The sequence below is a fragment of the Diceros bicornis genome, assembly GCF_020826845.1.
Source record: "Diceros bicornis minor isolate mBicDic1 chromosome 22 unlocalized genomic scaffold, mDicBic1.mat.cur SUPER_22_unloc_1, whole genome shotgun sequence".
NCBI lineage: Eukaryota > Metazoa > Chordata > Mammalia > Perissodactyla > Rhinocerotidae > Diceros > Diceros bicornis.
Window position 1 is genome coordinate 150621 of NW_026690886.1, and position 72089 is coordinate 222709.

Consider the following 72089-nt stretch of genomic DNA (forward strand, 5'->3'; position numbering starts at 1 on the left):
TTTTTCTCCCTAAAGCCCCAGTACATAAGTGTATATCACAGTTGCACATCCATCTAGTTGTCGTATGTGGGACGCCGCCTCATCATGGCTGGACGAACGGTGCGTCAGTGCGCACCCGGGATCCGAACCCGGGCCACCAGTAGCGCAGCGGGTGCACTTAACCACTAAGCCATGTAGCCGGCCCCTAAGTAAGACTTTGCAAGATCAGCTTGGTAAACCTTTCTGGCTGTAGTCTTTCTCTCTCTCTCTCTCTCTCTCACTCCCTCACTCACTCACTCTCACTCTCTCTCTCTCTCTCTCTCACACACAAACACACACACACACACACACGCACACCCTGCAGAGCAGAGGGCACTTGTATGTTCTGGAGGGGCTCCAGGAAGTTGAAACAGAGCCCATTTCCCAAGAAGTAGGCCATCAGGTAGGCAGGAGGTGCTGAGGAGCCAAGTAAGTGATGAGTGATGCCCGTGACAAAGACAGAGGGTCATAGAATGTCAGAGCTGGGAGGGATCTGAGAACTGAGAGGTCCACAGAAGAGGAAAGGACTTATCCAAGGTCACTCCAAGGTCACTTCCAGCGCTGGAATCCAGGCTTAACTTTGGGTCTCCTGGCTGTAGATCCTTGACCTGTGCCTGCCACACAGGTTATTCCTTCCTTGCTGGGGAGACGGGCCATATAAAATGTGCATATTCAGGAAACACTGTGTCACCTGATAGCCAGAAAACTTCCTCAAGCCCCATCCCACGTATTCCTGAGGATTTTCAGGGTCTTCCATTTTCCTGGCCACATCTGGCTTCCAATTCTGCTCTCCTGGCTTCTTGTATCACTTCTCACAGTGCCAGTCTCCACTCAGTCTTGACTGCTCCTTGCCCCCTTGTGGTCGCTCCATGTGTCCGTCAGGTGGAACTAGATTCTGCTGCAATTACAAACAGCCCCCAAGTCTCAGAGGCTTAAAACAACAAAGAATGCTTTCTCTCTCACACTGTGTGTCCATTGTGTGTTCTGCTCCACAAAATTCTCACTCAGAGTCAGGGACACAGGCTGACGGGGCTCCCACCATCAGGAAATTCACCAGTCCCAGGGCAGGGGAAGGAATGTGGCAAATGATGCCTGACAACTCTGCTCAAGTTTTATTGGACACAGCGAGTCACATGACCGCACCCGACTTCAGGGCCCTGGGCAGTACAGTCCTGCCCTGACCCAGGAGGAGAACCAGAGTATCCAGGAAAGCCCTAATGACACCCAGCTGGCTCCTCCTTCACTCCCCAAGCCCTCAACATGGGCCAAGTATGGACCAGACTTTCTGAAAGGCTTAGATGCACTCGAGGGGGTTTCCAGTACTGAAACAGAAAACAGCTGAAAGCTGAATAGAAGACATCCTTGCCCTCCTGTCGCTCAGCCTTTCCTGCTACAGGGATTTCTTGCTGACCTCCTCTCCTCACGCTGGCCTCTCTCCACACTCTCCCAACTGTCATTTTGGTGGTGGTGGGGGTGTTCATAATCCCTTTATCTGCCAAGACCCTCGCCTTACATCCAGTGATGTGCTGGAGCTGGCTCACACCAACTTGCAAGTCGGTTGTGAAATTTTCAAGAATCTTGCAAGCTTGTTATTCACTCTTTGGTAGCTTAAAATGGGCCAAGGTAGGAATGTTTACAGCATGGAAATTGGCCAGTGCTACCAGTCAGAGTTTTTCTTTCAGAGAGCTGGTCATTAATCCTTTACCAATATACCCTTGTCTACACCTTTTTTCAGGATCAGCTAAATACTTTGCTGGGCCCAGTGCAAATTGAAAATGCAGGGCTCTTAAGAATTTCAAGGCAACAACAGCAGAGCCTTAAACCAGGCATTAGACCCTTCTTAGCAGGCTGTGCACAGGTCAGACATCGAGGACACTGGCCCTGTCTCTACTCCCTCTATACCCTCTACACTCAGAGCCCCCACCAGCAGCCAACTCTCCCTAGAGGTAACGGGAGATCACACCCAAACAAAAGCAAAGTTATTAAGCAAAACTGTCCAGCTCTGCTCAGTCTCTTCTCTCCCATCTAAAGAGTCCTCTTGGGCTTCATCTTTTGTAACCAAAAAGCTACAAGGACCATCTAAAACAAAGGGAACATCCTCTTCTGAGAAGAATCCTTCCCTCCTCTAGAATCCTCAGTTTGGCACCATTTCATTGTTTTAATAGTTATTTTTCTCCCATTTATGATTGGAAGTAAGTTGGGACGGCTCAGGCAGCCCAAAGGGAAGGGTAGGAATTTAGAGGTGGTCATGGTATTTTCCTGGCTTGGGAGCACTCAGAATCCTGGAAGGCTGACTCTGCAAGAAACTGCACAGATCTTCAGTTCAGGGTTTGTGGTAAAACTGTAGCCTTGGGATCATGTTTACAAACCAACTTTGACATGGAGAGGGCCACCTTGACCCTCCCCAGGCAGCCTCTCTGCAGGGCCCACTCCATGCCTTGAGTCCTGTTTCCCATGTTCCTCCTGCCATCCCCACCCCTGCTGCCCTGAACTCAACACCCTGTTGTACTCTGCATCTTTGTTCACATCATCCCTTCTGCTCCAATTCCTTCTATACTCTAGCACACATGTTGAGTTTCTTTTTTTTTTTTTTGTGAGGAAGGTCAGCCCTGAGCTAACATCCATGCCAATCTTCCACTTTTTGCTGAGAAAGACTGGCCATGGGATAATATCTGTGCCCATTTTCCTCCACTTTTATATGGGACACAACCACAGCATGGCATGACAAGCGGTGCATCAGTTTGGATCCCGGGCCACCAGCAGCGGAGCTCATGCACTTAACTACCACAGCACGGGGCCAGCCCAATTGGGCTCCTGTTTTGTCCTTCAAAACCTCTGAGTAGCACTTGTGGATTCCATGGTGAGACCCTCCCACTGCATTAGGGGCCCACCTCTGTTCTGGCCTCACCTTGTTGGAGTATAAGTTACCTCTGTGGGTTTCTGACCCTTTTCTTAGGCTGGAAACTCCTCCAGTGAAGGGATCTGACTTATCCCCCTCTGGCTGTCTCACCCATGCCCAGCATGGTGCCACCACACGAACTCCATCAGGACATGCTGACAGGATTGGCACAAAGGGAGACAGAGATGGGCATCTCTTAGGCTTGGAAGAGGCCAGAGGGAATGGAGAAGGAAGGAGAGAGAACTGAGTTGTGTGGCAGCTGTTTGAAAAACAGGAAGTACAGAGATCTTTAGCAAAACCTTGACTGCTAACAAAAGAGAGAAAACCATGGACTAATTCCTCCATCAATGACTGCACCGACTAAATGCATTCTGGATTAAAGACACTGTCTCCAGAGAGGGGACTGTGGTGGGGCAGGAGCGAACGAGCAGTGCCGCCGAGGGATGCGGCAAATGAGGGTTTGCCTCTGATGGGCCAAGAAGGCCAGACTGTGGGATGGCAAGTGGGCAGGGCTCAGCTGAGACGCCCGACATTGAGCCAGGTTGGGTAGCCAGAGCTGGACTCTAGCCAGCGAGTTGGGATAATAAGCCGAATTCCCAACTCTCCGTGGTCATCATTGACAAAGGTCAACTGAGCAGGCCTTGGACGTCAGCCAAGCCAACCTGGATCCAAAGCAAATGCATCCTCAGAAGGAACCTTCAGGATAAGAGAAAGGCTGTCTCTGTGATCTCAGAGGGGCTGGGGTTCCTGCGGCCATCCTGACATTGGCTCCTAGCAGGGGTGGGCCGTGGCCCAAGGCTTCTGCAAGGTCTCCAAGCTCACAGCTCTCCAGAGCATTGCCCACCCAGCACAATCCTTAAATCAGACTCCCAGACTGCCAGTGTTGCCTGTGCAGGCAGCAGAGCATCTGACCTGACTGCATCTGGTTTTTGCTCTGGTCCCAGGGGAGTAGATGTCCTGTAGATGCCTCTGAGAAGAGCGCCATCAGTTTTACGTACAGACTACATTTACCCACACACCCACACCCACACGCATACCCCACAATCCTAAAGAGAAAAGGCTACCACGTGCAAATCCCAGAACTGGCAAAGAGAGCAGACTGGCATGGGGGTGATGAAATCAGGGCAGTGAGGGTGCTGGTTGGGCATCCACGTGTCTCTGAGCTCTCCATGAGCCTGTGTGTGAGTCCCTTAGTTCTTTAGAGTTCAGGTCCAAGAACAGCCATTATTTCATGTGCCTAGGTTCTCAGAGAATGGAAAAAATAGAAAAGCTTGCATTGACACTGAATATTTCTCCATTAGATATTTTCAGCCGCTCTTCAAGCACAGGCTGGTGTAGTTTTAGCAACCCGGAAGTGGAGAGTGGCTAACTGTCCCATTTTGCTTTCAAAGTGCTCCATTCCGTCAATTGTCAGAGCCCATTCATCCTGTGCTTCAGCAAGTGGCCTTGAGGGGACAAAGCCACATGCCCTGGAAAGGGAGGGGAGCTGGCTCTGTGGCATGTTTGTGATTTCCTGAGCTACTATCTTTGGACGTGTGCCACACAGCTCAAGTGTGTCTCTGTGCCCACTAAGCACGTTCCACCCCTGCTCTTGTTGTACTGAGAGAGTGAGACCCCAAGGTGGGGGTTTGCCCTCAGGGCACAAACTGCTGGGAGAGGAGACAGCCCCGTGGCAGCTCACAGAAGAGGAAAGCACCAGGGGACTCCAACACCCAAAGTGCTGGGTCATCATAGAGGGAGGGAGCAGAGAGCACACGTGGAGAATGGGACTAGGGAGGGGCATCTGATGTGGCAGAGAAAGACAGAGACCACTGCAGGGATATGAGGACAGGCTCCTACGCTGGGGCTGCCCTGACTCCCGGGGGCTTCACGCTTTCTCTCTGGGTCTGTTTTCCTGTCTACAAATGGGGTGCACGACAGAGTCCCTTTGGCTTCCCCTCTGTCGTTCAGCTCAAACACCAGACACATTGGGGTGGTTCCCAGGTCTCCAGGGTGGTAGGAGCTGAGGGTGATGAACAAGAACAGAGGAGGAACAGTTGGGAGGGGAGGGGGCTGCAGGAAGTCTCTCTGGTATCCTTACAGCTCATCCTGAGGGAGGAGACTCGGGCTGTGTTCTGGAGCTGGCTGGCTGGGGAGCATGGGCGGGGAAGAGGGTGCTGGGAGGGGAGCCACGGCAAATGTGGCTGCCAGGGGTGCTCAGAGGCCCATTACCCAACCTGGTGCTAAGCTGCCAGTGAGAAGGCATGATACCCAGGGATCTTTAGGTGGTGACAGGGCATGTGCTTGGGAGAATCTGGGTGTTTTTGCTTTTCTAAGTTGTCCCCACAAAAGGGGGTGGTCGAGAGGTAGTCTTTACTGAGCAACTTCTCTGTACCAGGCCCTCAAATTGTCCCATTACTTACAGGAGTGACATCATTTCACCTTCATATTTTACAGGAAAGACCTGAGGTTCAGAGATATTAGGCATCTTGCTGGAGGTCACACAGCTGAGAAGCAGGATAAGGTGGATTTGAGCCTGATCTGTGTGGGTCTCAAGCCCTAGCTCTTTTCACATCATCAGTGGCATTTCCTCTGAATTCTCCAGAGCCCTGAGTTCCTCTAAGATCCCTTGGGGTCACCGCAGCAGGTGGACACTGAGGGTGCCAGGAAGGCTGGCAGCGAGAGCAGCTCCCGTCCTCTGCCAGCTTCTGGGGCGTGTGATCCATGTTTAGAAAAGTCTATGTTTGGTTTAGTGCTCTGCTGTCACCATCTTGAAATTTTGTCATTTTTTAAGAAGGGGTCCTGCATATTTTCTCTGCAGTGGGCCACAAGTTACATAGTCCATCCTGCTGATGGTGTTTTCACATAAGGTGTCACTTGAGAAAGGCTGCTCGAGTCCCACCGGTGGTGGCAGCCCCTGCCCTCTCCCTAGTCCCCTCAGCTCTGCTGGACTTGTGGGCGAGGTCTTGGAGGGGCAGGAACTCCGTGGCCGGAGCTTACCCTGTGGTTCCTCTGTCAGTGAGGCCATCGTGTGTTTGCACCAGATCTTGACCAAGGCCTGAAGACCTGCATCTCCAGCTGGCCCTCTGGGATCTGGGTGAGGAGGCAGCCCTGGTAGAGGTCCCCAGCCCCACCTGCACCAAAATCCACCTGAGAAGTCCCTCTCCAGGGCCCACTCCTCCAGGCTGGCAGCTCTTCCATCCTCCCGGGGTGTAAAACACACCTTAAAACACACAGAATCCCTCAGAGGGAGCAGAAGAGGAAAGACAAGTTGGCAAAAGCTGTTTTTCTAGGAGGAAGTGATATATTTTTAGTTCCTTATCTACTTTTCCCTTTTAAAAATTATGTATATGAACCCATTTGAGAAAATTTGACAATCTAGAGAATCAGAAAATGTTCAAAGCTATACCAACCATAGTTCTCCTTCCCAAAGATAACCACTGTAAACACTTTGTTGTGTTTTCTTCAAATTTTTTTCTATGCACAGACCTTGGGATGTTCCCCCCGCTTTATTTACATAATATCACATATATGAATGTTGAATTTGAATCTTGATGTGTTTGTTTTTTTACTTAACATTATAGCACAAGTGTTTTCTCATGCTGAAAGTATGCTTTTTGATGGCTGTATGATCCTCCAGTACCTGTGAGCATGCCATCATCCATGCAGCCATCTCCCATCATTGGTTCTTAAAGTTGTTGCAAATTTTTGTTACTAGAAACACTCATCTCTGCAACTGAAATGTTCCTATGAGAGAGCGTCTCCTTGGGACAGGTTTCCAAAAGTAGAATGACTGAAACAAAAGGTAGAAGCACGGTCAAGGCTCCCACTCCTTCCACCCTGCGTCACTGCTCTCTGAGCTGACTGCAACGCCCTGACGGCCCCGAGGGCTGCACAGTAGGACCACCTGCATCGCGCCTCTCCCACACTGAGTGTGACATTTTCTTGTTCACTTCCCTAAGTCAGAGAGCCCCGCTTTTCCCCCAAGGTCACAATGGGAAGAGGCCCTAGAAAGACGAGGTCTGCACTTCCTGTAGTTGTGTGGGTGATGGTGCCGTCCCATGGGTAGTGGAATGCCCTGTGTAAGCTCCCACTTAGAGTTTATTGCAAAGGAGGCATGTTTTTCTTTAATGGAGTTTATAAGCAGAGGTTTCAGTGGACCCATCCCTGCCAATCAAGTACTGAAGGGCAGGTTTGGGGAGATTGGCTGGGCTTTCGGGAGCTGGAAGGCAGGGTATTGTGTTTCCAAGAGGTTGGGACAGAGCAGGCCAGCAGCAGACCCAAGTTGCTGAGCCTGGGGAGGTGTGGAAGGACAGGGACAAATGGATAAAGGGACAGACAGCTGAAGGGACGTGACTCGGGAGGGCATGTCTTGTGGAGGGAAGCCCTGGAATGGAGGACTCAGGAGACCTGGTTCCAGGCCAGCTACTGACTCACCTTATGACCTCGGATGAGTCACTTCTGTCACTGGTGGGGCACACTGGGAGGGAGGCCTCTTGGGGGAGCCAGGGCTGAGGGGGATGTGGAGCTGCAATTCAGTGACCACGGAGGCCTCAGCTGAACCCCCAAAACTCCGGAGCTGGGTAGCCCTTCAGACCCTTCAGGCGGCGAGGCACACCACAGCACCCACAACAGCCCTCTCCGACCTTCCAATACACAGGTGTCAGACAAGATCGGGCCCCATCTCTATAAAGATCTGTGACTCTGATGGTGTCCTGATGCCTGGGGCCAACTATCTGGCCCTGGATAGGGCAGTGGTGCCAGAATCATCCTCAAAGTCAAGGGTGTCTCTGGGTGGGAGCTCTGAACTATGTCTCAACCTCTGTGGGTGGGGTTGGGTGACCAAGGGCTTGTGGAGCCACTCCTCGTGCAGACCCATTAGACATCCTGCTGCCCATGGTCAATTTCTATCAGGAGTTGGTCTCCAGCTACCAGTACAGCCTGCAGATCCTGGCCCACTGCAAGCAGAACAGTGACTTTGACAAGCTGCTGAAGCACTATGAGGCCAAACTGACTGCAAGGAGAGAGTTCTGGAGATCTTCCTCACTGACCCCATGTTCCAGCTGACACCTAGCCCTGTCCTTGAGGGCACATGCCTTGGGAGCCTTCTGGGGGTCCATGGCAGTGAGGGCCCCAGCTGGGAACAAGCCACAGCTGGGGGCACCATGGAGCCATGGCCGGGAGAGCCCAGACCCTAACAGGCCCCAGCTCTGAGCTGCCTGGAGAATGGGGTTAGGGCCAGCCCTTGACCCAGCAGACCGCAGGGTTGTCCAGCTCCGCAGAGCATGCAGTGTGGGAAGGTGAGCGGGAGCTCCTGGTACTGAGCCCACCTCCAGGCCCTTTCTCCTGCTGGCTTAGAGCATCAAGATCTGGGCTCTTGCCCCAAACAAGACCCTGGAAGATCCTCCACATTAGAGTTGAGATCAGAAGTGCTGTGGGTGTCCGTCCTCATCCCTGCTCATGAGAGTGCTGGTTGCTGAGAGAACCATTCTCCGTCCACTTGGTCACTCTCTCTCCCTCTCTACATTGCTGTTTTCTCTCTGACTTACTTCATCACTGTCTCTCTCCTTGCCTCTGTCCCTGTCCCCCTGCCTCTCCCTGCCGCAGATTCCCAGGCACATTCTGACACTGCATGAGCTCCTGGCCCACTTTTCACGAGCACATAGAGCCAACAGACTGGACGATGCCAGGGCTAAACTGGGGGAGCTCTCTGGGTGAGCCCGGCTCCGGGGTGCCCCCATCAGTGGAAAGGCCAGGGCTAAGGATGCTCCTCAGCAGGAGTTTCCTGAGCCCCAGATGCTAAAATATCATGTTCAGGTTAGGATCCCAAGCGGTGGTGGTTGGGGCACCCCCAGCTTGCCCCACCTGGAAGCAGGGTCTCCGGAGCAATCTGAGGAGTTCACAGCTCAAGCTCAGGGGGCAGTTGGTGGGATGGTGTGGGTGGTGTGCTGTCCCTGGCACAGATGGGGTTTGAGGAAGGGCCCTGGGCACTCACGTGGGCCCATCTGCCAGAACAGGGATCCGCCCAGGGACTCGCAGACACTCTGCCAACTTCCCCTGTTCTCCAGTGTCAGTGTCTCACAACCTGTGGTATAGGAGCCCCAGAGGGAGTCCTGGCTGATGGGCCTTCATGTGCCCAAGGGTGCAGTCACAGCAGGCAGTGTCATGGATGGACAAACGCCTGACTTTTCCAGTGTCAGAGGCCCCAGCCCTCTGGTCAAGGCCCCTCCGCTGCCCCTCATTCAGTCTCCAAAGCCCAGGGGGATCCTTCCTCTGCCGGGGCAGAAGCAGAGAGACCAGGGAGGAGGCGCCTACAACAGCCCAGGCAGCAGTTGACGGTGGCCTGCACCAGGTGGTGGCAGTGGAGGTGAGGAGGAGGTTCAGATTCGGGGTGTGTTTTGAAGATGGAACCAACAGGAGTTTCTGATGCATTAGATGTGGGGAGAGAGAAGATGGGAGGCAAGAGTGATTCGACAGTTTTTGGCTGAGCAAGCAGAAGGTTGGAGTTGCTGCTAACCAAGATGGAAAAACTGGCAGGATGGGCAGGTGTGGAGGGGAAATCTTTCTTGCTTCACTGGATCTTGACTGGGGGCATGTTGAGCTTGAGATGGACAACAGTGGTGGAGGGGACAAGATGGAGGAGGGCGTTTGAGTCTGAAGTGTAAGGGAGTGAGCCATTCAGGAGCCATCAGCTCGAGATGGTATTTAAAGTCACAAGACTGGTGAGATCACCAAGGGAGTAGGTTTAGGCAGGAACGAGGTGCGTACCAAGAGCTGAGCCCTGGGGTCTGCACCTTATGGAGGCTAAGAGATGATGAGCAGCCTTGTACTCAACGATGGGCTGCCAGAATCTGCAAAGGAGGGTCGGTCTGCAGCATGTAGGATCCAGTACCCAGCCCTGCCAACCACTCAGTGCCCTAAATGGCTTCCCGAGCCCAGCAAAAGGCAGCCAGTAGGGCCACGTCTCCCAGCTGGGCAGAGGGAGGACCAGGCTGGACTAGGGCAGGGCACAGGCTGCGGAGTGGGGGTTCATTCAGGGAGCAGATGTAATCAGAGTGTGTTTGTAGACTAACAAAAACCATTGTGGGGTGGAGACCCCAGTCCTCTCATGACCCAAGGAGCCAAATCCTGCACACTTCCCCAAGGAGAAGACTTGGGACTCCAACGAGGCTCCTCATCCCTGTGGCATGCCCTGTACCGGTGCGGGCCATAGCAAGGAAGGCACATGAGTGCCAAGGCATTTATCCTAAGATCCCGATCCCCTTTCCCGAAGCCTACTCATCTGATCACCTGATCCCCTGCATCTGGCCTGAACACACCCCTAGTGGCACAGAGGAGGGTTTTCCTATAGCCCTGACAGCAGCCCTTTCATCCTCCTCTCTCTCTCCCTTGGGGGACTGAGGAAAGCTCCCAGCCCTGCAGGAAGCCATCAGATAACAAACCCTCCCTGGCTGTGCTCAGAAACACTCCTGCCCTGGGGCTGACTCTCTCCTACCTCTGGCCTTTGTCCCGCTTTTTCTCCTGAACCTCATCTCTTGGGCTCACTGTAACCCAGGTTGTCAATTCCAGCTGCCCCGGTAGACTGCGGCCCTGGGAACTCCTCCCCAGCTGCGTGGACGGTGTGGCTTTCAGCACAAAACCCAGCCGGGGCTGGCAGGGGTCCTGAGCAGCTGCAGCTGGCACTTGTCTAACAGTGAAACTAGTGTTGCTACTGTGGGATCGCCCCCTTGTTTGTAGCAAATACAGCCCTCCTCAGCAAAATCTCCACCATCGTCAAAAGAAATGGTTCTGTTTACCTTTGCTAACTTCCAAAAATGAATCCCTATCCAGAGAACTAGCATATCCTTGAATGGTGCCTCCCTGTGCCCCGACCCTTCCAGAAGAGGGCTAGGGACTGGGCTGCTGAGAAGAGCATTGCTGGGAGGGAGGGACTGAGGATTCTAAGGAAGAGACTCCATCTCCATGCCACAGTCTGATAGCCAGAAAACAACGGGTAATAATAGTTGGATAATAACACCTTTGCAACCAGTGATACTAGCAACAGTGATCACGGCCCTTTACTCAAGCACCTGCCGTGTGTGCTGGGCCTGAGGTCAGCACGTGAAATGCATTCTTTTCCATCCTCACTCCGACATTCTACAGGTGAGCACACTGAGGGTCAGAGGGGCCCAGTAATTGGCTCATCGCTGAGTTCGTTAATCACCGATCCAGCTCGACCAGTGTCATCTCTCTTTGCTGGGAGGGTTAAATTGGACAGTGTCTACTAGAGAACTTTGGAAGCCATGCATATTAAGCAGCCCTCTTGGTGATCTGGTCGTGGTTGTAGAATTTGAGGCATCAGCAGACAAATAAGACATTTGTGCTTTTCTTGGAGTAAGTGGGGTACTTTCTCCAGATGCTCATCCCCACAAAATTACTATCTTCCTAAGACTCCTGAAAACCCACCAAGGCTCTTAACAAAGTTGGCAACTCACAGGCCTCTTTTCCAACGAATGCTATTTGTTTGTGTGTGAGGAAGATCAGCCCTGAGCTAACATCCACGCTAATCCTTTTGTTTTTTTTTTTTGGCTGAGGAAGACCGGCTCTGAGCTAACATCTATTGCCAATCCTCCTCCTTTTTTTCCCCAAAGCCCCAGTAGATAGTTGTGTGTCATAGTTGCACATCCTTCTAGTTGCTGTATGTGGGACGTGGCCTCAGCATGGCCGGAGAAGCAGCGTGTCGGTGCGCGCCCGGGATCCGAACCCGGGCTGCCAGTAACGGAGCGTGCACACTTAACCGCTAAGCCACGGGGCCGGCCCCACCACCAATGCTATTTTTAAAAAGCAGTTAAATGGCGCCACCTCCTGGAGGAGGGGTGTTGCGGCAGTCAGAACAGGACAAATAGGAGAGTTGTCCTTATTCTCACATTAAGGGACAAGGTGTGTCTTGCTCCCACCAAACATGCTGGAGCCTACGGGAGTCAGACTTTCATTGAGCCAGCTGGATTGCCAGGTGCTCCAAAACTAAGCCATTCCAGGACCTGAACATTAAGGAAGCAGCTATATAACATGCATTGAGGGAGGGGTGGAGACAGTAAATGCAAAGGCCCTGAGGAAGGATGGGTGGGTGGAGTTCTATGGATGGAGATAAGGCCAGTAGTGGTGTGGGGGGCAGAGTAATGAAGAAAGGTTGTTTCCTATACTCCTGTCCTCCCAGTTTTGCCGTCTCAGTTCCACGTGGTTCAAACTTTTAAATCAGACCTGCTTTCTAGCTGTTAATCTCCATTTCCATTTCCAACACCTGTCTCCTTGGGCTATGAGAAGGATGATGTGATACCATGCCCATAGAGTGCCCGGCAGAGCGGGCATTCAATATGCATGCTCTCTCCCCCTTTGTGACCACAGGCTCCACCTGAGAATCCTGGGTGCCGGGCCTTCTTCCTAGGTCTGGCCAGACGCCCGGCATTCCCTTCTCCCTGAGAGACGGGGGCAGCCTGTCTCTGACATTTTCTGTCCTGACAGGATAATGTACAATGAAGTAAACAAGACAAAGAGCATCCAGGAAAACATAGCCATGGAGGGCATGATTGTCGAAGGCTGTGAGACCCTCCTGGACACCAGCCAGACTTTTGTGAGATGGGGCATGGCACCCTGCCTCCCCCAAATCTCAAGGTAGACCCCAGCAGTGGTGGCACTTGGGGACACCACCAGTTCGTTTGGCTACTATGTGCCAAAACCTGCCAGCATGATTGTGGAGTATTCCAGGGCTGCTGGAAGAATGTGACAGCTGTATGTAGATGTCGGTATCTGCACACATGGATGCAGATATTACTGGTTTTCACAGTGCCCTTCTCTCCAGATGTACACATGATTCTTCCCAGATGCCCTTGATGTGTCTTTGGATGTCATAGTAAACACTGACATGTCCTTTTGGGGAGAGAGGAGTGGAGGAGAAGGACAGATACTGATTGGCCTGGTGAATCACAAGCATGTTCAGCATCCGAGGGGAAGTCATGTGGGTCAGTCCCTCTGTCCCTTGCTCATCATCCTTAGCCCCTTGTGGGAGGCCGTGATCACAGCGGTTCTCACGGGTAGGAGGTTGCCTTCACCCTCAGCCTCCACTCTCCTTGGGTGCGGTGTTTGTGAGGCACAACCCTGTGAGGGGGCAGCTAGAGGCTGTGACTGAGGGGACTGACTTCCAACTCAGAGACGTTAGTGCCGCAAGGAGTTTGAGGGTCACCTCTTCAGATTCCACTTGCTGTGGGACCCTCAGCTTCTGCTTGCATGCCCCCGAGGTGACCTGCACCTCAGATGGGCCTCCTGAGTTCCTTCTATCCAGCCCTGGGACTCTCGGAGCAGATGAAAAGCTCGCCAGCACTTCCTGTGGCCTGTGCAGCTGCCTTTGGCCCCTGCTGCCCTTAGCAAGGGTATCATCGACTTGGAGTTTTGTCCCGAGCCCCTCTGTGTGGCCCCCTGTAACTTTTCCCTAAGCCGACGCTGTGATCTGCTGGGCCCAGAGCCAGCCTCCCTGTGTCCTGGCTCCAGCTGAGCTGCAATGGGCCAAAGCTGGAAAAGGCCCAAAGAATGACCTCTCCTGGGGTGGGCAGTGTCACCACAGTCCAGGAATCTGCTCCATTGCCCTGAGCCTAAGAATTTCCTTCCCACCTGAGGGGCTGGGGTACACGTGAAGACCAGAGAATGGGGCCCAGCAAGGTTCCAGGCAGTGACAGATGTGGGCAGGAGGCAGAGTGGTGGCCCAGAGCAGGCCTAGGGAGATGGAGCGTCAGGGAGGGCTTCCTGAGGAGGCATCACTGGAGTCGAGTCTTGAAGGGTAAGTAGGCATGCACAGGGTGGATGACGTGAAGGAAGGCCCTTCCAGGCCAAGGAGCATCACTCAGGAGCCACAGGTAACTTGCCCTGGAACTAGAGTGGGAGCAGAGAGGGGAGGCGATGGTAAGGAAGGAGAAGTGCTGGAGCAGCCTGCTGGCGGGCCTTGAAGGCCTGAGTCCCGAGGACAGTGAGGAGCTGGCGGAGTAAGTGGGGAAAGGAGGCCTGGAGCACGTCTTAGGGGAGCTGGGATGGCAAATGGGTTCATCACTGCCCCCTGCTCTGCCCGGGAGTGGCTTCCGTGTGCAACTTGTTGAGGACTGGTGGGCTCTCTGGGCTCTGCAGCCCAGCATGTCGTGACTGATTGGTGATGTCTGCTGTGGCTGTGTGTGGCAGCAGGTGTCCTGTGTCTCTTGCTCATCCCTCTGGGCCAGAGCCAGCTCCACACTTGTCCAGCCTCCTGCCTTCCCCAGACTCAGCTCTAAAGAGGTACAGCCTTTTAGATACAGGATACAACCTTCCTTAGAGAGGGAGTACAAACAATACACTAGTTGGCCTAAATTCAGCCACCAATTAAGAAAGCCTTCAGGTGCAACAATATACTTATCTTAATTTCAATCTCAGAAACTAACTCCTAATCTAATACTGCATTAATCTATTAATTCATAGAAGTAGTACTGTTACTATGAGGAACAAGAATTATTTCTCCTTGCATAATCTTAGAACAGATAGATAATCACCGAAAGTTAACAATAAAATAAATTCAACCCAATAATTATTTATTACATTAACTGTTAACTCAACACAGGTAGGCATTCAAGCAAAGATTTAAAAAAGTAAAAGAAACTCGGCAAACACAACCCCCACCTGTTTACCAAAAGCATCTCCTCTGGCATTTCTGGTGTTACAGGCACTGCTTGCCCAGTGACACGGTGTAAAGGCCACAGTGACTGGACCCTGCAAAGGCAGCATCATCATTTGTTGTCTAAATGAGGACTTGTATGAACGGCCACTCAAGGGTTTTACTCTCTCTTACTTTTAATCAGTGAAATTGACCTTTCCCTGAAGAGGCGGGAATGACAAAGACGAGAAGACCCTATGGAGCTCCAATTAATTAAAAAAAATCAAAGGTAAGCCAAATCAAGGGCTAACAAAACTTAAAGGGACTAACAATTTTGGTTGGGGTGACCTCAGAGAATAAAATAACCTCTGAGTGATTAAAATCTAGACCAGCTAGTCAAAATATTTTATCACTTATTGATCCAAAATATTGATCAACAGAACAAGTTACCCTCGGGAAAACAGCACAGTCCTATTTTACTGTCCATATCCACTATAGGGTGTATGACCGCGATGTTGGATCAGGAGATCCCAGTGGTGTAGCCGCCATTAATCGCTCATTTGTTAAACGATTCAAGCCCTACATGATCTGAGTTCAGACCAGAGTAATCCAGTCAGTTTCTAGCTATTCCATATTTCTCCCAGTACGAAAGGGCAAGAGAAACAAGGCATACTTTACAAAAGCACATTCAAACTAATAGGTGACATAATCTTAATCTAATATATATATGTATATAGACCTGCCTATAAACAGGGTTTGTTAGGGCGGCTGATTAATTGCATAAAAAGTAAACCTTTATACCCAGAGGTTCAATTTTTCTCCCTAACAGCATGTTCATAATCAATCATCTTTTGTTAATTGTCACCAATCTACCTTCCATAGAATTCCTTACACTAATAGGATGAAAAGTATTAGGTTATATATGACTATGTAAAGGACCACACATCATTGGCCCCATGATCTGTGGAGACACCAGTATTTATATCAGTGTCACAAGGCGATCAGCTGGAGTTCACATTGGAAAACGTACCCGGGAAGACACCCTACGGAGGACCCATTAGCACACAACTGAACAAGTAATGTGGACTTTTGTCGATGATCATTTGAAAACGTAACTGGGAAGACACCCTACAAAGGATCCACTAGCACACAACTGAACAAGTCATGTGGACTTTTGTCAATTACCTAGTATTTAAAACGGGAGGATAGGGCTGGCCCCATGGCTGAGTGGTAAGTGCGAGAGCTACGCTGCTGGTGGCCCGGATTCGGATCCTAGGCGCACACCGACACACCGCTTCTCCGGCCATGCTGAGGCCAAGTCCCACATACAGCAACTAGAAGGATGTGCAGCTATGACACACAACTATCTACTGGGGCTTTGGGGGAAAAAATAAATAAAAATTATAACAAAAAAAATAAAATGGTAGGATAAAGATGCAGGATTCTAATGGGTTCATGGAAATGCTGAATGCACAATTCGGAAACAAGGAATAATCGACAAGGTAAACCAACTCCAATAGATTTATAATTGCTTACTTGTACACAGAGTTTTTGCTGAACAATTAAGTATTCATGTATTTGTCTTGATGAAAACATGAAACTTTATGTTGAATAAAAATGGACCATTTTCCTGTATTAGTACATTACTACTCATCATTTAGTCATTTCTATAGTTAATGGAGTTATAAACATAATTACAAATGCATGCTTCCATCAGAAAACAACTATGAGTGAATCTGGAAATTGTAGGGCCAAAAATAATGTTTTCAATATTATGTATTAGAACATGTATATACATAACAAGGATGAGAGAAAACTCTGATTAAAGGAGATTAAAATGTAATCTAATCTTAAAAGAATAAAAAGAGTGTCAGTCCTGGGAGACTGGGGATAGGCAGTAAAATTTCACAGAATTCTGAGACTGGAAATGGGCCATTCCCTACCTTCATTTTTTTATTGTCGTTGCCAAGGGAATTTTTCCACCAAGAACAGAGAGATGGAGGGGAAAGAGGACATGGAAGGATATGGCAGACATGGGAAGGGTTCCATTTTCAGGACACATTAGAGCAGTCAGGTGTCCATATTCTAGGTCATGTAACCACAAAGAATTTCCCCTGGGAGATGCCTTCTGTAGCTCTTCCCTCCAAATTTCCACTCATTCCTCCTGGTGAGATCATCCTAAATGAGAACAGGCTGGGAGAAACACAGAGCTGCCTGGAAAAAAGCCTATCTTGTAAATTGACCCTGCCCTGGAGCTGACTGGGCAGAGGGCAGGAGCTGCACGATGGATACCGACTCCTCTTCAGTCCAGGGACTTTCCTTTATTGCCCTTTGGGGAATACACTGACTGTAACACTGAGGTTCACTGAAGGCCAATAAGATCTAGTGTGAGACTAAGTTGTCAATAAAGCACTTGACGCAACATGTTTTCATGTGTATCAATATGTGCATAACTAGGGAGAAGGGTCTTAACATCTTTATGATCTTAAGGGAAATTTGACTCACATCAATTTAGGAATGATTGACAATAACGTGTCATGTAGAAGAAGGATCGTCAATCTAAATGAACTTATTCACACAGTCAGTGTCCTAGTCAGTATGGGATGCTGTAACAAAAATATCATAGACTGGGCACTTTATTTATTTATATTTTTCTGAGGAAGATTCACCATGAGCTAACATCCTTGCCAGTCTTCCTCTATTTTGTATATGGGTCATGCCCACAGCATGGCTGCTGGTGAGTGGTATAGGTCTGTGTCCAGGAACCGAACTCAGGCCACCGAAGAGGAGCTCATTGAACTTAAACATTAGGCCATGGGGCAGACCCCTAGACTGGGCATCTTTGGCTTTTGTGTGTGTGTGTGTGTGTGTGTGTGTGTGTGAGGAAGATCAGCCCTGAGCTAACATCTGATGCCAATCCTCCTCTTTTTTGCTGAGGAAGATTGGCCCTGAGCTAACGTATTTGCCCATCTTCCTCTACTTTTTATATGGGACGCTGCCACATCATGGTTTGAGAAGAAGTGCATCAGTGCATGCCCGGGATCTGAACCTATGAACCCTGGGGCCACGAAGCAGAGCACCCGCACTTAGCCACTGCACCACCGGGCCATCCCTAGACTGGGCACTCTTAACAAGAGAAGTGCATTCCTCACAGTTCTGAAGACTGGGATGTTCAAGATCTAGGTTCAAGCTGAGTGGCTTTTGGTGATAGCTCTCTTCCTGTTTTGCAGAAGGACAGCTTCTTGCTCTACCCTCATCTGGCAGAGAGAGCTCTGGCCCTCCATCTCCTTGTAAGGGCACTAATCTCATCATGGGGGCATCACACTCATGGCCTCATCTAAGCTAATTAACTCACAAAGGCCCCACTTCCAAATACCATCACGTCGGGGATTAGGATTTTAACTTATGAAATTGGATTACATAGACATTCAGTCCATAGCATTCATGAAACCAACAATTAACAAATATTTATAGAAGTCATACAGCCCAAACTGAAGAATGTTCTGGAGATCATGTGGCAAATGATACAATGTCTTTCCCTACATAGAGTCTCCTAGTGGAGGCAGTAAAAATTAACAGTCAAAGAAAACTTGTGCTATTTAAAAGCTAACATAGATCAATTCTGACAGACTGTACTTACAATTGTCTTTTGGTAAGACAGGTCTGATTATCAGAGTCCAGATTAAGCAAATTCCCCCGGGTGAGGGCATGTCTGGCAATCTCACCTAAAAAGGCTCTTTCCTTTTTGAAATTTTATTTCATCTAGTCCTGTTTGCTTCCACATCCCTTTGGTGTTTTCAAACATATAGTATTTATTAAATCAATGTTTAACTGTTGCTCTGCCTTTACCACATCTGACTGGAAGCAGAAGTTACTGGACTTGGCTGGAACCAAATTTCAGTTCATTTTTCCTCCTCTTTCTGCTCAGACTCTCTTCTCTCACCATTGAAATAGCAAATGCCTTAGGGGAGAAGCCGCATGGAGCTGGTGCTCACAATCTTGTGTTTCCTTTGTCTCAGAGATTGTAGACCCCCAAGTCCCGTTTGCACAGGATGTTCTACAACCCTCCAAACAGCTGTTGTGTGCTTTGTCCAGCTCTTATAGCTGCCCAAGAAAAGCTACTCAATAAAAGTGGAACCTGGGGCCGGCCCCGTGGCTTAGTAGTTAAGTGCATGTGCTCCGCTGCTGGCAGCCCGGGTTCGGATCCCGGGCGCGCATCACTTCTCCGGCTATGCTGGGGCCGCGTCCCACATACAGCAACTGGAAGGATGTGCAGCTATGACATACAACTATCTACTGGGGCTTTGGGGGGAAAAAATAAATAAATAAAATCTTTAAAAAAAAAAAGTGGAACCTGCAGTAATTTTATCCTGAAATGTTTTAAATATTTTAAACCAATGAATATTTGTCATTTTTCAAGGAATATTTCTATAATTTTATAAGAAACATTTAAATAGGAATTTTAACAGCAATAATGGCTGTTCTTTGGCCAGAATTCCATGTCATTAATTGTTTGGAATTATATCTAAGCTTTGATGCACTCTCTTCAGTGCCTTTTAAAATATCACTGTTCCTTACATTTAAATATCTTGTGATGGGTTTGTATCAGTCACCTTTTTTGTACCATTTCAGATCCTTTTGGGTCCTCATACCCTTGAGTCATATGTCATTTAGCAACCAGCTTTGTAGGTATCATATTTGCTTTATGCAAGTGCCTCCTGACAGCTCCCCACATTTTTTCCCTGTGCCCTCTGCCCCTCTCTCTCGCCCTGGGGTGTCCATGTTGATGCTGAGGTGTGAAAAACCTCTTGATCAAGCCCACTCGTGCACAACCACGTTCCTTGTTGTGTGGATGTGTGTGTGTTCAGCAATTCTGTATGGTCACAGGGTGCATGGCTATTATGGCATCTATGTGAAAGTGTGTTTTGTTGATGTGTGTGTGTTTAGAGAGTTCAAGTCACTGTGGTCTCTGAGACAGTGAGTGGTCTGTATGTGTCTGTGTGTGTCTTCTGAGTATCAGTGTTCATTATCGTGTAGTTTACAGTGTGAATGCTGCTGGTCATTTGCAAATAGTGTGTATGTGGGTGTGGGTGTGTGTTGTCAGCATTTCCACATGTTCAGAGGATGTCTGTCATTGTGGGAATGTGTGGAATAAGTAAGTTGTTAGAGATCAGTGTGGGCACCAACATTGTTTGCCTGTTACTAGTTCAACACTCAACACCCCTGAAGAAACATTGAGTCCAGACATTCACAGGCTCCATCAGGCCCACAGAGATCCTACTCAGCTGTTTTCTTCCCATCACAAACATATGAACAGGTAGCCAAGGACCACTTGATATTTGAGGAATTTCTCTAGCATGAAAGATGGAGCAAAAAACACATACACTGAAGTGAGGGACTAAAGGAGCAGCAAGGAAATCCAGAGATCATAGTGAAACTTCAACTGCATATCTAGTAACATCTTCAAAACAATTAGAGATGGGCCAGTTCCATGGCCTAGTGGTTAAGTTCAGAGAACTTCACTTCAGTGGTCCAGGTGCAGTTCCTGGGCGTGGACCTACACCACCCATCAGTGGCCAGGCTGTGGTGGCAACCCACATACAAAATAGAGGAAGGCTGGCACAGATGTGAGCTCAGGGTGAATCTTCCTCAGCAAAAAGAAGAAGATTGGCAACAGATGTTAGCTCAGGGTGAATCCTCCTCAGCAAAGAAAATAAAAAAGAGAAAACAACCAGTAAGTGTATATATATGTATTGATGTTACTGCACAATATTGGGGTTCTTTTGCCCAATGCACATTAAAAAAGCCAATTATTCTGGCATCAGCTTTTGGGAAATGAAGTGTAGCTTTATTTTGTGAGATTGATCTGCAAGGAGACAGAGGGCATGTGTCTGTCTCAGATCTCAAGCCCTGATCCAGGGCTTGGGGCACAATTTATGGGATGAAGGGCAGGGTGGTCTGACATGTGGAGGTACATGATTGGAAGTAAGGAGAAGTGAGGGAATTGATGATCTGCACAAGCAAAGTCAAGCTTCATGGCTCTTCATCGGATGTGTGTTCACAAATTGGCAGTGTTACCATGATCGGAGAATGGAGTTTTTAGCTCCTTGATGTCAAAAACGTCACATATAAGGCATTTGTGAACTCCCAGTTGATGAGTTGGTGGTCCCAACTGGTCTGAACTGGACGAGGGGTCTCAGTTCCTGAAAGAAAACTCTTAAATACTCTGTTGATAAGATGGGGTCAGTTTAACTGGTCCTGGAGGGCCCAAGGTTGTGTTTGTATATGCGTGTGTATGCATATGCATGGGATTATCTGTATGTGTGTTAAATGTACAGTATACACAAAGCCAGGCTCTAGTTAAAGTGGTCAGGACAGATTTTAATCAGGCATATACCACTGCAATAGGGAAGAAGGAACAGGATGAACTGAATTCAATTTGATTTGTACAGAGGTGACTGGGCATTTGAAAGGGAGAATGAGGAAGCAGGCAGAGGAGTGAGCAGGGGCTCAGTAGAGTCAGGGAGGGGAAAGTTACAGAGTGTTGGTCAGTGCAATGTGATCTGGCCAGTTGTGTCTGCTAGTTGGAAATGATCAAAGTTTCACTTCTCTGCTCTCACAGAGTCTGGGAGACAGACACCCTGTCCTCCAATGGCTCTCAGGACCTTGAGAAATGCACTCCTGAGTTATAGGAGACACACATACAACTCAAAAGGACAGAGGAAAGATTCACAGTTGTAAGCACTTTTGGGTAAATGCTCTAAGAAAGGAATGTCAGGGTCCAATGATCGAGTGTTGGCCAGAACAGTCAATCCTTATTGCTGCCTTGAGCTTTCTCAGGCAGGCACTTTAAGGGGGCAGTGGTCATCCTAAGGATGTGGATTTGAGCTGTTAGAAACTATGTCAGTTTTTAAGTCTTATAAATTGTGTGTGGGGAGGTGAAATCATTTGTGCTGAGAGGCTGTAGATATTATAGGCCAAGATCGAGGCCTAGACAAGAATAGGGCTCAAAGGAGCCTGGCTTGAGTTTGGTCAAGTACAGGAAACTACATATATAAATAATATATGTATATTTTTTGAATAATATAAATCAGTATATTGAATAATATAATATATTGAATTAAATATATATTTAATGATTATATAATGAATGTGTATGTTTATATATTTTTGAATTAAATAATATATATGATTTAAAGGAATATTGACACATAATAACAGCAATTTACAGAATTCCTAAAAGACTTCTACTCTAGGTTCAGGAAGCTGAATACATCTCAAGAACAATTAAAAAAAAAAAAAATCTAGAGCCAGATCCATCCAGGGAAAGCAAAGAACACTAAATAAAAAAGAAGATACTCAAAGCCCCACAGAGGAACAGAACACTTACGGAGACTTACATTTAGACATATGATACATTTCTTAACAGTGGAAGACAAGAGAGAGTTGGATTAAATATTCAAGGTACAGAGAGAAAATAACTTTCAGTGTATATCCAATCAAACCATATCTCAAGGACTAGGGTGACTTAAAGATATTTTTATGGGAACACTTACTAAGAGTATTACCACCAACAAATGCTCATTAAGGATCTTCTAAAGAATGTACTTTAAGGGGGTCAGCCACCTGGTGTAGTGGTTTAAGTTCAGCACACTCCGCTTCCAAGGTCTGAGTTTGGGGGTTTGGATCCCAGGTGTGGACCTACACCACTCATCAGCCATGCCACAGTGGCGACCCAGATACAAAATAAAGGAAGATTGGCAAAGATGTTAGCCCAGGGCTAATCTTCCTCAAGGAGAAAACTTAAAAATTATAAAAGAATGTACTTTAAGGAGAAAGAAATTGACAGAAGAAGAAATGCCAAGAGGTAAAAACGGATGGTGAGGATAAAAACGGTTACACATCTGAATAAATCATTGAAAGCATGACTTAATGAAACAATAATAATATTGACAATGTATAACTGATGGAGTTAAAAACTAATGACAAGAGAACTTCTGTTTTAGAGGAGACTAGGACAGGAAAGCATTCTTGCTGCAAAACTGGACAAAGCCAGATAAATCATAAATATATTTTCAGAGCATCAGAGAACTTCAGAATCAACCAACTAAAATTCCAAAAAGAAGAAAAAGTCTTTTATGTGGGCAAGGATTTTTATCTTTCTTTCCCCTGCAGGCGTTTTCTGATTCTGGGTGCCTGCTGAGGATCTGGTTTGCTCAGTCAGAGCCTCGGATAGGGAAAAGAGAAACTAGCCAAACTTGCAGTGATTCTGCAGGACTGGTGTGGCAGAGGAAACCCGAGGGCTTTCAGACACACAACTGCTCTTATCACAGCACATGTACTAAGTTTTGGTGCCACACAGGAATCTGGGGATCTAGGCCAAAAGCTTCCACAAAACAAAGTGAAACCTCCAGAAGTGGTGGAAGTGGCCTAAGTCAAACATACTGCTAGTCTGACCTTCAGGGAATTTGCCATATTGTGAAGCGATGTAAGGTAGGAGGCTGCAGAGCTGCGCTGAGATGTCTGAAGGATGTAGCTGAATTTTCTGTGGGCTCCCAAACCTGAAGAGAGAGAGATCTACCAGACTTAGAACCAGACCCCTGTGCGGGGGAGGGGAGCAGAGCAAACAGGAACAGGGGAAAGCGGAAGGGCTGGGTTTACTAAAAGTGAGACCCAGCCCCAACTCTGATCAACGTCTGATTGGACTCAGGTGATCCAACCTCACTCTGTTTCTCAACGAAGGACAATAAGGTCATGTGGAGCCTCTCGAGTTACGTTACACAGACCTTCCAAAGACACTGGTGAGAGGATGGAGAAGGCAAGCCACAGACTGGGAGAAGACCTTTGCAAATCACATATCTGACAGGACTATAAAGAACTCTCAAAACTCGGCAATAAGAAAATCCAAGTTTAAAATGGGCACAGATTTGGACACTTCACCAAAGAAGATACACAGATGGCAAATAAGCACATGAAAAGATGCTCAACGTCATTAATCGTGAGAAAAATGCACATAAAAACCACATTGAGATACTGCTACGTACCTATTGGAATAACTAGAATTAAAGAGGATAAACATACCAAGTGTTAATTTAGGGTGGAAAGTAACTGGAACGCTCCTACATTGCTGGTGGGAAGACAAAGTGGTTCAGCCTCTTTGGAAAACAGTTTTAATTATTTTTTGTGAGGAAGATCAACCCTGAGCTAACATCCATGCCAATCCTCCTCTTTTTTTCCCCAAAGCCCCAGTAGATAGTTGTATGTCATAGTTGCACATCTTTATATTTGCTGTATGTGGGATGCGGCCTCAGCATGGGCGGAGAAGCGGTGCATCAGTGCATGCCCGGGATCCGAACCTGGGCCTCCAGTATTGGAGCGGACGCACTTAACCACTAACCAACGGGGCCGGCCCCTGGAAAACAGTTTTAAAGTGGAGTTTGTTATGCTGCTGTAACAAATCAACACAAATTTCATGGCTTAAAACAACTCAGATTTATTGTTTTACAGTTCTGTAGGGTAGCAGTCTGACACGGGTCTCCTTGGACTAAAATCAAGGTGTTGGCAGAGCTAGGTTCTTTTGGGGAGACTGTAAATGTTAATCAATTTCCTAGCCTTTTCAAGCTTCTAGAGACCACCACGTTCCTTAGCCTATGGCCCCCCTCCTCCACCCTCAAGACCAAGAACTCTGCACCTCTCTTGCCCTGCCTCCCTTGTTGCATCTTTTTTCTACTCGCCTGCTTCTCTTTCCCTTTTAAGGGCCTTTGTGATGCACTGGGCCCACCTGAATAATCCAGGATAATCTCCCTATTTTGAAGTCAGTTGATTAGCAACCTTAATTCCATCTGCAAACTTAATTCACCTTTGCCAAGTAAACTAATGTATTCCCAGGTTCCAGGGATTAAGACATCTTTCTGGGCCATGACTTTGCTACCACAAACAGTTTTTAAAATAAAGTTAAACATACACATACCATGTGACCCAGCAATTCCACTTCTATGTGCTTACCCAAGAGGAGAAGACTAATGCTCACACAAAAACTTGTTTGCAAAGATTTATAGCAGCTTTATTCATAGTCAAAAAAGACAAAACTGAAAATAACTCAAATGTCCTACAACTGGTGGATGGATAAACTGGGGTACATTCACACAATACTACATTCAGCAATAAAACAGAAGGAACTGCTGATACAGACAACAACATGGATGAACACTAAAATGAATGTATTGTGCTACATGAAAGAATCCAGACTCAAAAGGCCAAATACTGTAGGATTCCATTTATATGATATTCTAGAAAAGACAAACCATAGGGAAAGACAACAGATCATTAGTTGCCAGGGGTTAAGGGTGGGGGAAGAGTTGACTACAAAAGAGCAGCTCAAGGGAGTTCTGGGTGCTGGAACTGTTCTGTGTCTTGATTTTGGTAGTGGCACAGCTCTATGCTTTTGTCAAAACAGTTGTACAAAGAGGAAAACAAATACATCATTTCTCACTCATCAGATTGGCAAAACTTTAAAAATCTGACAATCCCGATCTGACAATTCCCAGGGCAAGGATGACTCAGACACTGTTGGCGGGAATGGAAATTGTTAAAACTTCAGAGGATGATTTGGCTGCAGCTCGTCAAGTTGCAGATTCACATCAGCCCCTTGTCCAGCAATCCACTCACAGGCAGGTTTCCATTCTAGGGAATCCACGTGTGCTCGAGGAGACACACACAAGTATAGTCATTAAACATGGTATGGGAATGAGTTAATTGTGGTTAGTAGTTATTTAAAAAAGAAAGGAAATATGCATATGGGAAAGAATCAACCCTGCTGGCTACATATGTGATCTGGGAAGGTAACTCATTGGTTTGTCTACTTAATAGTAAGTAGCACAGACAGCACTGTACTAGGAATCTGGAGACAAGCATCTGAGCATATAGTTCCAACTCTGCCACTAAGTAGCAGTCAGACTATGGACAACTTAACTTGAGAAACCTCACTTTCCATTTCCTGGAAAATGAAGAGGTTAGGCTCGACAACCACTAAAATTATTTCCAACTCCACAATTCTATGATTCAATAAGTCGACAATCAAAAATTATATTCCAAAGTACCTATGTTCAGAAACTGTTTTTCCCAGATACCCTGAAACTGGAAACTATCAGGGAAATAGGATATCTTAAAATATTGATACATAAAATGGCCCAAATTTCTTGGTACGTCTATGACAAGCTGTTTAATCAAGATCGTAACTCAGAGCATATAAACAGCGAAACCTACCATATTGACTTGGGTCACCCTCAGGAAAAACATATGTCCTCTCCCATTTTAACATTCCAAAACAAATTCACCATACTAATGAGTCCATCTTGTCAAGTTCAGGTCTGTCTAGCCAAAAGTCATTCATGTATATGGTAAGATTTACTTGATTTTTTAACAAAGATAAAAAGATAAATGGCTTTTTGTATTTTTGCCTGTTTCATCTATAAAGATCTTACATTACAATTTAATAGCTTCAGCCTGCTACAATAATTTAAAGAGCCTTTTGAAACTTGTAATATGCCATGTCCAACAGGATCTAGTAAAAAAATCAGTAGTTCACAATCCAAAAATGCTTATTTAGATTCATTACCAACAATACTTACACTTCAAAGACACCTATAACCAACATATCATTTGTTCCTACTGCAGAATTTAATAGGTTGTTAAATTCTGGTATCATCCAAAACTATAATTAGGCTGCTATCAATAAAATGTATTTTATTAATCAGAGATATTAAAACTAATGATTAAACTATTAAACTAAATGATAAACTAAATATTAAAACTAATGGCAACTAACGATCTGTTGTCTTTCCCTATGGTTTATCTTTTCTAGAATATCATATAAATGAAATCCTACCGTATTTGGCCTTTTAACCTTTCACCCTCTCAGCCAAATCAAAATTTGAAAATTCTTGTTCTATGAGCTTTCCAAATCTAAATTCTTACAATTGTAAATGAGTATGGAGACAAAACACACACTACATACTACTTCTAAAAACCTCCTCCTTATCCGATTTTAAATTTAGCACCAACTGCCAAGAAAAACCTTTCCACTGAAAACAAAATTCCGTACACATTATGTCAATCATCAATTGATCAGTCATCAGTCTATGTTAACATATGGTGAATTATTATTAGGAAGCTACATAATTTTCACCAAAGACTGTTTAAAGCTCCTTTCATTAAATGCAGTTTACAACAATTCACAGGCTTCAAAGTTCACCTTGCAAATATAGAGTCAATTATCAGAAACCATTAATGGGATTAGGCTTTTCTATAAAAGTGGTCCCAAGGAAGTAAGAACGTTTATTTGTTTAAAGAACTCAATGAGGAACCCAATAGCCTGAGCTGAGTCAGGCAGAGGATCGCAGACCACAGTCCATCTTCTGAAGGAAAGTGTTCACCCAAGGATGTAGAGACCTGGCCTAGACGGGGCCCCCGGGGGCACGAACTCAAGGGCGCGAGCAGAGGGCTGGCGACTCCCTGCCGCCCCCTGCACCTCCGCTGGGTGGGCAGGAGGCCCCGCCAGGGTGGGGCCCCGCCAAGGCAGAGGGGCCTGCCGGCCAGGCGGCACTCCTCTGCTCCTCCAAGGGACAGAGTTGGGCTCCCCCGCCTGGGGCAGCCCGCCAGCAGCCCCGGCCCCCGGCCCCATCCGCCGACCCCCCCCCACCGCGCTCCCGCCATCTGCGGTGGAGATCTCCACACCGAGCCCACCGCCCAACGCCTACCTCAGCGCAGCTTCCTGCCCAGCGCTCCTCCACACTGCAGAAAGGAGAGCTCCCCAGCGCTGAAAATCCTGGAGGAAGGATCCAGAAACCGCCCATCCCTCCACACAAACCTCCGAGGAGGCCACCTCCGCAACAGGGACCCCGCCTCCAGTGCACGTTCCCCGGGGCTCTCCAGCTCGCCATCCCCTCTGCCGCTCTGAGAGCCAGTCCTGCGCATGCGCGGCCTTCAAGGATACAATGGGAACCTCTGGGGGGCACCGGGAGGGGGGTGGAGCTGTGGGGTCCAAGGTGTACCTGAGAGGGAGAGCGGAAGCGGGCTGGCTCTCTGCAGTCCTTGACTCTGCTCTCCCTGGATGACCATCAGCTCCTGGAGAAAATCTGCCTTCCCTTGAGGCGGCTCCTCCTGTCCTGAGAAGTACGTTACATGATCTAACATTTGTTTAAAAAAGAAGAATGACATCCTTAACACCTGATGTGTCGTGTCCCCAGAAGAATTCTCTGCTTCCCCAGAAGACTAGACAGCGAGCAACTGGGACTGAGTTCTGACCTAGGAAGGAAGGACACTGAGGGCACAGCTGTCTCCCCTCTGCTGGCTCCTTCCCCTGATCTGTGCCCGTGATGGGGACACAGCTTTGGGGACTCGTGCAGGTGACAACGCTCACATGTTTGCCCACCATATTACATTTCTTATGGTTGAGTGGTTAAAATGGGAGGCTAGCTGTCTGTTTTTCCGACGATTTCACTTGCAGAAATGTCTTTGGACAAAGAAGTTTGTTTTCTTAATTTCTGATTTTTATAATCAATAACAATAGTTAAAATACTTATTTTCTTAATCTCATTGGCATGCTAAAACAAACAAGTCACTTGGTTTTCACCAAATTGACCACATTTTCATTAAAACTTTGGAAGTATTGCTGTTTGAGGTAAAGAAAGCATTTGGGAAGAACAATTACCCTTGGATAATATCTTCCCAGATAAATGTACAAACACAGAGTTATGAGCCGTTCTGAGGGGCCTGGGAAATCCAGTTTGAGTTCTACAATGGATCATCTGAAGTAAGGTTAAATCAGTAATTTCTGAGGAGTTTGCAAGTAAATATTCACGTCGCCTTCATCAAATAGGTCTGGTGATTTAAATGAAGGTTGAGCTTAATGATAAAAGTTTTCAAGAGGCTGAGAAATGTTAAGTAAATGCACTTAAAACAAAAAGGTGCAAATCAAAGTAAAGCCTGGCATTATCCTCTTTAAAACAGAGTCACAGTAGCACTATTGTCAAGGTATGAGAAGGAATAGAAATGCTTTATAAAGTCAATTCTTCACTTCTAAAGGACCTAACGTGACATTCTAGAAGTCTCCATAGTCTTTCACTCATCTAGATAAAATTGCTCAATTTATATTCTAAAGACTAATGAATCTGAGGGCAAAATATTCAAGGTCAGTGTTCAATTGTTTTTCATTGTTGCAAAGTACATGGGTATAAAGTGTGGCTGAAATCCATGGTCTTGGAGAAGAAAAATATATAGAACTTATTTATCACTCTCGCAGCATGTCCTGACTTAATCCTACAAATATCCCAAGAATAAAGCCTCAGTGAATTCCATTCTGTTCTTAAATATGACATCTTTCATTTCTAATGAATATTCTCAAATTAGGCTCTAGCTAGTAATTATGTTCCTGATGCAAATAGGAAGTAAAAAAGAATCCATGCTTGATTAACTTGGGCTCAAGAGGACTACTTAGAACCAAAATTTGTTTTTTGCTTTGTTTTTCTTTATCGATTTCTTTCTTTCTGCTCAGCGGAGTCAGCAGATAAATGACACAGAAAGCTGAGAGACTGGAGGGCAGGGTCTTGAAGAATGTAGGATTTCCTAAACTGCCAGATCTTTTTTATCTTTAAAATTCTGTGATTTTTACTATTTATATAGGGGTTCATTTTTTTCATTATTTCTAATAGTGATCATAATAGTGAGACTAACAAAACTTAGCACCTGTGGAACATTTTTCGTCGTAAAAATTTACGTCATTCTGACAACTGTTAATATTTTAAAAAGCCACTAAGAGCTAATCTGATGCTCAGAGGATTTTTAGGGTGGTGAGATTGTTCTGTACATAATGGTGGCTACGTGTCACTATATGTGTGTCAAAACCCATGGAACTGTACAACATAAAGAGTGACGCTTAATTTAGGGACTGTAGTTCATAATGTGAGAGATCAAGATTTGGCCACCCTGAAATCTATCTCTTTACCTTGGTTGTTTTCTCTGAGGACATTTGACCTCCCCCACTAACTGCCTAAAGAATTTGACGTAGTTACTCCTTCCTGGAACAGATCTTCTATCTGATGGCTGTAATATATTGTAAAATAGATGTTACAATAGAAAAGGCACCAACAAGCCCATCTTATCAGAAGTTCTGTCTCCACCCACACTCTTTGGATGGCCCTGCAAGGAGTTGCCAGACAGACATTTACATTTATAAGGGAAATCTCCATTTGTAAAGGTATCTCCCTCTCTGTATTTAGGAAGAGGGGGGATGAACTCATTCCTAGAAACTTATCAATGTGAAAAGTGAGGCCTTAAATCTGTATAACAGCCTTACTCTTGTTTACTGTGCTTTATTGGTAATCTCCTGTAACTGACTCCCCCCACCCCGAACATCCTCCTTTGTCATTAGCTCAACATGGTATGTAAAACAAGAATTTCTGCTATTGTGTTGAGAAACGCAGTGTCCCTGCTTTCTCCCATGTATACATGTTATTAAACTTGGTATTATTTTCTCCTGCTAACCTGTCTTGTTGATTATTTGGGCAGCCATAAAATCCTTAAGGAAAAGGGCATAGGGGGATTCTCCCTCTCTCCCCACACCTGCAATACCTACACATTTGGGTGAATTCCTCTCTTCCGAGATTCCCCCAAAATATTTCGAGGTTCCTTGTACCTGCTACATAAGTGACATTCTTTACTTATCCAGTAAATGCTGCTTGGAATATTGAACATAAGGTACCAGGCCAATATTTCCACATAGCTTTATTCCATAAAGTCCAATCTTCATTCCTCTAAACTGTATGGCTACATCGCAAATATGATGTTCCAGTCACAGCCTTGGTAATATAACCAGTGTTTCCAATTGTGTCCTGTTATAAGGAGAACAGATTCTTATTGAACTTATGCGAATAACTATATTGCCATGAAAACAACAATACTTACTTACTAAGAGTTTTTAAATTCTGGAGGGATCAGGTAGAGAGAAAAAGAGAAATATTTTAATATTGCTTACAAAAGTATCATTTAGCAAATTGCTATAAGTCATAGCTAGCTCAGGAGAAAAGAGAAAAAGTTTTCCTTAAATTTGAAAAAACAAAACATTAAAAATTCCACAATACTTCAAATAAAAAATCATAAAAATTATAATCATCGTTATCAGTTCATTCAGTCCTGTGTAATCCATTTTTGATCCCAATCTTTTTGTTAGCGGCCTCATGAAGTCATCAGTTTCTCCATCAGATTTCTGTAATTTCTTACCCAGTTCAGTTTTATGATCAGCAAGTTTATCAGAAGCCTGTACTCCAGTGTAACTGTCACAGTCCTTTCCATGAATTTTTCTGAAGTTGAAACATTTTGCAAAAGCATTAGAGCAAAGAAATAAGTCTGCAAACAAGACCTCAAAATGGTAATTGACAAAGAAATTTGGTTAATTTTGTGACATACGACACTTTAAAATAATAATAACCAGAATTATGACTGATAACCAGGACAGATCAGAATTTCAGTAATTTTATACAATTTTAAAACGCCTATATCAATAACATTTACCCACAAACTACCACCTAAGCATGTTTATCATCACTTGTCTGACAATGCTTCCCATGTAGTTTAACATACTGAGTAAGCCTAATAAGTTTAGTATCTTCCTCCTTATAGGAAGAGAGCAAATATCTCCAAAATAGGATGAGAAGAAGACAACACCAGTTGTAGACAGCTATCCCAAGACTCCAGACCAGGACTATATTCCCAACTTCACATCCACTCATTTAAACCTTTGTTATGCTTAAACTGTATGCCTATTTTATAATTGTTACATTTAAGATTTTCAGAATACTATCATACTTAAGGAAAGTGATTGATTTGGAACAGACTGGTCTTAAAGTCCAGGCATTTATCGGGTGGCTCCTAATAGAACTTAATGGTTGTATAGAACAAATCTCTGGCCTTGACTACTGGCCTGATAGCTAAAACTCTGCACCCGATCTTCCCTTAAATGCAGCGAAGGATTCACAGTGACAATTGCTGCCAACCTGCCTCTGCTTAAGGCCAGACGGGCTCATTCAGTGTTCCCCTGGTATGACCACCGAGCAGCTAGCTATATTTGTTCCTTTTTTAGGGCTAAATGGTGTCACATCACATACAGAAGCCCTTAATGACAGTCAAGCAGGAATTGCCTTATTAAATACTAAAATGTCTTTAATAAAAACACTGTCCTTCAAAATAGAATGGCCTTAGATATTTTAACTACATCCCAAGGTGGTACATGTACAATCATTCAAACTGAATGCTGTGTTTTTATACCTGACGAGTCTTATAATGTGTCGTCTCTGCTAAAGCCCATGAAAAAGCAGGTGAATGCCTGAAGCGAGCCTGCACCCGGTCTTGAGTTGTTTGGTTGTCTCCCTTCTGGTATTGGTTCCCTTTTTCCATCTGGATTGCAATTCCTATTTCTATTACTTCTTGGAATTCTTGTACTAGCCATAATGTTTAAACTAATTGCTGTTTTCTTTACTCAGTGCTGTGAGACTGTCATGTAAGCTGGAGTAATGAAAGCTGAGGTGGTCGATTGATCTTATAACCTTGGACCAACTTCCTTTTTTCATAGGGACTATGCCTAAGAACTCATTTTACACTAATCTTTTCAAAGATGTTAAATTATTATCATTGTTACTGTACTTGTTCTATAATTGTGAATAGCGTAAATACAAGGATTCATAAAAAGCACATACACAATGTTTGTGCAACAACCTAAAATTAATCCAAAACCCTTGAAATGCTTCCTCTATTAATATATATATACCTCTTTGCTTGTCCACTATATCCAATTAATTCCCCCCAAGGTGGACAATTGGGCAAATAAATGAGATAAAAGCCTGGCACCGAGGGACATGAGGGACCCAGGGCAGGCAGCAACCACTCTGGGGCCGAGGGACAATATTTTGATCATAAATGCTTTCTATAAAAAGATTATAGATCAAAAGGGAGAAAATGATAAATAAATGGCAAGCAATAGGATATATTGGAACATAGGAGGAAGCCGTTTGGGGTAAAACAAATTTGGCCTGGGTTTGTTTTTCCAGAAGGGCCTGTCACCTGCGTTGTGTATCTGCTTTGCCATGTCCCAAAGAGAAGAATAAATGCCCTTAAGATAAGGATTCAACTTCCCCCTCCTTGGCATTTCCTTTAGGATAAGCATTTCTCCCTAGGCTGGGATTTGACTGCTGCACTGATCCTGTGACCACCCAGCTCCAGACAACAGACCTGACACCAGCCACGCCCTCCCCACTGTGTCCATCAATAGCTATTCTGGCAGGGCAATCTGGCAGGGCGATCTTGTGGTTATTGTGAAAGGGACATTGCAATCTGATGTGATACATGCTCTTTGATGGTATATAACAGCTCTGTACACTCCACTTCTTTGGTACCCTTCCTTCTTTAGGGAAGGAAGGCCCTGGGCCATGGTCCTCAAAAGTTGGTTCATAATAAACTCACCCCAATTTGATTTATAGATTGATTATAGATTATTTACGTCGACATGTTTTACAAGTAATATCTTGAAAGGAAAAAACAATAAAGCAGCAGCCCTGCATTACACATGAAAGTTGTGCTCCCCCTGGAGGGAAAATGAGGATACAACATTGGTCAAGTACTTGATTTTATAATCCACTGGTGCCTTTCAAAAATATAGCTTTATTATTGTAAGAGTAAAGATATCCTTAAGAATAGTGCCACAAAACAGGTTTTCCCAGCTTCTTTTTGTCAACTATGAGAGTGACATCAGCCTGGGGCACTTGAAGAGGCATGGTGGACTCAGCTGAGGGCTATTTAATTACTGTGAGATGATTAGCCAATAGCAAATAAGATGCAGAATGATTAAAAAGAGTTAAAGGGACATAACGTTGGAAATAATTAGGAAAAATAGTGCCTTCAAAATATCCTCTCATTATTTTTATAGCATTTTTTTTGAGGCATAACTAGGATAGTATGTTAGATTTTTCTAAATCCTTATCTCCAGGACATATATTACTGAGTTCTTCATTAAATAAGATAATGCCAAAGAAAACCTGGACAAAAGTATTCTGTACTATCAACAAGGACAAAACATGTACAACATTGCTCTATATATTAAGATTCCAGCTGTAATAGTTAAGATATATATTCATGTGAGTAAAATTATAATGAATTTCTATTTTTCTCAGGCCGTGAACCATGGTAAAATACATAGTAATAAGCAGAAAACCTGATGAACTAGGTGATTTAAAACACCTGATGTTACAGCTTGGCCAATCAAGGTTGAAATAGATCAATTTAAATTTCACACCTTCTGCTTTCCTTGTAGCCAGTGAAGTGTCTGGAAGACCGAAAGCACATAAAATTAATTGAGAGTTAAGAGTATTTGGAAGCAGTTGAGGTTAAGCCCTCAACAATGGTGGCCCTTACTTCTGGAGCCATTGACTCTTTGTCATAAGTTTATTGTATAGACGAGTTCTCTCCTTAGATGATTTGTGTATGTTTCATAGAAGAGAGACAGGGCAGGAGAATTAACTATCACTCCACACCGGTTGTGGAGTGATATATATTACCTCATGCAATGCTTACAGTAATCCTTTAAAGTAACTATTATAATTCATATTTAACTGATAAACAAAACCATGTTTAGGGGCCTGCCCTGTGGCGCAAGCAGTTAAGCACACGCACTCTGCTGCGTCAGACTGGGGTTCACCAGTTCTGATCCTGGGCGCGCGCCAATGCACTGTTTGGCCAGATATGCTGTGGCGGCGTCCCGTATAAAGTGGAGGAAGATGGGCACGGATGCTAGCCCAGGGTCGGTCTTTCTCAGCAAAAAAAGATGAGGATTGGCAGAAGTTAGCACAGGGCTGATCTTCCTCACAAAAAAAAATAAAAAAGACCATGTTTACAAAATTGATCAAGGGTAGAGGGAAGATCTGAACATCAGTCTGTTGGGTTTTATGCCTCTATTTTCTTCACTGTGATAAAAATGGTACTTCAACATGGGTACTCACCATTTGGCTATTTAATACCAGCTCCTGCCAACATCATTGGATGAGATGAGATGAGAAGTTTACTTCCAAAGTTATCCTATTATATTTAAACTATACTATTTATGAGTCAAATGTCAAGTCATATTTTAGAGGCATAGAGAACAACTGATTACTTCTCCTACACATTTTTCAGTTTTATTATAACTTTGTTGTGCCACATTGTGTCAACTTTACCAACTTTAGTGCTTCACTGTTCTTTTTTAAAACACTTACAATTTCATTTTCCATGTAAAGCACCTTGCTGTTTTCTTCTTAGTCACTAGATGGCAGTTCTGTATGTCTGTAAATTACCACTGCAGCAGGAAACAAGAGGTCTTAAGCCAGTTTGCTCTGTACAAATGATGGACATAGGAGGATTTCTGGTCCATCAAAGCTGCCTGTGTTATTCTGTGGCCGTAACAGGGATGTCCAGGACTGCTTAGTCAGAGGCATGAAGCAGAGTCAGAAAGCATCCTCTAAGTTCTTCTTCAGATGTGAGTTCAGGCACTTACCCTCTCACCTGAGCACACTGGAGTTTATTGAATGCGTTCTGACTCTTACTCTCACCCTCTAGTTAATAAGTCTGGGAGATCCATACCCCTAGAAAAAACACACGACTCATAAAGCCTTTTCTCAATTAAATGGAGTTGAGGCCTATGGTGCTGCCCGAGAGTCTGATGCTTAAAGCAAACGCAGCTGGTGCTCATATGGAGGGAAAGAGAGTCAGCTACACCTGAAGCGCTTTTATTGATGCTCCTATGGAATGAGCAAGTTTAAAATAAAACCACATTGCTTAAACCTCACTAACTGATTATTTTATTTTCAAGTAATATGCTGTGAAAATCTGCTATGTCTAAGAAACTATTTCATAAAACTGAAACAATTCTGTTTTTTATTCTCTGGTATTTGAAATACTATTAAAACTGTAACTCCTTTAACATTCTACAATATACAAACAGGCAAATGTCAATTATATTCTCTAAAAATGTTTGCTCCCATGTTAAAGATTAATATATGGTAGCAAAACGGATTATCACCCAGTTTTTAACTAATTTTTTGCTTTTGAAATTACATATAAAATTTGTGTTTTGAAGTATTTTCCTAAAACTCAGCAACTTTCCGATATAAATAGATTAGTTGACAGGTAACTAGAATGAAATTTGATCTTTAAAACTCTAGCTTTGTGTAAGAATTGATAATATCAAGCAGTTGAAAGTTGGGTCTCTCCACATTATGATATTTATTAATTGTGAATAGCCACATCTATTACAAAGTGCTGAATAATAAAAAGAAATTAAACAATATCAGCCTTCTCTTACCCCACATGTACAGTTTATATGCAAATAAACTCTCAAAGGTCAGGAAAATGTTTATGATTTCAGCTAACTGGTAAAATACTATCTCATTCCAGTTTGAACCTCTTTTGAAATTGACTTAAAACTCTTCTCTTAGGATCCTGCTCTGATCAGTGCCCCCTGGTCCCCTCAATGTCTCATTTGATTGTAAAACTATCTGAGGAATTGAATATTCTTTTCCATTTGTTCTCTATAAGGTATCTGTGATAGTGCTTTTTATACAATGACCACTTGGTACAATTTATTATTAGTTTCAGAAATACCTTTGGCCGGCCTTGTGGCTTAGCGGTTAAGTGTGCACGTTGCACTACTGGCAGCCTGAGTTCTAATCTCGGGCGCGCACTGACGTACCGCTTCTCTGGCCATGCTGAGGCTGCATCCCACATACAGCACCTAGAAGGACGTGCAACTATGACATACAACTATCTAGTGGGGCTTTGGGGGAAAAAAAAGGAGGAGGATTGGCAATAGATGTTAGCTCAGATCTGGTCTTCCTCAGCAAAAAAAAAGAGGAGGATTAGCATGGATGTTAGCTCAGGGCTGATCTTCCTCACAAAAAAAGAGAAACATCTTTATTTAAGAACAAATCAAGGAAACAAATGTGAGGAATGTGGGGTAGCCTAGTTGATGGTGCTTGAGGGATTCTTCACGTGTCTCAGCATAGAAAAATTTAAAGAGTAAAGCAACATTGGTCAGATCAAAAGTGTGGGGTGAACATAATTCTGAAGGGATAATTATGGAGACGTAAAAACAAGAAGCCACTTGAATTGCATTGGAAGGTATTAGACACATCAAAGGGCTGGGAGAAAACCTTGTTTAATGTAAGTTCTTTCTAAACTCTAAGGCAAAAAGTAATATGAATTTACATGGTAATTATAAACCACAAAACAACAATTCACAAGACAAGTAAACAACTAAAGTAGAAACCAAAATAAGAAAAATAGAGGTTAAAGAAGAGATGGAGAGAGATGGTTGGGGTCAGAAAACATGGCTGAGTCATCCTTGAAGTCTCCCTCAGACTCTGACAATTCTTAGTGCTCAGTAAACACTTTGAGCCCATGAGCCTGGGGAGGGGCACAGTGAGAGGTGGTTGGGAGGGGAGACAATGCAAGTATACCCTTGTGGAGGCACTGACATTGAAAATCAGTGACATTTTGCCAAGGTGTTTACCATAATATATTATGGATTATTCTGGAAAGTTAAGCATTTTTCTGGAATGTACATTTTCATTTTATGGAAACTCCAACTAGCCCAGAGAACGATTGAGACATTTCAGCTTTAGAAATAAAGAGAGGGGCCAGCCCTGTGGCACAGCGGTTAAGTGCCCGTGCTCCACTGTGACAGCCCCGGTTCACAGGTTCGGATCCTGGTGCGCATCGACATACCGCTTGTCAAACCATGCTGTGGTAACATCCCATATAAGTTAGAGGGAGATGGGCACAGATGTTAATCCAGGGCCATTCTCCCTCAGCAAAAAGAGGAATGTTGGCATCAGAAGTTAGCTCAGGGCTGATCTTCCTCACAAAAAAAGAAAGAAAAGGAAATAATGAGAAAATTTTCTGTCAGTTTTAAGAATGAAAACCAGTTAGCATCTGGAAAACAGTTGCAATTTGAGATCAGAATGTGGAGAAAGAATTAGATGTCACAAGTTGTTTTTGCTTTTCTCTAGGGCAGTAAGGCTTGCGGGGGGAATGAAGTTCCATCTTGGCTCTATTGAGTTTGAGAAGGTGTAAAATTCATTTGTTCTGGTCAACACTGTTGACCTGCGGAGAAAGACAAATGGTTCAAGCAGCTAATCTAAAGGCATGACCTATATGTGCAAGGTATTTGTGGTAGGTATTGAAGGAAATACAAAGAATTATAAGGTTCCAAGCTCCTCCACATACATGACATGGCTTGCAAGATGTCACTTGATTCTGCCAAGGTATTTAGTGTATGTTGTATTAGAGAACCTAAAAAAAATGGGAATGTTATCGAGAAATTGTAATTAAGGACAGCTTCTTAGGAGAGGTGGACTACATCAAGTCCTCAAAGGGACCACTTTTGGGCAGGTGGAGGGAAGAAAGTGTGAGGATATCAGATGGGGGAAGAGGGGAAAGGTACAGACGTAGAAAGGAACATGGCATTTGGGCATGGGGGTGGGGAGGCCATGACAGGCACAGTCTTCCCGTGACTGAGAGGGAGCTCAGTTTCCTCCTTCAGGAGCCCAGCACTGCTTCCCACCTCCTGGCCTCCTCCACCTGCAGACCCCACGCCTAAGCCAAGGCCTATCTTATCTGGATCACTGCCTAATCTCCCAACAGGACCCTTTACTTCTAGTCTTAATTTCTGCTAATCTTTCCTCCACAATGCCTCCAGAGTTACCTTCTAGAATCTAAATTTGTTTAAATGTGACATCTGCTTATACTATTTCAATGACTGCTCAGAGCATTGGAGAGAACATTCAGACTCCTGAGCTGGACACACAGGCTTTCCCTTGCTGTCCTCATCTTTAGCCTCGTCACCCACTGTTTCCTACATGTTCGCTTTGTTCCAGCCTTAAAAATATCCCCATATTCTGAAAGCTTTAGCATCCTTTATATCTGCCTTTTTTATGTGTGTCTACTGCACTCCTACCCCTTGTTTAATCAACTTAATTCCTATTTCTTAATCTAAACTCATATCAAATGTTCCTTCCTCTTGGACACTTTTCCTGAGAGGTCTCCATCTAGAGACTCCTTTTGATGTCCCCACTCTGGGACCCTGTACTTATCTGCTTTTCCATAACTGTTGTTTTATTCATGTCTCATAGACAGTGAGCTCCTTCAAGCTGAGACTATCCTTCTTCTTGATAAATAAATGGCATACAGTGGGATACATTGGAGCATATGAGGAAGCCATTTGGTGTAAACCTAATTTGGCCTGACCTATTTTTTTATAACTTTTTTCCAAAAGGGGCCTGTAGCCTCTGTTCATCCATTGTACATCCACTTTAAGCAATTAACATGTCCCAAAGACAAGAACAATGCCCTTAAGATGTAAATGCAACTTCCCCCACATTGGCATTTCCTTAAGGATAAGCATTTCTCCCTAGGTTAGGATTTGATTGCTGTGTTCATCCTGTGACCACCCAACTTGAGACAACAGCCACGGCCATGGAGACAGCAGACCTGATACCCACTGTGTCCATCAATTGAGGTGCTGACAGGTCAATGTCGCGGCTATTGTAAAAGGGACATTGCAATCACATGTGATACATGCTCTTTGATAGTATATAACCACTGTGTACACCTCACTTCTTCAGAGTGCTCCATTTCTTCATGAAAGGACTCTCCCGGGCTATATGGTCTTCAAAGGTTGGCTCGTAAGAAACTCATCCCGATTTTGATTTATAGATTGGTTATGGGTTATTTGCATCGACATTTCTTGGTGTAATTGCGGCAGAATCTCAGAGAAACCCACTGGATACCACCTGGAATCTACACTGAACCGACAGTTGGTACCGCAGGGGCACTTTGAGCCCCACCCAGATCACTGCATTCTTCAGGTGACCCTGGTGAGTTCTCCTGAATCCTGGACCTCTTTATTTTAAGTTGATAGTCCAAGAGTTTATTTGAGCTGTTTTAAGATATTAAGACTAGAGGCTTTGAAGGGTACCAGTACATTTCCTAGGTGGAGAAAAACCTAGGGGGAATTTCCCAGGCCAAGGAACTTTAGGGGAAGCTTGGAGTAAACTGGGTTGGTTGTCCTTTTAATTTGGCTTTAAAATTGGAAAGAATTATGTTTATAAGGTCTGAACAAAACTGCTTGATAGAGAAATGAGAGTCTGATCTTGTTCAGCTATGAAGAAAAGAGACATGGCTCCTCCCGGCTGAAAAGGCGTTTTACAGGTGACTGAAAAACCTCAGTAGGCGTGTCAGAGGTGAACCTCACGATGTGTAGCCGTCCTATAAGGCATTCCATTATCATTCACGTTAATTAATTATAGCTTCGTCCGGGGATGCGCACATGAGGGTTGGTCACCCGAGCTCCGAACCGCCACAGTGGTCCTAGACTGCCAGCGGGAGAAACCTAGACAAATAAGACAGTGATTACGACATTCCTTTAGGGAATAACACTCAAAGCAGCACACTTGTGACCCACTACACAGTTCGAGAAGTTGTTCAGACTTTAGAAAAAACAAACGAACAAACAGAACTAAAAATGGGAAACCGTGCTTCAAAAGCCTACCGGCTTCCAGATGGACAACCCCCGACGGGGACTCCCGCTGGTTTCACGTATAATGCAGACGGAAACAATGCTTGCAAGTATTTAACTAAATGGGAAAGGTTAACTAAGGATGACTTAGGTCGTAAATGGCCAAAATGGGGAACGTTTGACCTCTGAAAACTACTGTATTTGCACGCCCATGTTGAAAAAGCCGGCGATAAAACCAAAACAAAAGAAGAGGAAGATTATTATGATTGGCATTTAGAGGCTTCAAAGTGTAATAATGATAAAATGACCTCTTTACAGGAGACTAACCATAAACTGACTGAGAATATTTCTGAATTAAAGAGAGATAAGAAGTCAGAAGCTGTCCACCCCCTTCACCTCCTCTACCTCCTCCACCACCGCTGCTTTCAGCACCTCAGAGCTCATCTCCTTCTCCCTCAGCACCCGTGTATCCTTTCCTTTCTGAGCTTCCGTACCCTGACCTATCCACTTCACCTCCTCCTCCCTCACCTCCTCCTCCTCCCTCACCTCCTCCTTCTCCCTCACCTCCTCCTCCTCCCTCACCTCCTCCTCCCTCACCTCCTCCTCCTCTCTCTCCTCCCACACCTCCTCCTCCTTCCTCTCCTCCTCCTCCCTCACCTACTCCTCCTCCGTCACCTTCTCCTCCTCCTTCACCTCCTCCTCCTCCTTCACCTTCCCCTCCTCCTCCACCCCTAGAGAAAACAAGAAGTAACTCTCAGGGAGCAGATACTGAAAGTCCTAAAGTTATAGTGGCTGCCTTTAAGGAGAAAACTGTTACTGGGTGAGGTGAGCCTGCTCTGTGTATACTCCTTGGACTAGAACTGAATTTAAGAATTTGACGAAGGACTTCCCAGGCCCTTTGCAAGATCCTTTAGAGTTTGCTCAAGAATTTGATTTTATTGTTAGAACATATGCACAGGATATTCAGATTTATATCAGCTTGTGCATTTGCTGGTGTCTGAGAACAAAGCAAATGAATGGATAAAAGAGGCAGATTGGAGAGACCCCCTGGAGGATTTCCATAAGCATGAGGCTCACCGCCTTAAGGAGTGTAGGAATATTGCTCGAAACTTACACAAAGCCAGTCCAGTAGTTTTTCCCAGGAGGATAGATTGGGCTAAAGTCCATCAATGTAAGCACAGACCCGAGGACTCTATCTTTGATTATTTCGAAAGGCTTGAGAGAGCCTTCAAACAGCACTCTGGGGCGGCTCCTGAATGTTTTGAGGATCATTAAAATGATTCAATTTTCAATTCAATTTCCTTGGAAGGATTAGATGAGGAATTAGCAAAATTAGTTAAGAGACATGAACTGGATTGGACTTTAATGCACACTAGTGCTCTTGTCACTATTACAGATAAACTATCTAAAACCCTCCAGAGGGCCGGCCCCGTGGCTTAGAGGTTAAGGGCACGCGCTCCGCTGCTGGCAGCCCGGGTTCGGATCCCAGGCGCGCACCCCTTCTCCGGAACATGCTGGGGATGCATCCCACATACAGCAACTGGAAGGATGTGCAGCTATGACATAAACTATCTACTGGGGCTTTGGAGGGAAAAAATAAATAAATAAAATCTTTAAAACCCTCCAGCAAAAAAAAAAGGCCACTGAGGTTATGAGTATACAGCTACAACAGCTTAGTGGCCCAACAAACGCCATCCTTTTAAAATCTGACCAGAAACGAAATCACCGTTTTTGTTACTATTGCAAAAATCCCGGTCATTTCAAACAAGACTGCCATAAACTCAAATGGGATTTAGGGGGTGACAACAAAACACAGGAATAGGGCTGCTCCAAGGATTACGAGAGGGCATTTCCCCTCCTCCTCACAAATGCCTTAGGGGAAATTAGATAAATAATGGAGGAGAAACTTTAAAGGTCCTTGTAGATACCGGAGCTACCTTATCTGTCCTCAACCCTACCCTTATTCATTGCCCTCTCCCTCGGAGTAAACGGGCAGTTGAAATGGTAGAGGTTTCGAATTTTCCAATGTAGGTTTTTAAATCAGAACCAATAATTTTTCAATTAAGAACCATCACAGTAAAAATGTGTTTCTCCTGGTTAAATGTGCTCCAATTCATTTGATTGGACGAGATCTTCTAGAACCATACAACGTCCATATTGCCTTTTCACGAAAGGGCAAAATGATTCTAGATTCAGAAAATCGGGATGCTGACCAGACTGTAATTGCTGAAAGGTTGATGATTGTGAAATCAATGACTCAAATAAAAGAGAAAATTGATGACCTGTTATTACAAGTGCCTAGAGAATTATGGTCATCATCCTCTTCAGATATTGGGAAAATTAAATCAGCCACTCCTATTAAGGTGACTGTTGACAACCCTAAGCCTCTATCTAATATTCGGTAATATCCACTTAGACCAGAGGCATTAAATGGGATAAACCCTATCATTCAGGATTTCTTGAAAAGAGACTTATAATTTCTTGTACTAGTCCCTGTAATACACCTATGTTGCCTGTAAAAAGCCAAATGGGAAAGGCTGGAGATTTGTTCAAGATCCGAGAGCTATAAATAACATCGTGATTCCCCGACATCCTGTGGTTCCTAACCCACACACTTTGCTCTCGGCCATTCCAACTAACAGCTGCTATTTCTCAGTCACTGATTTATGCAGTGCCTTCTTCAACATTCCCGTAGAAAATAATAGTCAATATCTTTTTGCCTTCACGTGGGAAGATCGTCAGGATACCTGGACAGTTATGCCACAGGGCTATACTGAGATGCCCACTTATTTTTCCCGGATACGCCAGGCTGATTTAGTGAATATAGAATTCCCTAATGACTCCACTTTAATTCAATATGTGGATGATTTCTCTTGTGTTCAAACACTAAGTTGGATTCTGAGAAGGACACAATTTATCTGTTGCAACAGCTAGCATCTAAGGGGCATAAAGTGTCCAAGGACAAATTGCATTTTTGCCTGCCTGTTGTAAAATATCTAGGACACTTGATATCTAAGGATGGACTGTTGATTGATTGATTTTGAAAGGATTAAAGGAATCCTGGCTTTTTCTCTCCCTAAGACAAAGAAACAGTTGAGGATTCCTAGGACTAACTGGATATTGCAGGAACTGGGTACCTAACTTTTCACTTATTGCCCAGCCCTTATATACATTACTAAAGTCTGACCAGCCTGATGTAATTGAATGGACACCAGAAGGAGAGAAGGCAGTAACTACCTTTAAGTCTGTTTTGGCCCAAGCACCAGCCTTAGGACATCCTAATTACAGCTTGCCATTTTTCCTCTTCATACATGAAGATAAAGGAAATGTCTTAGGTATCTTAACTCAAAAACACGGAGGTCGACATCTACCTATAGGGTATTATAGTCAGCAGTTAGACTCAGTGGCAAAAGGGCTTCCGCCTTGTATGAGAGCCATTTCAGCAGCAGCGCTCTTATGCAAGACCACTGAAGAAATAGTGATGGGGTCTCCTTTGACTATCTATGTTCCTCACTCAGTCTAATCTCTCCTAAAATCTCATCACACTCAGCATTACTCTGTCAGCTGACTAGCCTCCTATGAAGCTCTGTTGCTCTCTGCTCCTAATATTACCTTAGCCCGGTGTAATAATCTTAACCCTGCAACTTTACTTCCAGCATCACAAGAAGAAGACGCCCATGACTACATTTATTAACTAATTACCTACTTACTCCTAGGAATGATTTGCAAGAAACTCCCATTGATAATGCTGATCTAATTTGGTTTACAGATGGATCTTACTCAAAGGATGAACAAGGGTGTTATCGGGCTGGATATGCAGTAACGTCCTCAGTAGACGTAATTTACCAGAGATAAAGTCAGCACAGCAAGGTGAGTCAATTGCTTTAACTCGAGCTTGTCAATTGGCCAGAGACCAGGTAGCAAATATCGACACTGACAGCCGTTATGCTTTCGGAGTAGCACATGACTTTGGAATGCTGTGGAAACAACGAGGGTTTTTAACCTCTTCAGATCAGCCTATAAAGACGGAGAAACAGGTTGCAGAATTATTACATTCTATACAGCTGCCGAGACAACTAGCGATTATTAAAATACTAGGGCATTCCAAATCTGATACTTTGGAAGCTAAAGGAAAACGGCTTGCTGGTGCAGCTGCTAAACAAGCAGCCTTGAAGTCTTGCCCTACCCAGCCTCGAGAATGCCTGCTGCTTCCTAGTAACTCTGCTAACCCAGGAAAAGACTTCCTTCTACAGGCCCAAGAAGTGGCCACGGAAGAAGAAAAACAGATATGGCAGTCAAAAGGGGGAATTTTAGACCCCCCTCACAGATGTGGTTTGGGCCTAATAGGAAACCCATAGTACCTGTTGGAGCACAATTGCCCCTGCTCCAACATATACACCAACTAACCCACTGGGCACCTGAAAAGATGATTTTATGGGGAAAACAATACTTTTGGAAACTTTCTCCCACAGTGGCCCATACAACTTATATTCGTTGTGTTATATGCCCAAAGTAGAATCCAGGGAAACCACTTCATGGGTCACAAGGTCACTTTCCCCTTCCTAAGGGACCCTTTGAGGTATGGCAATTGGACTTTGTCTAAATGCCACCACCTCAAGGATATAAATACATCTTGGTAATGATCTGTATGTTCTCACATTGGGTTGAGGCCCTTCCTTGCAGAAGAGCAACGGCTCTAACAGTAGGTAAATTACTATTAGAGATAATAATTCCTGCTTGAGGAATTCCTACCGAGTTACATAGTGACAAGGGAACTCATTTCACCGGACAAATAATTAAATCTATTTGTAATATTTGGCCAATAATGCAGCATTTCCACTGTGTTTACCATCCCCAATCCTCAGGATTGGTGGAAAGAACTAATAGCAGGATCAAACTTCAATTGGCAAAGCTTTCAGAAGCATTTAATCTCTCATGGCCAAAAGGTCTTCCGTTAGTGCTCCTCAGTCTTAGATCTACATCATTTGGTAAATATCGACTGTCTCCTTTCGAAATAATAACTGGACGACCTATGCAATTAGATGAAGAAATGTATGAACCAACTTTACTTAAAGGAGATATTTTACATTATTGTCAAGGTCTCATTGAGGGTCTTAAAAGAAATGAGAAACTGGTAGCTAATTCTTTTCACAGTAAGCTCCCGGGAGACGAAGACCTTAAGGATCATGGATTACAACCTGGAGATTTTCTTTATTGGAAAAGACACCTGATAAAGGACTCTTTACAGCCCCGTTGAAAAGGACCATGTCAGGTGCTTTTAACCAATCCATGTGCTGCAAAATTAAAAGGCGTAGACTCATGGATTCACATTTCTCATTTAACATAGTCTTCTCCTCCTGAATGGACTTCAACTCCAGTCTCTGACACCCAACTTCGACTGACCAAGACTAATATCTCCAAACCATGATGAGAAGAAGATGACATCTGTTGAAGACAGCTGTCCCGAGACTCTGGACCAGGCCCGTATTCCTAACCTTATATCTCCTCATTTAAACCCTTGTAGTGTTTAAGCTTTATGTAATTGCTAAAATAATCAATTTCTAGATTGCCTTACCATTTTCCTACACCAATGCTTTACCCTTCAACTTTATAAGATAGATCAGAACCTAATTACAAAACCTTTTGTTGATTACAAAAAAAAAAAATGCCATTCAAGGTTTCCCTAATGCTTTGTTTTTCCAGTCTACATCTGAATGGACCTCTGATGGCAATGTTTTTCTGCAATGGGCACATTTCTTTGCTACTCACAAAAATCAGTCCAATTGTTGGCTATGTGGCCAACTTCCGCTTTCTAACACCTCTGGGTTGCCTTGGTGGGTCTTTTCCTTTCAAGGCACAGATTGGAAAGCTCTAAAGCAATTTATTGTGATAGAAAGATCTAGTTCTAATGTTCACAGTTCATCTGATATTACTAATTATGATCCTGAAACATGGTCAATAGCCCATACTATTAATAATACAGGACACGGTTATTCTTTTTCTGTTACTCAAACCATCCAATTATCCGAACAAATTGCAGATAAACAAAAGAAACCAGACATTACAGTAAAAACTATGGAAGGTTTCACACAAATTTGGATGGGTATGTTTGGCTTACTCCTAGCCATGGATCTTTAAACATACCAGCACCTTTATGTTGGGAACAGAGAAATCATTCCAAACAAAATCTACCAAATTACACTCTAAAGATGGGCTGGATATCCCCCGAGTAATGTCAGAATACTATTATACATAAAAAAAGTGATTGGTTTGGAACAGACTGGTCTCGAAGACCAGGCATCTATTGGATGGCTCCTAATGGAACTCAATGGTTATGTGGAACAAATCTCTAGCCTTGGCTGCCACCAGGATGGCTAGGGCGCTGCACTCTTGGCTTCTCTTGGATACAGGGAAAGATTCGACCAGAGCTAATATCTGTGGCTAATCTGCCTTTCCTTAAGGCCAGATGGGCTCGTTCAGTGTTCCACTGGTATGACCACCTAGCAGCTATATTTGCTCCTTCCTTGGGGCTGGAAGACGTCATATCACATATAGAGGCTCTGACAAAATTTACTCAACAAGCCGTTAACTATAGTCAGGCAAGAATAGCTTTCTTAAATACTGAAATGTCTTTAACGAGAAAAGCCGTCCTTCAAAATAGAATGGCCTTAGATATTCTTACAGCAACCCAAGGTGGTACACGTGCGATCATTCAAACTGAATGCTGTGTGTTTATACCTGACGAGTCTTCCAATGTGTCATCTCTACTAAAGCACATGAAAAAACAGGTGAATGCTTTAAGCGATCCTATACCCAGCCTTGATTTGTTTGGTTGGCTCCCTCCTGGTATTGGTTCCCTTTTTTGAACTGGATTGCAATTCCTATTTCTATTACTTCTTGGAATTCTTGTACTAATCATAATATTCAAACTGATTATTTTTTTCTTTACTTAGTGTTGTAAGACTGGCATGCAAACTAGAGTAATGGTGGCTCAGTGACTTGAGATGGCCAATCAATCTTATAACCCTGGACAAATATCCTTTTCTGGATATTGTCCATTTTAAACTAATCTTTTAAAAAAATGTTTAATTATTATCATTGTTACCATACTTATTATATAATTGTGCACAATGTAACATAAGGGGCTATATATATTTAAAAATATATTTTTTAATATAAAATAAAAATAAATATACTATAAAATATAAAAAATATTTAAAAAAGTGCATATACAATGTTTGTGCAACAACCTAAAATTAATCCAAAACCCATGAAATGCTTCCTCTGTTTATATATATATATATGTATATATATATATATATATATATATATACATATATATATATATACCTCTTTGCTTGTCCACAATATCCAACTAATTCCACCCAACGTGAACAACTGGGCAAATAGATGAGATAAAAGCCTGGCACTGAGGGACCTGATAGACCCAGGGCATGCAGGAACCACCCTGGCTCTGAGGGACAATATTTTGATCATCAATGCTTTCTGTTGAAAGATTATACATCAAAAGGGGGAAAATGATAAATAAATGGCCAGTGATAGGATATATTGGAGCACATGAGGAAACAATTTGGTGTAAAACTATTTGGGCTTGACCATTTTTTTTTTCCAAAAGGGGCCTGTAGCCTCTGTTCATCCATTATATACCCACTTTAAGCAATTAACATGTCCCAAAGACAAGAACAATGCCCTTAAGATGTAAATGCAACTTCCCCCACATTGGCATTTCCTTAAGGATAAGCATTTCTCCCTAGGCTAGGATTTGATTGCTGTGCTCATCTTGTGACCACCCAACTTGAGACAACAGCCACGCCCATGGAGACAGCAGACCTGATACCCACTGTGTCCATCAATCAACGTGCCAACAGGTCAATGTCATGGCTATTGTAAAAGAGACATTGCAATCACATGTGGTACATGCTCTTTGATGGTATATAAGCACTCTGTACACCCCACTTCTTTGGAGTGCTCCCATTCTTCATGAAAGGACTCCCCTGGGCTATATGGTTCTCAAAGGTTGGCTCATAATAAACTCAACCCAATTTTGATTTATATATTGGTTATAGATTATTTGCATTGACATTCTATTTGTCCCTCCAGTATCTAAACACAGTACCTGACACATTTGGGGCACTCAGAAAATGTTTGATGAGTGAATAAGTATGTGGGAGACCACACTTGGTGGAGCAGAAGGGGCTTTTTGGGGAGTGGTAGAAAATTCGCTCACATTCCTACCATAGTAGTTGAGGTTGTGGGCTTTGGACTAGTTTGTCTGGGCACCAATCCCAGTTATTCCACTTTTAACTGGGGAATCTGTGCAAAATATTTACTCTCTGAGCGTTAGTTTCCTCATCTATAAAATGGGGCTACTGCTAACTCCTGTCTCATAGGGTTTTAGTGAGATTGAAATGCATTAACTAATATAAAGTGCTTAGAAGAGCTCCTGGCACATAGTAGGCACTTAAATGTTAGCTGTTATGTTATCATAATTGCTCTTATTTCTGAGCAATACTCTGGTTTTGAAAAGATGCTTTCATAATATAGTTGATCCTCATTATTTGTGGATTCCGGGTTTGCACACTTGCCCATTAGCTAAAATGAACTGGCAGCCCCCAAATCAACACTCTCAGGGCTTTCATGTCCATTTGTAGATATGCACAATGTGTTGAAAAATTTGATTCACTCGACGTGCATGTCCCAGCTGAGGGGAACAAGGTGACGCTCTGCCCTCTTGTTTCAGCCCATACTGTAAACAAGTGTCCTTCTTGCAGTCTATTTAGTGCCCCATTTCTTATCTTTTTGTGCGTTGTGTTGGTGACTTTGCTGTTTAATATGTCCCCCATGTGTAGTGCTGCAATGCTGCCTGGTGTTCCTCAGAGCAAGAGGCTGTGACGTGCCTTTACAGAGAAAGTATGTGTGTTAGACAAGCTTCTTTCAGTCACGAGTTACAGTGCTGTTGGTGTGAGTTCAATGTTAATATATCAACAATATATATTAAATAAGGTGACTTTAAAGAGAAACACAGAAAACAAAGTTATGTATTGATCAGTTGAAGAAAATGTGACTAAAGCTTGCAGGAACCTAACCCTGCATTTCCCGTAGGAGCAGTGTTCCCGTAGGAGCATATTCACTGATTCAGTGTTCACAGTGAATTTATAGAATGTCACACTGTGCATAATGAAAACTGACCTTATCTTATGTAATCCTCACATACTCCTTTATAGTAGATAGGTAGGGAACAGGGTGTCCACATTTTACTATTCAAGTAAGGCTATTAAAGACCTTATGAGCCAAGTAGAGAATTTAAAATGTCTTGTGCTCACCATAAGAGCCATGAATTTTTTCTTTTTTTGGTTAGGAAGATCAGCCCTGAGCTAACATCTATGGCCAATCCTCCTCTTTTTACTGAGGAAGACTGACCCTGGGTTAACATCTGTGCCTATCTTCCTCCATTTTATATGGGACGCCGCCACAGCATGGCCTGACAAGTGGTGCATTGGTGTGCACCTGGGATCCGAACCTGGGCTGCCAGCAGCAGAGCGTGAGCACTTAACTGCTACGCCACGGGGCTGGCCCGTAGCCATGAGTTTTTGAGCAAGGAAGAACTATGATGAACTGATGTTTAAGGAACAATTACCTGGCAAGAGAATGTAGTATTGAGAGGAAGAGGGAGAACTGAGCTGGAAAGGAGAACCAGCTGTGAAACTCTCCAAGTATTCCCATTACTAGGTGAGGAGATTCAGAGCTAAGGTGTTGATGTGATAAATGAAAAGTAGCAACCAAAGGATGAAATAATGGATTTGGTAACCATATATAGGGTGTAAGTTAGGCTGTGGTTCTCAAAGTGGGGTCCCTGGACCAGCAGCATTAGCATCACCTGGGAACTGGGTAGAAATGCAAATTCTCAGGTGCTGCTGCAGACCTGCTGAACTGGAAACTCTGGGGTGGGGCCTGGCAATCTGGGTTTCAACAAGGCCTCCCAGTGCTTCTGGTGCCCATCAAGTTTAAGAGCCAGGGAATTAAAGAAATGATTCCAACACGTCACCATGCCCAGGTAAGCCGCAAGGCAGGGAGGTGGTATTTGTTTGGAGGATAAGACGCATTTTAAGTTTTAGGGAAAAATAGTTGAGCGTCTGTTTCATTTTAAGGGTTCCAGAGATGCCATTTTAGCTCTCTGCCTGTGAAGCTGTTTTGTTCACAATATGTTCTCCTTTAGAGAGCCCTTGGTAAGTTATTTACCACTTACCACATGTTCTGAGGGTCCCTTCCTTCTTGAAATCCCCTTTCAGACTTGAATACGTACTTTATTTTTGTGCACAAGCTCCTCTATTTAAAATCTGGATTTTTGGGCCGGCCCCGTGTCTTAGCAGTTAAGTGCACGTGTTCTGCTGCTGGTGGCCCAGGTTCTGATCCCAGGTGCACACCGACACACCACGTGTCCGGCCATGCTGATGCTGCTTCCCACATGCAGCAACTGGAAGGATGTGCAGCTATGATATACAACTATCTACTTGGGCTTTGGGGGAAAAATGAATAAATAAATAAAATTTAAAAAAAAACAAAATCTGAATTTCTCTTCCTATAGGATCATGTATGCCCTACTGTCAATTTGGAATGCCATTGGTTTGTTCCAAAACCTTAGAAGGTTTTAGAATTTAGAACCTGATGAATAGAGAATGTATAAGCTTCTGTGTAGGACTCATATTTTTCAGATGTCTAGAGGTATCCCAACTTGCCAGTAACGTGGCCTTAGATTTAGCGGAACTTGATAATCCTAATATAGTAGAAAATGAATTACATCTCTCACATTAACATTTACAAAATAAATGATCACAATGTTGACTTACCAATAATGACTTTCTATATTCTAAGCTCTGAAAGTATCTTGCTTACATAATAAACATGATAAATTTTCAAAGATGAGACAATTAACTTTTCAGCAAAAGCTTGACTTGAGTGTATCTTGGCTTCCTTTTTGACAGTTTTAGCCTTAATATTACAGTAATATTTTCTTTTTCTGGGAATCAGATAACCTTGTATTTGGTGAATATTTTAATTTTTAATGGCCACTTGTGTTTTGTGATATGCACGTGTTCGAACAATCTATAAGAACTAACCATTACCACCCATATATAAGATTATACAGGAATGGAGGAATTTTGGCTGACTTGTTGTATATAACTGTTCAGCCAAAGCAGATGGCAGACTCTACCACTTACAATGATTTAGGGGTTTGAAGCAGTATTTTTAAATACAAATAATCTCAAAATTGATAATATATAAAGTATATTACTTACTGTGTTAACTAACCAAAATAGTTAAATTTGTTATCTTTCCTCCATTTATAAGGATGCACCCATTACATAGATTCTGTACAAAATTGCAAAGATCATTTTTTTGCTTTACAAAATTTATTTATTTTAATTTTCAATAGTGAGAACCTTAGTGTTGGGTAAACTGCTGCACAATTACTGGAAATGCTGAAAGTCTTTTTGAAAAGTGTAGAAATCTAAAGATAATGAAAAGTACATTTCTCCAATGTCAAGTCCCTTGAGGATCTGATAGGCCTCTGTCTAGTTGCACCCTGAAGAGATGGAAGATTAAACACCAGCACAGGACACAAGGGAAGAGGCTGCCAACTTGAGGGCTTCCCACGGACCACAGAGTGCCTGGCAGACAGTTGGAGATTAAATCTGGGCTTTGTCCATGGGTGGACCCTGAGAGGAGGATTTTGCATAACTGACCAGAGAATAGACAATATTGGTTCTTGATAACAAGTAATACTTACCATGTAAATTTCTTTATTAATCTCTGAATAAATAAAAATTATAACCTGTATAGAAATCAACTCTTACTGTCAAGCCCCGCAGCCTTCTCTGGAGAGCTCACCAGAAAATGTCTCAGCTGACTGTGAATTGCTCTTCTCTGAAAGCCAGCCAGCCCTTCACTGATAGCCCTGGATAAGGAAGGCCAGATACAATTCTTTGAAGATGTTTAGCTGAATTCAGAAGCAAAAATCCGACCTCCAGTTGGCTTCTCTGTGAGAATGGATGGCCGGCCTTATTTCACAGGCTGGGCAGTTGAGGTTTCAGATGAGCTTAATTGCTCTGTTCCCCAAGTATGGAAAAGGAGGATTGTGAAATTGATCCAGGGCTGAGATTTTGCAGATAAAGATAGGGTCATAGAGGGGAATAAGTATTTCAGCTAATTGATTTTTTGTTCTCTACTGTGGAAGTAATTTAAGAAGCAGATTGTCTCTTAATCGAACTTCTCTTCCCTGTTCTCTATCTGTAATATCGCTGTAAAATTCTCTCTATAAAAATTTTAGTCTTTTTCTTTGCAGTCTGTTTATTATCATCTTTACGAATTCTTTGACTTCACCACCTTCTTGGCACCACAACGCTAGCCATTGTGATATTATCATAGATTCAGTTTTGCAATTTCATCCTCTTATCCCTATCTCCTCTACCATTTTGTTAGTTTTAGTTCTTATTGTATCTTATGCTTGAAAATATTTGAAGCTTACAGAGTATATCAGTTCCTTATTTTCTCAACTTTTGATTATCTAAGTGGCCTCAACTATCACTCTTTTTTTTTTTATAATTTTATTTATTTATTTTTCCCCCCAAAGACCCAGTAGATAGTTGTATGTCATAGCCGCACATCCCTCTAGTCGCTGCACGTGGGACGCGGCCTCAGCATGGCCGGAGAAGCGGTGCGTTGGCGCGCGCCCAGGATCCAAACCCGGGCCGCCAGCAGTGGAGCGCGCGCACTTAACCGCTGAGCCACGGGGCCGGCCCTATCACTCTTTTTAAAAAAGTGAAATACATAACAGAACAATACACTGTCATAAATTCACCACTTCTATTCAACATGATATTAGAAGATCTAGCTAAAAAAAGAAATAACATCCAAATTGGAAAGGAAGAAGTAATATTATATTTGTTTACAAATAATATCTTATTCGTTGAAACCCCTAAAAATTCCACAAAAAAAATTGTTAGAACTAATAAATTCTGCAGACTAGTGGAACACAAAATAAACATGAAAAAATTAGTTGTTCTTCTATACATTAATAATAAGTAATCTGAAAACGAAATTTACAATCATTATATTTTTATTTACAATAGCATCAGAAAGAGTAAAATACTTAAGAATCAACTTACACAAGGAGGTAAAAATTCCAATGATGTTTTTTACAAAAATAGAAAAATCTATCCTAAAATTCATATGGACTCTCAAGGGACCCTGAATAGACAAAACAATCTAGAAAAAGAAGAACAAATTTGGAGAACTCGCACTTTCTGATTTCAAAACTTGCTACAAAGTAATCAAAACAGTGTAGTACTCGCATAAATAAACACAATATACTAACGAAGTAGTATACAGAGCCCTGAAATAAACTTTTACATATAAGGTCAAATGATTTTTGACAAGAGTGCAAAGACTATTCATTGGAGAAAGGATAAGTTTTTCAACAAATGGTGCTGGGAAAACTGGATACCCACATGCAAAAGAATGAGGTTGGACCCTTATCTCACACGATATCTAAAAATTAACTCAAAATGGATCAAAGATATAAATGTTACAGTTGAAGCTATAAAATCTTTAGAAGAAAACACAGAGAAAAAGCTGCATGTCATTGGGTCCAAATGCCATTGCCAACAATGATTTCTTCAATATGACACCAAAGACATAAGCAACAACAAAAAAACAAATTGGACTTCATTAAAATGCAAAGGTTTTCTGTATCACAAGATAAAATCAACAAAGTAAAAAGGCAACACACAGAATGGCTGAAAATATTTGCAAATCACATATCTGATAAGGGATTAATAACTAGAATATATAAAGAACTCCTACAACTCAACAATAAAAAAAAAAACCAAATTAAAAATGCACAAAGGACTTGAATACACATTTCTCCAAAGAAGATATAAAATGGCCAATAAACACATGAAAAGATGCTCAACATCACAAAGTATCAGGAAAATGCAAAAAAAAGTCTCAGCTGACTGTGAATTGCTCTTCTCTGAAAGCCAGCCAGCCCTTCACTGATAGCCCTGGATAAGGAAGGCCAGATACAATTCTTTGAAGATGTTTAGCTGAATTCAGAAGCAAAAATCCTACCTCCAGTTGGCTTCTCTGTGAGAATGGATGGCCGGCCTTATTTCACAAGCTGGGCAGTTGAGGTTTCAGATGAGCTTAATTGCTCTGTTCCACAAGTATGGAAAAGGAGGATTGTGACATTGATCCAGGGCTGAGATTTTGCAGATAAAGATAGGGTCATAGAGGGGAATAAGTATTTCAGCAAATTGATTTTTTGTTCTCTACTGTGGAAGTAATTTAAGAAGCAGATTGTCTCTTAATCGAACTTCTCTTCCCTGTTCTCTATCTGTAATATCGCTGTAAAATTCTCTCTATAAAAATTTTAGTCTTTTTCTTTGCAGTCTGTTTATTATCATCTTTACGAATTCTTTGACTTCACCACCTTCTTGGCACCGCAACGCTAGCCATTGTGATATTATCATAGATTCAGTTTTGCAATTTCATCCTCTTATCTCTATCTCCTCTACCATTTTGTTAGTTTTAGTTCTTATTGTATCTTATGCTTGAAAATATTTGAAGCTTACAGAGTATATCAGTTCCTTATTTTCTCAACTTTTGATTATCTAAGTGGCCTCAACTATCACTCCTTTTTTTTTAATAATTTTATTTATTTATTTTTCCCCCAAAGACCCAGTAGATAGTTGTATGTCATAGCCGCACATCCCTCTAGTCGCTGCACGTGGGACGCGGCCTCAGCATGGCCGGAGAAGCGGTGCGTTGGCGCGCGCCCAGGATCCAAACCCGGGCCGCCAGCAGTGGAGCGCGTGCACATAACCGCTGAGCCACGGGGCCGGCCCTATCACTCTTTTTAAAAAAGTGAAATACATAACAGAACAATACACTGTCATAAATTGACCACTTATAAAATTAAGTTCAACCTGAAATCCCTCCCCACTTAACAGAGACCATCTTTTATAATTCACCATGCATTAGTTTGGGCAGGGTCAGTTTATCAATGATTTTTGGATGTTTTAAACAATATGAGACAAATACAGTGTAAGCTGAAATTGTTAATCTTGCAGAAGTTGTAGAATTTCCTGGTTGGTTAGGGAAGTTGATGGCAGAGAACCTGAATCATATGAAAAGTAGTTGATTAATTACCACTTGACAGAGTTTGTTAATTTGGTAAGGATGATGATATGACATGTTGAAAAGATAACTTTGCATATCAGAGTATTGTCAGAGGCCACTGGGAAAATTCATAGTGTTCTCAAATACTACAAAAAAATGACCATTTTTTCGTAAAAGATGTCATACATGATGGCATCATATACTCCTGTCAGAAAATTTGCAATGAAGAAAATTAACACTTGAGTCATTTTAATTCTAATGATTTGTTTATGCTTACTATTAGGTTAAAAAATCTTTTTCGAAATAAAGTGATAAGTGATGTTCTTGCTTAATTTTTAATTTTTTTTAGGAAAAAAAATTTTCACATTAAAAAAATATTTATTTATATTACTTTATGTTGAATTTATTCCTGCGCCCAAAGACTTTCTTTTAATTCACTAACACCAATCCTTTTCAAACTATGTCAAAAAGTTGAAGAAGAGAGAATGCTTCTAAAGTCACCCTAGGGTGTTAGCACTACCCTGATATCAAAACCAAAGGCACTAAGAGAAAAGAAAACTACATGTCAATATCTTTGATGAATAGTGATACAAAAATCCTCAATAAAACATTAGCAAACCAAATTCAGCAGCATATTGAAAGGATTATACATCATTTTGAAGTGAGATTTATTCCTGGAATGCAAGGATGTTTCAATATATGAAAATGAATCAATGTAATAAACCACATTAACAGAATGAAGGAAAAAAACACCTGATCATCTCGATGGATGCAGAAAAAGTGTTTGACAAAAGTAAACACGCTTTCATGTTAAAAACACTAAAAAACCCTCAGAGTAAAAGGAAGTTACTTCAACATAATAAAAGCCATATATAGAAATCCACAGATAACATCGAACTCATGGGTGAAAGACTGAAAGCTTTTTCTCTAAGATCAGGAAAAAGGCAAGAATGCCCACTTTCACCACTTCTATTCAACATGATATTAGAAGATCTAGCCAAAGCAATTAGGCAAGATAAAAAAAGAAATAACATCCAAATTGGAAAGGAAGAAGTAATATTATATTTGTTTACAAATAATATCTTATACGTTGAAACCCCTAAAAATTCCACAAAAGAAATTGTTAGAACTAATAAATTCTGCAGACTAGTGGAACACAAAATAAACATGAAAAAATTAGTTGTTCTTCTATACATTAATAATAAGTAATCTGAAAAAGAAATTTACAATCATTATATTTTTATTTACAATAGCATCAGAAAGAGTAAAATACTTAAGAATCAACTTACACAAGGAGGTAAAAATTCCAATGATGTTTTTTACAAAAATAGAAAAATCTATCCTAAAATTCATATGGACTCTCAAGGGACCCTGAATAGACAAAACAATCTAGAAAAAGAAGAACAAATTTGGAGAACTTGCACTGTCTGATTTCAAAACTTACTACAAAGTAATCAAAACAGTGTAGTACTCGCATAAATAAACACAATATACTAACGAAGTAGTATACAGAGCCCTGAAATAAACTTTTACATATAAGGTCAAATGATTTTTGACAAGAGTGCAAAGACTATTCATTGGAGAAAGGATAAGTTTTTCAACAAATGGTGCTGGGAAAACTGGATACCCACATGCAAAAGAATGAGGTTGGACCCTTATCTCACACGATATCTAAAAATTAACTCAAAATGGATCAAAGATATAAATGTTACAGTTGAAGCTATAAAATCTTTAGAAGAAAACACAGAGAAAAAGCTGCATGTCATTGGGTCCAAATGCCATTGCCAACAATGATTTCTTCAATATGACACCAAAGACATAAGCAACAACAAAAAAACAAATTGGACTTCATTAAAATGCAAAGGTTTTCTGTATCACAAGATAAAATCAACAGAATAAAAAGGCAACACACAGAATGGCTGAAAATATTTGCAAATCACATATCTGATAAGGGATTAATAACTAGAATATATAAAGAACTCCTACAACTCAACAATAAAAAAAAACCAATTTAAAAATGCACAAAGGACTTGAATACACATTTCTCCAAAGAAGATATAAAATGGCCAATAAACACATGAAAAGATGCTCAACATCACAAAGTATCAGGAAAATGCAAAAATAAAACCACAATGAGATACCTCTTCACACCCATTAGGATAGTTACTATCACAAAATAAGAAAATAACGTGTGTTGGTAAGGATGTTGAGAAATTGGAACCCTTATACTTTGATGGTGAGAATATAAAACTGGAAAACAGTATGGCAGTTCCTTCAAAAATTAAAAATAGAATTACCATATGATCTAGAATTTCCACTTATGGGTTCTGAAATAATAGAAAATATATTTATTAGTGTCTGCCTCCAATTCCTGGCACAGAGCTACTGAAAACCTTTTACTTTCCTAAACAATAAGAACACTAAGAGCATCTCTTGTTCTAATATTTGTCTTTGACCCATTCCCTGACACAGAGCTCCTAAAACTCTTGTAATTTCCTAAGTGATAAGAACACTAGGAGAATCTTTTGTTCTATTGAGGCAACTCTGGGTGGGCTCTTGGATGGGGGCTGGTCACCAGAAAGACCAAGCCCTCATTAGAAGCTTGGAATTTTTAGCACTACCCCTTATCCTCCAGAGAGGGGAGAGGGGCTGGAAACTGAGTTAATAATTGATCATGCCTACGTGAGGGAGCCTCCATAAAAATCCCAATAGAAGGAGGTTCAGAGAGCTTCCAGGTTGACAATGACAAGGAGTGCTTGGAGAGTGGTGCATCTGGAGATTGCATGAAAGCTCTGTGTCCCTTCTCACATACCTTTCCCTATGGACCACTTCCAACAGGCTGTTCTTGAGTTATATCCTTGTATAATAAACTGGTGATCTAGTAAATGTTTCTCTGAGTTTTGTGAGCCACTCTAGCAAATTAATCAAACCCAAGGAGGAGGTTGTGGGAAGCTCTGGTTTACAGCCTGTCAGTCAGAAGTACAGGAAACAGCCTGGGCTTCTAACTAACATATGAAGTTGAAGTGAGGTTGGGTGGGTGTGCAGTCTTATAGGACTGAGCCCTCAACCTGTGGAATCGGATGTATCTCTGGGTTGACAGCATCAAATTGAGTTGAATTATCTGACGACCAGCTGCCATTCCAAGTATTTCTTGTCGGAGGTGTGGGGAACCCTCCCCCATGTGAAAAAATGAATCTCAAACACCATTTATGGGTATACATCCAAAAGAAGTGAATGCAGAGGTATAAAGACATATATGTACACCCGTGTTCTTAACAGCATTACTCAAAATAACCAGAAGCTTGAAGTAAGCCAGGTGTCCATCAAAGGATGAATTGACAAAAAAAAAAAATGTGGTTTATAACATAATGGAATACCAATCACCCTTAAAAAGGAAGGAATTCTGGGTCCGGCCCGGTTGTGCATGCGGTTAAGTGCGTACGCTCTGCTGCGGTGGCCAGGGGTTCACCGGTTCGGATAATGGACACGCACTGATGCACTGCTTGGCAAGCCATGCTGTGGCGGCTTCCCATATAAAGTGGAGGAAGATGGACATGGATGTTAGTCCACGGCCAGTCTTCCTCAGCAAAAAGAGGAGGATTGGCAGATGTTAACTCAGGGCCGATAGTCCTCACCAAAAAACAAAAAAAAAAAGGAAGGAATTCTGACGTATGCTATGACATGGATGAACCTTGAAGACTTTATTCTAAGTGAAATAAAGCCAGCCACAAAAGGAAAAATACTGTATGATTCCACTCATATAAGGTACTTAGAGAAGTCAAATTCATAGGAATAGAGAGGACAATGGTGGTTCCCAGGGGCAAGAGGGAGGGATAACAGGGAGTTGTTGCTTAATGGGCACAGAGTTTCAGTGCAAGGTGAAAATAGTTCTGTGGATGGTTGGAAGTTATGGCTACACAATAATGTGAATGTACTGAATATCACTGAACTGTACACATAAAAATGGTTAAAATGGTCAATTTTATGTTATGCATATTTTATGACCATTAAATAATTAATTATTTTCAACAAATGAACGAACACTAGCTACATGCAATAGCATGGATGAATATCACAACCATAATGATACATAAAAGAAATTATATTCAAAAGGCTATGTATTGTATAATTCCATTTATATAAAATCCAAAAAAGAAATAAAACCGAAGTCTGGCTTCCAGTAATGGTGGAGTAGCTTGTTGAACTAACACTCTCACAGATAACAGTGATAAAATCTGCATAAAATATTTTATATATTTATTGTATATACATATTTTATATATATATATAGTATATACATATTGTATATATATAGTATATATATATACTTTATATATATATATTTACATAGACTCATGTATCTATATGTAATACACATACAATAAATGTGTATATGTGTGTATGTATAAATCTCTTCCAAAGCAAGCAGAACTGAGAGGGAGTCTTCCCTTGAATGATGGGAATTGCACCAGGAGATATTTGCAAGCTTGAGGCTTTTAACTCAAAGCATTCCAAAATCTGTACGTGGCCCAGACAGGGGAGAAACTACAGTCTTACTTGTAATGTTAGAGGATGTATTTTGGGGCTGCCAGAGTAGCTGGAAAGTTAGGGGAGAAATTCTGGAAAGGAGGGAGCCACTAAGAGGAAAATCTCAAAATATGTATGAAAGTCTCCCCCCCACACACACCAAATTGGCAGATCTTTGAACAACACACATGCAGGGTAGGTCCCAGAGGGACTATTGTAAAAACAGCAGTTGGAAGATGAAAGATCTGATTGAAGATTTCAGCTATGCCCACCGTAAAGGAGATAGGATTGGAGTTTCAGTCCAGCCAAGTTAACTCCCTGCTAGAAAAATAACAACACTCTTCAGAGGAATACAATAGAATCCAAAGTCTCTATAACTATCATACATGATTTCCAGTACACAATTTAAAAAAGCATGAGATTTGAAGAAATAGGAAAATGTAATCCATATATGACCAAAAGCACACAGTAGAAACTATCCCCAAGTTGTTGCAATTAGCAGACAAGGATAAGAAATTAGCTTTTATAAAGATGATAATGGTGGTAAAGAAACATATTCTCATAATGAATGAACAGATGTAGAAACTCAGCAGAGAAATGGGAATTATAATAACGAACCAAATAGGAAGATGAAATAAAAAAAAGTACTTATGAGTTTACCAGTAGATTAGAAACAGTAGAAGAAACATGAAGACAGAGCAATAGAAATTATCCAGTCTGAAGAAAAGAATGTAAAATTTTTGAAGGAAAATGAAGAGAGCCTTACAACCTGTGAGATGATTGAGTCCCCAGCAGAGAGAGGAATGACAGAAAAATTAAATGAGACAGAAAGGCAAATCAATAAGTAATAACATAAAACTTCCAAAATTTGGTGGAAAATCTAAAATTTTAGATCTAAGAAAGTCAACAAACCCACAAAATAAAATACAAAATAAAACCATACTTCGGCACATGATAGTCAAGCTGTTAAAATCCGAAGATAAAAAGAAAATCCTGAAAGCATTCAGGGAAATACATACATACCAGGGAAGACATTACATAGAAGGAGAAATAACGTGAATGAAGGATGATATATTATAAAAAAAAAAATAGACAAATCAACAACAAATTCACATCTTTCAAGTACAGAAAGAAAACCCAAAAGTCAACACAGGATCCTATACTTAGCAGAACTCACTTTCATAAAGGAAGCAGAAACCACAACAAGATACCACACACCAATTAGATGGCTAAAATAAAAAAATAAAATTGCAAATACCAATAAAATTGCAACTACAAAGTGCTGGTGAGGACTAGGAGCAACTAGAACTGGGAATGCAAGATGATAGTTGCATTCAGACAACAGTTTAGCAGGTTCTTATAAAGTTAAACATATACTTATTATGTGACACAGATATCCCACACCTAGGTATTTAGTGAAACAAATTGAAAACTAATGTTTAAGGAAAAATCCTTGTGTGAATCTTCATAGCCATTTTATTCATAATTGTCAAAGATGGAAACAAACTAAATGTCCTTCATAAGGTGAATGGAGAAAGAAACTGTGGTGCATCGGTACATTAGAATACTACTTGGCAATAAAAAGGATAAACTCTTAATTCACACAACAACATGGATGAATCTTGGATGCATTTCTCTAAGGGAAGGAAGCCAGATTCAAAAGGCTATATAGTATATGATTCCATTTATATGACATTCTAGCAAAGGCAGAAATACAGGGATGGAAAATGATCAGTGGTTGCCAACGGATGGAGTGGGGGAAGGGGTTGACTACAAAGTGACAGCATGAGAGAAATTTGAGGGTGAATAAAACAGCTCTGTATGGTACTGTGGGGGTGGATATACGACCATAAAGTTGTCAAAACCCATAGAACTGTAAACCACAAAGAGTGAATTTTACTCTGCAAATTTTAAAAATCAATCAGGATGCTAGGGAACTCAGATGGAATGAAGTGACAAATGAATCTCACTGTATTATAAGCATGTGACATAACCACACTGAAGGTGTGGAGATGAAAGGTCCTGACCTGAGTAACTGTGGAAGACAATGTTTTGACGGGATACTGTAAAACTAATGTACTCGACACAAACACTGTACTCTAGGTGGTAAGTTTGTTTTTCATAAGGGTATGGATTAGCAATTCTGAAAGTAGTTGACACATTAGTAAATATATTGTAGCTAACTGGAGTTAAGTTTCTCACTGTTGGTGAAAGAAGTTACAAATAAGCAAAAGGAGAATGCTAGAATAAACTCTGTGGTGCTGGATTGGAGTTGGAATTATCAGTATGAATCCATGTCTCTTTTAATATATCTATCCAGATAGACAGATTGATAGATAGACTGATAGATCGATTGATAGATGTGTATACCTGAGTTTATATTCATACATACATTTCCAAGCTCTGCTGAGAGGGTCTAGAAGCAGTGACACCCTAGTATCAATGAGCACACCTAGCTCCTAGATCTTGGTTTCTAAATATCATTTTCCAATAAAAATAAGCAGGTTTTCTTGGAGAAATGGGTACTTCTAGGGCTGGAGATGGAAAATACAAGATAAGCCTGGAGCATCTTGTAGTGCCAGGAAGTCTGAAAGTGCTTTAAAAAAAAAACACAGAAAATGATGAGATGTGTCAAAAGCAATCAATCTGAAAGACTTCCCAATGGCTCAAGTTGGAAAACTGTGAGCAACAAAATAAATAATGGTAGCATTGGATTATTACCCAGAGAATAAAATAAATATCCATGAGTCTATACTGATATAAAAAAGATTAAATAAGAAAGAAAGAAAAAAGGGGGAAAAAAGAATGAAAGAAAGAGAGACAGAGAGGAAGAAGGAAGGGAGAGGGAGGAGGGGAATCTTCCTCACAGAATTCCAAATAATAACCGCAGCTGGATAGCGTGAAATAGAAAATTGCCACTAGAACACCACAGTAATAATTACTGTGGGCAAGACTGACTGGTGAATGCAAAAACTGTGGGTGAAACTTAAAGAAGAAACAGTACATTTGCAGAACCTCAAAGCATCTACCTCCAAATACTTAACTTTTTTCTCTTAATTTATTTAAAAGTCCTATGACTATTTAAAGCAAAAATTATAACACTGTATTGTGGGATTTATAACATGAGTAGATGTAAAATTTATGAAAACAATAGCACAAAGGTCAGACAGAGTTAAGTGGAACTGTTCTGTAGCAAGGCTTCTATATTTTACATTGATTAAATTGGTGCACTATTAAGTCTAGGTAGGCTGTGATATGTTAAAGATGTATATTGTAATCTGGAACAACCACTAAAAAGTGCAAAATGTGTGTCACTTAAATGCTAATAAAGGAATCAAACAGCATACAAAAAGCTTTTGTACAAGAATGTTCGCAGGAGATGACCTGCAAGTCCCCAGGAGGAAGATGAGAGCACTGCGGGGCATCCACAGAGCAGAACACCCTAAGCCGTGCCAAGGAGCAAACGCTGACACACACATGCTGGGTGAGTCTCATCAACCTCGTGCCGAGGGAGGCAAGCTGGACAGAAAACAATACACGTGGGATGATTTCAGCCAAGATGAACCCATGGTGAAAAAACCAGAACAGAGGTTGCCTCAGGGGAAGGAAAAAATTGCCTGAGAATGAACAGGAAGGAGTTTTCTGGGGGTGTTGGAAACATTCTATTCTTAAAGGGGTGAAGGTTATACGGGCATGTTTATTTGCCAAAACTGTAGAATTGAGATTTGTGCCTTTCACTGTACATCTTACCTCCACACACACACAAAAGACTAAAAAAATAATAAAGTGAGGTGGGAATGGGATGGAGTGTGGATGAAACAAAAATGGCAGATGATTAGTAGTTGTTGAAGCTGGGTGATGGGTCTACTATGCTATTTTGTTTTTTTGTATATTGTTTAAATTTTTCTGGCATCCACAGAGCAGAATGCTCTCAGATATTGTTCTGTAATAAAACAGAAATTTTCTGTAATAAAACACTTGTATATGAAGACAAACTTGATATACAGTGTTTTTTGGTAAGATATTGGTTACCTTTGAGGAGGAAGGAGGAAGAAAGGGATTGTCCAGGTCTGAGTGAAGCTGCTGCTAGTTCTTGGTCACACAAGTGTGTTCACTTTATAATAATTCTTTGAGGTTTACATGGATGACTTCTGCATATATTTCTGTACGCATGTTATACATCAATAAACATTTTAAATCCTGCATATTTGCACAAAGATCCTAACTCAATATCTCAGAATAACAGCAGGGTTTTGTTTTAAAGTGGAACACATTCACTCATGACATCATCAGATGGATTTTAATACTCCCAAGTATCTATTAATGCCCTCACCCTGTGTGGTCCCCTGGGTCTTTCCATTCTTGCCTCAATTTGGTAACTGGCATGGTTTTGAGATTTTATGATGTCATCTTTCTCCAGCAAGTTCCACTCCCACGATGATGCTCACCAAGGCCTCGACACCTAGCACAGTGCAGTGTTCACAGCATGCACTCAAGACCTGTGGGACTGGGTTGAATGAGGAACAAAACGAGGAGAACATGATGTTCGTAACTTATGTCTAGGTGCCATATCATGACTTAGGAAATTGGTAGGGTTTTTCGATAGATTTGCTATGTTTTCTAATTTTTCCTATTGAAAACAATGGGAAATAGGGTCTCAGAGTTCTTTCTCAGAGACAGTCTGACATTTCAGGCACAGATTACTGACAATTATTAATGGCATATGACTTTCCCACCTCATCTTAGTTTTAAGTTTTTAACTCCTTACCTCGGAAATGACATAACTTTGCTTCTTCTAAATCTTGTAGTAATACTGATGCTCCAGAAAGTCGGGCCACGGATATTCTGCTGTTGTGCATCCTCTCTGCAAAGAAGTGGAGCTGTGCATCCACCAGTCTGAGAAGCATGTGGTGCTGTAGTATTTGGAGTCAGAGTAGCTAAATTGAAAAATGACTTCAGAGAATTATCACCATAACCCCCAACAGCAACAAATTATTTTGCTTAATTATTTTGTGATTCTGAGGGTATATTTAAAAAGGGATATTAAAACTGGTTGCCAAGGAGCCAGCCCTATAGTAGAGCAGAAATTGCATATTACCTTCCTACACAAACTTGCCTAACATAGTGGGAAAGAGTAACGAGAAGTTTTGGTGCTGTTGCCTGTGTTAACGAGGCCAAGAGGTCCACACTGGGATAAAGAAGTCCAGTGAACAAGCCTGTGTGCAGCGTCGGACAAGGGGCATGAGTGTGGTTACCCAAAGTGGCTTAGGGGTCACTTACCAGTGCATCTGAGTTTCCTGTCTGTACAATGCAGGAATTGGGGCTGTGCAATGTGATGTTTTCTCCTTTTTATGACATGTCTCAGGGCAGTCCTTCTAAGATGCCTGACCAAGGTATGGGCCCTTCAGGTGGGTGGGGTCCAAAGGGAGGATCTCTGCAGCGACCCTGACCACGGGGTCCAGAGGGAGGATCATGGCAGCCTGGAGGGATGCAGGGGATGGTAGGACCGGTGGCCTTGAAAAGGCAAATTCCAGGATCCCAGGCACCCGGTATTTCCATTTTAGATATTGAATTTACTTTTCAAATACTGACCAGGGTGCTTCCAATAGGGCTGCAAGCATCCTCAGCAACAGCTAGTCTGGTCAGCCCCACCCCTACCTGAGTACTGGGCTCAAGGGATGCAGTCCATCCTCACTGCGCATACTCTGGGGGGTACACAGGGCATGAAGGGTGGGTGTGGTATAGAGAAGAGGCGGGGTAGAGAGTGGGGTGGAGAAGCAGAGGATTGGGGCCCAGGGACGGAGGGACGAGGCAGGAATTGGGGCCCCTAGCTGTGCATGCTGGGAGCTTTTGTCTCTTAACTGCTCCCAGCAGGCAGCCTGAAGGGCTGCAGGACTACAACTCCCAGGATGCTCTGGGCACAGGGCGGTGCCTAGCCCTAAGGGGAGGAACAGGGTGGTGTGTGTTTGGCTGAGGGCAAAACCGTCATTGGCTGCAGACACTTGTCCTGCACCTGCTCCATGTGGACTGAGCCCCGGAGGGATGTGATGGGACGAGAAGGACCAGGGAGTTAGGAGGGTGTGGCGGCTGCATGGGCAGCCTCGGGCCTGCAGCGTGCAACTGCTTTTGTCCAAAGTTGAAGCCAGACTCATCCCTCTTCCACACCACCTCCCTCCGTGGCTTGATTCCTCCTCCCACCTGCATGCCTGTGGGTCTTTCCACAGCCTCCTACCTAGTCCAGGGCCAGGTGCTTCTCTAAAATGCTTATGGGAACTGGTTTGACATCCCAGAAACTTTCCACTTTGCATGTTGCCCTCTGCCTTCTCCAGCCAAAGTGCCAACATTTCATTAGCTTTTGGGAGACATTCGCCCTTGTGGCCCCTCTTACAAGCACAACTTAAGAGCTTTACAGGGTGGTAACATTGGCTGTTGCTTGCCTTTTTTGCAGATGTGGAAGTTGAGGCATCCTTGAGGTTAATCACTGTTTTCCCCAGGATCCGCTAAGAGCAGAGGAGAACAAGCCAATTCCCAAGAAAGTATCTAGTAGGTCATTTTCACCAACCCATTCCAGTGCAGAGGCCTCTGAAACAGCATCCTTAAGATGAGAATAGCTTAAGTATTTTGCCCTTTAGATTGATCACCTAATCTCAGCTCAGGCCTGAGTGGCCAGTCTCTCAGAGACACAGGTGACGACTCTGATCCCTCAGGAAGAGACCGGTGGTCCACCTTTGGGAGAGGGATGTGTAAGGTAGACAGCACTTGGGCAGCATTTGAAATTCGTCAGCTTTAACATCTCTGCTTTGGATTCCGGCAAAGTTCCCGGATAAACACGCCCAGGGATAGTCAGATGTACCGTATTCTTTAAAAATTGATTAGAATAGTGAAAGGAACAGAGCATAAAATAGCTTGCTTATTTGCAAAAGATGAAATGCAAGCAAGATCTTCTTGTCAATTTTTTTCTGTTTATTCTCTTGGCTATACTGTACACTTGAATGCAGAAATAAAAAATTTGAATGGCCAAAATCTCTTTTCCTGAGATTGGTAAATTAATTTAAAAGTTCTATTGAAACCTGTGAAGGAGTGGTTAGCAGCTTTCACGACTTATGTCCTCCCCAAAAATCTGGGCATTGATCTACATGAAAAAAAGTCCTTGTTTATATTACACATCCCAGTAGGTTACATTTCCGATTCCTGAATGTGGGATATTATCAAAATAACTGAAAAACCTGGTCATGGAAACTGGACCCTGTCACTTTGTCAAGAATTTGCCTCTTTATGAATAAATGACACATGAATTCTCTAACATTTTTGTAAAATGTTATTTTGTAAAATGAACGAGAAACTCTGTGGTGTCTCTGAATGTGGCAAGACAGGGAATTCTCATTAGACCACATCCTCGGATTCTTCTCTCGTGTTCAATAGGCCCAGGTGATAGTGCGTGTGGTCAGGTGCAGCGCTGCTCCCCCAGCGCCCAGTGTTCCATCCTATTCTGGCCTGTGCATTTTTCAGGGGGTTCTGACAACACTCGTCCACAAGGGTTGGAAGGAGACATTGAAACATGAGGATATTCATCAACTTAAAACAAGAATTAATGGAGAGGAAAGTTTTGGGGTGTGTGTGCTCCGATGCACTGCTGTTGAGGTGTGGCTGCAGTGACCACTGTGCTCCCAGCGTCCCCACAATGGCTTTCTCAGAAGTTTGATCTCCTAGCGCAACCACAACAGCTGTTGACAGAGCTGGGAGCTCATCGTGGTTCAGTGTCTTCCATCAGATTTTGTGGCTCTTACCCTCCTCTGCTTGCCCCTTTCCTATTCCTATCTGCTGTGTTGATTGCTTTGTAGTTGTTTCCTAGGAGCCACTGTGTGTAACTGTATTTCGCAGTGTCTTTAGGGACCCACCCTCACTACACGAGTCATTGTACAACATTGACTTATCCAGGTGTAGCCCGTGTTCGTCCTCTCCAGTGGAGCTGTGAAGAACCCTGCTTAGTCAGAGCTCCTCTCATTCTCATGCTGCTTATGAAGCTGGGCATCTCGTCTTTGGTCTCATTAACATTATTCTTTTCATTGATTATTCTGAAGTCAGATACAACTTTGTTAATAATGTGGACACTGGCTGTCACAGGCACTTTTATGTATCTTCCCCAACAGCTCTGTGAAGTAGACCTGTGATCCCCATTCTACAGGGGGGGACACTGAGGCTCAGAGAGGTCGAGTAGCTTCCTTCACTTCACAAAATTTCTTGGTACATTTTGAATCTCCACTTGGAACTCCGCCTCTCACCCCATCCTGAGTCCATTATCTGCTTGATGGCAGTCACCTTGCATATACAGGCCCCGGGCAGGCAGTGGACTAGTTGGGCGTGGTCCTCCGGCTTATCCTGGGAAGGTTCTAGGTTTATTGCGAGAGCTGGAGCAGTGGACACCGACCATCACTCGCCTGGAAGGTTTGTTATGTAGAAATACTCCACTGACTTTTTGCGGGTGTCATGTCTTCTTTGTCTTCATTTCTCCCCTGGGCTTTCTCCTACAGTCCGTGCTGTGCAGTAACATACAGTACAGAGACTGGTGAACATAATACTGTTGCCCTGCACAAAATGGCCACATCACTCATTTTTCTAATTATGAAAGAAATACACCCTGTTAAAAATGTCAAATTACACAGATCTATAGAAAACGAAACCCTCCACTTTCATCCTCTTCCCTGAAAACTCACTGCTCTACTCAGAGGGAACTGTTGTTAACAAGGTGGGGTTTATTCTTCTGGACATTTCCTATGTATTTATAAACACACATAAAGTTTTTTAACATAAATTACATAACTACATCGTTTTGCAATTTGCTGTTTCCCAAACCATATATCATAGACGTTTCCCGTTATCAGTGCACATCATTCTAACTTACCATTTTAAATGTTTTAGAGGTATTCCAAAGAACAGGAATACCATAATCTGTTTACTTCTTCTTTGATAGAAATGGGATTACATCCAGTTTCACTATTGTACATAACGCTGCAGTAAGATCATTGTATGGAATTTATTGCACCGCTATTCAACTGCTCAGTTTGCTTTGTTTCCTTTTAGTGAGAGACTATGATATATTTTTAACATTTTTATGGGAATTATTTTATAGGGAAATTAATTTTATCACTGAATAAATACATTTATGGGGAAATTGGCCTTCAAGGTCATCCATCTCAGTATTCTGGAGAAAAATCTTGAAACTTAGAAGGTATTATGCTTGCTCCATCACATTCTAACGAGTCATGTTAACAATTTAAAGTTGAATGTTTGAATAGCCTCTACTCTCTCTGTTCAGAAGGATGACTTTTTCTTGTCTTGAAAACTTCTGACTCCAGGGGCTCTCAGTTGGACTTCAGAGAGGATAAGATATTGGTGTCGCATCTGTTTCTCTTCAGCTGTAGGCTGAATCTTCCAAAGATCATAGAATTGAGCATGGTCCAATCGATATATATGATTTGGGTCAAAAATTCAAAGTAATGAATCCAAGATAGGAATCTATAACTTTGGTTCTTAATAAAGAATTTCCTTTGAGGACCTGCCCAGTGGCACAAGCGGTTAAGCCCACACACTCCGCTGCAGCGGCCCGGGGTTTGCCGGTTCAGAGCCCAGGCACACAGCGATGCACCGCTTCTTAAGCCATGCTGTAGCAGTGTCCCATATAAAGTAGAGGAGGATGGGCACGGATGTTAACCCAGAGCCGGTCTTCCTCAGCAAAAAAGTGGGGGATTGACATTGGATGTTAGCTCAGGACTGGTCCTTCTCACACACACACACAAAAAAACCACAGAATTTCCTTTGATATTCTTAAGTCTCTGTGATTACTAGTAAAAACTCACCTATGGGTGAAGAGATTTGGTTCTGCTGGCAATGTCTGGCTTGAACATCCATAGTTAAGCCTGCCACATCTATAGGTAGATTAGACTTGACCTCTTGATGACCTCTGCCCTTGGTCTTTGACCGGGGAAAAATAAGAATTTTAAAAAGCTGCTGTTATTAGCACTCAATGCTAGAAATGCCCATTAAAGAGTGAGTTTCATTTGGTAAACCAAAGGGAATATAAGCAAAACAATGTCTTTAATATCTATAAAATTTCAAAAAATTCTCATTTTTTAAAATGTAACTCTGTTTTTGCCACAGTGAAAACTGTGTATATATAGGAATGAAATATTCCTCTGTTCATTTCTTAAGTTGTTTCCATTGACTTGGATTTATCCTCTAATCCGTATTCCAACTGTGAAAGAACGTCTTGGTCCTTGAAAGAAAAGAAGCCATTGAAATTTGATTTTCTTTTAGCTCGCCATCCTACAGGTTTGAGGAATAAATGATCATGTAATGATACAATGATTTTGAAATCTAATTGTAAATTAGAGAGGTGTAAGGGATGATTGAATGGTGTTTCATCCTCATGGTCAGGGGTATTGTACACATGGACATGTAAACACGATTCAGAAAGCTGCTTCAGCCCCGTGACATCCCTGAGAACCACAGTTCAGGGAGGATCTAGGCACACAGCCATCTGCCTCGATCTCCTGGGTTACATGTAGATCCAGCTGTCTTGAAAGTGGCTTTAGAGCAGCTATCTATTTCTCCCCTTCCTTCTCTCCAGCTTATCTCAAAAAGTCTTGACTATCATATTTTAAAGTAAGACCAGTTATAGTTATTTATATGAGCTTCTTGATCATTATTGCAGAGTAATAATCAGGCATACCATTAAATATCATTTAATTGATCTAATTAAATTTGTTGTACCTTATAATTGATTAGAACACTAAGTTTAGTTTAGAGTTTCATATTCACCAAATCTGTTAATCTACTTACAACTGCCATGTGCCTCACTCCTCTTAGAAGTGTATCTTTGGCCCATCACAAGATTTTAATGAATGAAATCATCATAAATTAAGATAATGTACTGTCTTTTGGATGATAGGGAGGCAGATGGGTCCATTTTGGAAATATGCCCATCTGTCTTTGCTCGCCATGGGAAGTTTCTGGTCACTAGGTCTCCAGGTGGCTTGCACAAGCCATAGGTCTGTAATAGCTTGGTGCCTCTCCTTCTAATTGGGGTAGAAATAAAAGAGGTCAGAGAGCCTTATTAAAGTTTTGGTTGCATGAAGTCTTCTATGAAGACCATCCATGCATATTGTTCTGGATAACTCTCTGTTCCTAGGACTACTAGTTACTTAAAGCGCTTGTCAGGAACTGTGAAAGGCCTGATATTTTACCTTACCTGCAAGTTAATAAGTCAGCCTACTATGGTCTTATAGATCTTGGCAAAAGACATGAGACCCATGGGTCAGAGACAAAGGACTTAATGTCACAGCAATAGCAGTGGCCAGAGTATCAGCATTTGCACCGGTTCACTAAATCCCACTTCCTACAGGGTGATACACAGTGGGCCGGGTGACATGCAGAGGGTTGCAAGAACTCAGAGCTTAAGGAACTCAAATCTTTGATAATGGGCAGGAAGTCTGCTGACCTTTGCCCCAGAGAGGGGTGTTATTTCTATTATACTGGGCAGTAAGCAAGCCTGCCCTTTGCTCCAGAGGAGGTCACTATTTCTGTCTTCCAAGGCTGACAGCTCTACACACATCCTTGAAAAGATAACCTGGTTTTACTGGCTTTCAAAGATAAGCTTGAATGAGAATCAATCATCATTCAGTTCTTCTGTTTCCTTTATTGAGTGTGCAAATATGCTCTTTTCTCTGTAAAGTTCACTAACTTTATTCATACATAAGGGATGCTTTTGGTTTTATTTATTAAGTTGAAATTTTCTTATTAGAGCAAATGATGAAACTATTATGGGTTGGATCTGAAAGTATGCTTTTCCAAGAAAAGGTGAATGATCAGTGCTCAAAGAACTTTGCCACAAGGAGCTCATAGCAACTTAAATGATTTTAATTTGATTACTGTTTTGTACAACTTTCTTCCATCTTACTTCATCCTCTCTGCTTCCAGTAACTCTCATATGGGAATGGGGCAGTTTCAGGGATTCACTGAACTCATTTACAATATTCAAATGGTTTTCTCTGTTATATTGTCTTTATTGAGGTAATGTTGACATACAACATTATATTAGTTTCAGGGGTACAACATAATGATTCATTGTTTGTATATATGTTGAAATGATCACCACAATAAGTCCAGTTAACATCCATCCCCATACATAGTTACAAATTTTTTTCTCTTGTGATGAGGACACGGTG